Source organism: Taudactylus pleione, unplaced genomic scaffold (assembly GCF_031769625.1).
Source record: "Taudactylus pleione unplaced genomic scaffold, aTauple2 ptg000757l, whole genome shotgun sequence".
Classification (NCBI taxonomy): domain Eukaryota; kingdom Metazoa; phylum Chordata; class Amphibia; order Anura; family Myobatrachidae; genus Taudactylus; species Taudactylus pleione.
In genome coordinates, this window is record NW_028285159.1 from 477,665 (window position 1) to 538,612 (window position 60,948).

The following is a 60,948-nucleotide window of genomic DNA, read 5'->3' on the forward strand; positions in this document are numbered from 1 at the left end:
TAGCTCTAATCGCACCTGCAAACATCACTGTTAAATGTTGCAGCACGCTGAATCCAGCAACGTAAGAGACGAGTTGCTAGCGGGAGGTGAGTTCAGCAGACATAATGATACGCACGATTGTATGACATATCTGAATCAGACCTTTACTGCTAGACCTGGCATACTTGACACACCTTTAGAGAATGTGGATGTGACTTTTAATACGGATGGGAGTTGTCATAGACAGACACAGGTGAATTATGTACAGGTTATGCTGTTGGAAATGACACTGACATCATAGAAGCTAAACCTCTTGGTCCTCCTCACTCAGCCCAGGTGGCAGAGTTAGTAGCACTAACTAGAGCGTGTGAACTGGCAACAGGCAAATCTGGTAACATTTACACTGACTCGAGGTACGCGTTCGGGGTGGTGCACGATTTTGGGGCTCTATAGCATCTGAGAAATTTTATGACAGCAGCAGGCACACCAGTTGCACATTCCCAACTCATAAAACATCTTTTAGAAGCAATCCAACAGCCCAAAGCGGTGGCAGTAATTAAATGTAAAGCCCATACATGTGAGGATGATCCGGTGTCACTGGGCAACAACAGAGCCGATGAAGCTGCAAAATGGGCAGCAGGGTTAAAAATGTTTTCTCCAACTGAAAAAATTATGTCTTTCCAAACAATTGATATGCTGAAATTAATTGAGATGCAAAATTTGTGTTCAATTCAGGAAAAATCCATTTGGAAGTCTAAGGGATGTGGGCAAGAGTCCTCCGGGCTCTGGAGGGATGGACAAGGTAAGCCAGTAGCCCCCAAGGCATATTACCCCAGCCTGGCTGAGGCAGCACACGGTCTGACTCATCTGGGAAAACAAAGTATGTGCAAGTTGGTGAGAGCATACTGGTGTGCACCAGGTTTCTCTTCACAAGCAGAAAAGATAGCAATGTCCTGTCTGACCTGCTTGAGGAAGAACATAGGGAAAGCGATCCCTACCGAACCGTCCCACATTCCACCGACTGATGGACCTTTCCAGGTGATACAAATTGATTTCATCCAATTACCACCCTGCAGGAATCTTAAGTATGTATTAGTGTGCACGGATGTATTTTCTAATTGGGTTGAGGCTTACCCAGCGGCCACTAATACTGCTGCGTTTACTGCCAAGAAAATAGTTCAGGAATTTGTATGCAGGTACGGTATCCCTAAAATCATCGAGAGTGACAGGGGTACTCATTTCACAGGTGATGTTTTTCAAAATATGTGTAAACTGATGGGTATTAATAGCTGACTTCACACCCCCTACCGACCACAAGCCAGTGCCAAGGTAGAGAGGATGAATGGGACTATTAAAAATAAGTTAAGTAAAATCATGGCAGAGACTGGACTAGGATGGCCAGAAGAATTACCTTTGGTCCTACATAGCATAAGGACCACTCCTAGACCTCCTCTAAATCTGTCCCTATTTGAAATACTGTTCGGTACTGTTATTGTTAAAAGAGCTGTCATTCCGGATACTCGGGGATGGTGTGGAGGTTTATCGTCTGAAGATTCCTGTATTTGTGAGCTATGTGGGTCCCTAGTTGATGAGAACTGTATCCAACGGTGCCAACCTAAATATAACCCGTACTGGGGTGGGTATCCTTTAGAGGATTATCATAGCATGGTAGGCAAAGTGTTAAATCAAACTGATTGCTGGGTGTGTTCACATGTGCCACAGGGACAGCATAACGTAGGGTTGGTGCCATTTCCGCTGAATATCACGGAAATTTTAGAATTACAGAAAGGGAAAACATTGGATGGAAAGTTCCTCTCATCCAAACCACCCCATTTCAAACTCTATCAATTCCAAGTAGATAGATCACTTTTGTGTTTAAACATAACCAACCCCAATAAACCCGGGAGTTGGGAAGTGGCAGGGAATAATCAGTCGATGACCTTCTCACAAACAGCTGATAATGAGTCCATAAACCATGATCTGTTACGCTCAATTAAATCTAGTGGGAAACATTTTAGGTATCGGTATACATTGAGTTCCACCAAAGAAATTATTGGTAAGGTGCCAGATGGTTATTGTGCTAAAATAATACAGCCAGAGACTTGCATGAACCAGATGGAAAACCCAGAAATAGGATTGTTTGCAAGAGAAATGTGCTTAATGATAATGATGCATACCATCCCTTATGTTCTCCCTGATAATGTATATTTTATATGTGGAAGAAAAGCGTATAAGTGGCTCTCCCCGAGTTCCGAAGGTTTATGTTACCTGGGAAGAGTAGTCCCAGAAGTTATGACCCTCACACATGTTGAAATGCTTGGTATACATAAGAACACACCATCACCATATCTTCACACGCAATATGAACCAGAGGCAAAAGAAATATGATACCTGGTGACGTGCATAAAGCCACTCAGTTAATCAGTGAGACAACTGGCTTTCAGGTTTTAGTCACATTGGATCCCACCAGGATTGCTCGGGGTACATTAAATTTTAGATATATTCAGGAACTTGCTAAATTGATAGATAATATCACCGAGATGTACGATGAGACATTCAGGTATACAGGGAGAGAATTACAAGTGTACAAGAAAGAACTGGTGCAACACAGGTTAGTGTTGAATTATTTAACTGCTGTTACTGGAGGGTATTGCGTAATGTTAGCCACCCAGTTTGGAGTAAAATGTTGCACCTACGTCACTAATGATACTAGCGACCCCAAGGAGGTGATAGACCGAAAGATGGATGAAATTCTGCAGCTAAAATGGGAGTTTCGTAAGAACCATAACACTTCAGTGGCTGAAGTAGGGGAAAAGATAGAAGGATGGGTTTCATGGCTGAACACAGTAAAATGGTTCTCAGGTCTAGGGGAATGGGTTAAGGAAGTGATTGCCAGCATAGGCAAATTCTTGATCCTTATACTAATTGTCATCATAATGATTGGCATATGTGTCCGGTGTGTTCCTATTGTGTTGAAGTGTGGAAAGTGTAAAAATAGGGTAAAACGAAAGAACGAAACTATGATGGTGGTCAGAAATGACAATATGAATACCGAGGTAAATATAGAACTGCATTACAACCCTGAACTAGGAAATACCATCATTTAATGTATTATATTTAGACATGCATAGAATGTATTATTGAAATGTTATTTTTAAAAACACCTCAGGTAATGTAAAGTCACAATTCCCCTTCAAGACTGCCTTTATAGGACTGGTGTATCCCCACACCTTTCACATGATCTTCCAAGATCCGCGGTGTGCGTATAATAGTAGTTTTATGTCCCCACTCAGAGACACATTATTGATGGACTAAGAACCACCTTGTGCCATCCCATAATAACACTAAATATTATATAAATGTAAGCCTAAATTATACTTTAAAATCAGATTGTGATAGCATGTTGTTCGCTATCAAAGGGTGGACTGTCAAAGCTGGATAATTGGCTGAGACAAGATCAGTTTAAAATTGATTCACGCGATGCCATCTTGCGACTGGCCGCAAGACGCTATCTTGGAAATTAGATCGCAAGACGCCATTTTGCGAATGGCCACCCAAGCACCATTTTGGATAAACTCACAATTAAATACATAAGGCGATATTACTATTAGCACCATGCGATTGCATCTTTCATCATTTCTCATATACACATTAATACGCACAATTGCGCTGTTAACTAGTCGCATATTAGCGAATGCATAAGATCCGATATGAAAACGCTGTTTAGTAGCTAAATGCGCACGCATCTGTCCCCAGTTAACTAGCGTCTTTATATCAAACCCCGTATACTCACACATTACATATTCACATACAAGGTTCCATAAGCTTTAAGGTATAAGATTTAAGTTTGTTCACTTAGTATAAATACTGTGAAATAAAGATTATTTGGTAACTTAGGTTTTATACATGCTAAGTAAGCCGTGTTTGGTTATGTACTGATGCGTACTCTTTCAGCAGAATTCCGGTATTATCAGTATGGTGATCGCATCATGCATTCTCGACTTATGGACCGCAGAGACTTCAAGCAACAAAATGTATATAATATGAACAACTGTTAGGATGTTGCATGTGGCGGGAACTCACAGACCCCCAGTTGTTAGAGGCTAGGTTGGGTCTATTTGAATCAGCCTGTTAAACGCTCTGTAACAGATGTATCCCCCTTGGGAACCAATGACATCAGCAACAAATGTCTCTATTGTTTTGTCTATTCCTTAGGGGTATAAATATGTGTGCTCAAACGCTGGGTTTTTAGTCTTCATGCTGAATGCTGATAGACGAGGGGTTTCTTGCTGATGCCTAACATCTGGTCCGGAAGCGCTGTGTATGTATACTGTGCTTGGGTCTGTATAATTCCTTTGCGCCGAATTGTGTCTGGATCAATAGCGTGTAACTGACTGTACTTTTACTTGAATAATACTTTGTGCTTTGGAACCGCATGTTCTAAGTATGGAGTCTCTATTTACTGTATGACTGCGTATGCAAATTAGCGTCATCCTTAGAGGTTTATAGGTAGGAATATTAGAAGGTATAGGTAGGGGTATATAGAGGTTCTAATCCAGTATCGTTAAGCTAAAAAATGTATCCTGCAACAATGGAATCATCCTACTCATTCATTAGCCATGTTCAAAGAGAAATTATTCTACATTTTCAAAATGGATTGAGTTGACTCCTCTCTTAACAAGGAAAAGAAAATGGAGCAGTTCTTCTCAATCAGGGAAAGCTTTATTGATACTTAAAATCCTGAGATTAAAAGACAAATACAACAATGTTTCAAATTGACACAATGGCATTAAACTAGAATACTTCTACAGGATCCCCCAATAACTTGTAAAAAAAACAAAAACAGTGAGGGCTTAGGCCCCGGAGTGCATGGCTCATATCCCTCTTCCCATCTTACTCCCCTCCTCCTCTTTTTCTCCTCTTTCCCTTCAACCAAACCCCCCCTCCCCCCATTACCCGTTTTCTATCTTTCCTCCTATTTACCTTTATTATGGCTGAAGTCACTACAATATTTTCTTGATTATTTTTCTGTTGACTGGTAAAAAGTGAAAATTGTTGCAAAGTTATTATCTCAAAACCACAAGTGAAATGTATTCTTTATGTTATGAATGTGACATACCTTTGTGATATATGTGCTTGTGTATTGTATTGTATCTGATAACTTCAATAAAAACATTTTTGAAAAAAAAAATGGCAGTTAGAAGCTCATTGGTTAGCACTTTATCTCTCGCCACTTTATCTCTCTCCAAGCTTTGACACATATGCGTGTGTGATGATATTTCCTGTGGGGGGCCAATGTGTTTTCTTTCCTGTGGGGCCCAATGTGTGTGTGAATTTTTATTTTCCTGTGGCGGCCTATGTGTGTGTGTGTTTTGTTTTCATGTGGAGGCCTATGCGTGTGTTTTTATTCCAGTGGAGGACTATGGGGTATATTCAGGGGCAGATTGGGATGGAAAACCAGCCTGGGAAATATCTGGAAGCAGCCTAAATGGAGGTGGGGTCTTTTGAGGGGGTGTGGTTTGTTAAGGGGGCGGGATTGATCCTCATAGAGCCTGATTCTGAGTCTGAGGCAGTCACGGGAATAAAGTCAGGGACCTTATGCTAATACCACTATAATGCCCTTCCCTGGTGTAAAGCCTGAATGCGCAAGGACTGAGACTCACACTGTCACTATGCTACATCTGCGTCTGATTAGCCAGCCCCATGTAACTGCCCAGGAATGTCCAACACATTTCTAATACACTTCTTTGTGCTTGCATCTGAATCTGTGCTGCGGCTCTGTACGAACACCACAAGGCCGCATGCACGGTGCAATCCAGACGTAAAACATTGCACGGGAAAACCATAAAACACATTGGCCCTCACAGGAAAACCATAAAAAACATTGGACTTCACAGGAAAAAACAAACACACACACTGGCCCCTACAGAAGAAAACAAAACACATTGGCCTTAATAGGAAAAGGCAAACAACTTCGTCCAAATATAGAGAAAAATAAATAAATAAAATAAAATGTAAATTCCCCATTATTTCAGTCAGACATTTTTCGGACACCATGTAAGCTATGTGTCATCTGGTTAGATACATTAGATATAGACTTATGCATAATATATAGATGGCTATATAGATTTATCCATGCTCTATATAGATTCAGCATATACTATATAGATGGATATAGGTTGCATTCAGTAGTATATAGATAAATGGTAGCTACAGAGAATGGATAGATATAGATATATGTAGATAAATATATAGATAGGGATATATATATATATATATAATATATATATATATATATATATATATATATATATATATATATGAAAGAGGGCGCTATTATTTTAGTCTTTAGGTAATATTTGATTTCAAATACATTATCTTTTTTCAATCATATGTGTTGGAAAAGACAAAGTTTTGTGGAGGAGAATGCAATGAAGACCCACAGATCACGTAGTTTATCTTCAAGCTATATGTTCCACATTAGATTCTTTAGCTTGAAAAAGTAAATGTCCATATGGAGACTTGTTCTCGAAATGCATAGAAGTAAACAAAGCTTTTTTTATCCAGCGCGTTCCTCCTTTTGGAGTATTATCCTTCTCTAGAGAAATAAACCCTCACACCAAGGGAAGACACCCAAAGAATAATAAATAAAAATTCTGATGCGCATATGTATATTTATTTAAGATAACTATCTTTAAAACACTTGACAGTAAAAAACATGCAGCAAGGCTTAACACAATTCAGATTGGGGGTATAGTGAAAAAAATTCTCCCACCTTAAAATTCTATACTCCACATCTGTGGGACCCCAAACAGGTGTGCCCAATCTTTACCTGATGTGTTTTGTCCTATACAGACTTCTTCAGGGGTAACAATGTACTACATCATAACAATAAAACAAGGATGTCAAAATAGCGGTGTGAGTGGGTTAATTTTGTACAGATATATAGCTGATACAAACTGATCATTCTTATGGATCACAAAATATATCTGTGAGCTGGACCTGCAGAGGGGAGGATGGGACTGGCCCAGCGGGAACCTTCCCACTGTCCCGGTGACCCAATCCGCCCCTGGGTATATTTACTAAAGTGTGGGTTTTTAGAAATGGAGATGTTGCCCATAGCAAATTGAGTGTGACTCCCACCCATTTTTTAAAATATATATTTATTTTTTCTTTTACAGAAGTAGGTAGACGTAGGCTGGCAGTGTCTGCCTATTTTAGACAGGCTGATTGTTCAGTTGGGTGGAAAGCTTCTAACTTTCCCTATACCCTGAACAATAGTTGTCCAACTAGGGAGAAATCAAAGATGTTTAATTTCTCCTGCAAGTTGGACAGACTGTTTTCTGCCGCTTTTCAGTGCGTGGAGGCAAATGGCTGATTAATTTGCTCCCACAAACTAGCAGATTATTGTTCCAACCAGCCAACTAGTTGGCTGGTTTGATCTATAATCACTTAGTGCATTGCTAGCTTTGCTTACTAGAAATCTGTCAGTTATCAGCTGCATCTGCTGATATGACAACTCAAAAGGTGGGATGTATAATGTATTGCATATTCTATGTCATAAATCACACCCCTTTTCGGAAGCATACCGGCACATTATTAACACTGTGTGCATGAATATTTATGCTCGGAACAGCTCTTCTGACAAGAGCTGTCTCTTGCGAAATTATAACTTCTGGGTTTATGACCCAGGAGTGCTATTGCACATGTGCAGATAGGCTTCTATAGGCAATGCCATCTGTGGATAACGTTGACTATCGGGCACAAGCAACGAAAAATTTTGCTTTCTGGAAATTGATACATATGGAGATTGCGGAAAACCTCTGAAAACAGTAGTTAGAGTAAGCTCAAATGTTATATGAAAATAACGGATGGTTAGAGACAGATACTGTTGTGTAGAACATAGATGGCCACACTACAGCCTCCTGCCGAAATCCGGCCCCTGTCTGTGGTATGCTCAGAAATCAGCAGCTCTGTCTTCGGCCTGCTTAAACCTGGACAGGTGGTGTATGGGAATGTCACAGGGCAAAGCACTGGCAACATCACTGTGAGTGTGTCATGGCCAGTCTGGTCCTTTCTGCTGCAGTCTTCTCTGAGTAATCCTTCCAACTGTGGGTGTGACTAAAGTGATGTGCCCTTGACAATTTTAGCATCTCATTCAGCAAACTATAAGTTGGAAAAGGTTGAAAATATCAAGTCACAACTCTACTGTTCCCATTAAAACAGCATCTCATCAAAGTGAGTAAAATCATTAAAAATAAGTGTATTTGTTCAGAGGCAAACTGTGAGAAAAAATGTTGTGGCCCTTCATTTAAAGTAATTTCCTTAACTTGATACTCCATTTTTATATACCCTGCTGTAGATAGATAGATAGATAGATAGATAGATAGATAGATAGATAGATAGATACATAGATAGATAGATATTAATGGTGAACTGTATTTAATTTGAATTTTAGCACTTTAGTAGTCTGATCATGTGTTAGGCTTATATAATAAACCGCTTTTGTGATGTCAGTCAGCTTTGTTGTAAAAGTCACTTCTTGGTAAGCTGATCATGTGACAGGCTTTCATCATAAACAGCTTTTGTGATATCAGACAGCTTTGATGTAAAAATTCACTGCTTGGTAAACTGATCTTGTGACAGGCTTACATCATAAACAGCCTTTGTGATGCAAGTCAGCTTTGTTGTAAAAGTCACTGCTTGTTAGGCTGATCATATGACAGGCTTGCATCACAACCAGCATTTGTGATGTCAGCTAGCTGTTATAAAAGTAACTATTTGGTAGGCTGGTAATGTGACAGGCATAAATCATAAACAATCATTGTGATGTCAGTCAGCTTTCATATAAATGTCACTGCTTGGTATAAAACTGTCAGAAAAGTGGGTGGGAATAGAAAGGTAGTGTGAGGAAGTGTGGGAGGCAAAGTGGACAGGAGAGAGGGAATGTCGGATGAGGGAAAGAGTGTGTGTTGGAGAGAAGGAGTGTGGGTGAGAAGAGTTCTGCAAATTTTGATTGTGCCCCGTATCAGCACCTAAGGGGTAAATGTCAGTGTGAAGATGCTGGCCCAGCAGCTATAATGAAAGTGCAGTGGGGGCAGTTATTTCTGCTGCAGTCTATTGGCTCAGACTTATGGTTGCCTCCCGTCCTGGATTGCTACAGAGACTATGGAAATAAGGACATGTGTCTGGAGTGTTAATAATCCCTGGTGGACAGTGTATATGCATTACTGCAACATACATAGCTGTGAACACGGGTTGGGTATGAAATGCCAATGGCCAGGAAGCCGTCTGACTAAATCCCGATGCCGAAACTGCGAATGTTGAAGATCCCGACTGGGGCTGGTAAGTATTCTAACCTTCCCCTCTCTCCCCCCTTAGCCTCCTTTAGTGGTGCCTAACCCTAACCTCCCCCCGGGGGTGCCTAAACCTAACCCCCCCTCCCCGCACCCTAAACCTAACTCTCTCAGGGTGGTGCCTAACCCTAACCTCCCCCCAGGGGTGCATAAACCTAACCCCCCCTTCCCCACACAATAAACCTAACCCTGCCGGGGTAGTGCCTAACCCTAAGTCCTCCCGGAGTTATCAAAACCTAGCCCTCCCCTCCACATGCTAAATGCTAACACTGCCTGGCTTACCTTCATTCGGGAAACCTGTCTAGATTCCGGTGTTGGGATATAGACGGGCATTGGGATTTCGATGCCTGTCTTTAGTCCTGCATCGGTGTTTAGATGCCGGGATTTAGTCAGATGGCTTCCCGGCCCTCTGCATTTTGATTGTATCCCGTGAACACACCTTCCTCCTTCATTGGAACAGTGACCACAACTGCCTTCCATCTCAGTGGTGACTTAGCCAAACACACTCTGTGCTGTTCTCCAACTCCAGACTCTGCATGCCCAGGTAAATTGATAAAATTAGCAGGGGACCTAGGACTCTACTGTATAACATAAGTGAGCATATTGGGATTTCATCTCACTGTACCACTCCTTACTAGATCATACTGGGACTGATGCTCTTTCTCATAACGGCACTACCTTGCACTCTGTTATTTGTCTGAACTTAGGTGACAAGGTTAGGGATGTAGTGCAGTATTGTAATGTTGGGAAGTTGTGATGTATACAGTGGCGTAACTATGGAGGGTGTAAAGGATGCGCCTGCTATGGGGCCCAGCAGCTTAGGGGGCCTGCCGGCCCAGCAAGCAACCCGCTGCACAATGCAGCCCTGCAGCACCCCCCCTCCCCCCCGTCTATTAAAACTCTGCAGCGGTTGAGCAGCTCACAGACACTGTGCTTTCACCCCTGTCCCACGACGCACTGCTGAAAAGCTACTGGGGATGGTCTCACAAGATGATGATATCATCATCTCGTGAGTCTCTCTCGGCGGCCAGGGACTGGGAGAGGATTGTGTGGGGAAGGGCCATGGAAGAGATAGGGGAGGCCAGGAGCTGCTGGGGATAAAATAAGAGGAAGCTACAAGTGAGAATGATAATAAACAGGAGAATTTACCCGGTCCAAACAGCACCCCGTGCCCTGCGGTGCCCTGTGCCATAGCACTGGTTGCACTACCCTAGTTACAGCCCTGTATTGCCGGTTGTTCACTCATGCCATCCATCAGGACCACAGTTTTTCAACATATATAAAAAAACATTAAGGAGAGAATATCCCCAAACATAGAGTAATATTGTTTATACAAATTTATTTTTTCCAACAATAGTGCACAGACCTAATTGGAGGGAATTATTACCTCTGTATTTGGAATGAAAGTGTTCTTGGAATTACACACATTTTGGGTGTACAACTGTAGAAATTGTGTAGAACTGCACGCTTTATTATACCCTGGGCTGTGGAGAGCTGTAGTGACTAGCATACTCTCCGTGAAGGGGATTTAGACATTACCCATACGGATGGGCTACCAGATAGCAGATTGCCCATGAGCCAGGAACAACACTCCATATATTTTTACGTTTTAATTTTTGAACCCCAAGCAGTAGTACTCACAATGTAATACATACTTTATATTTAACTTGCATATTTTATCTGTGTATATCTATTTAAGGGGCCCCTTTATTAATGATCGCGTTTACTGACATGCGATCAGGGCATGTCAGTACCGTCCATTATCGCATTGCAAAATGCGATCATAACGGCCGGATGTATTACCTGGCACATGCAGGGAGACGGGCTCCGTCACAGCCCATCCCTGCGATGTGGCCGGAGTGCACTTGGGACTGCACATGAGTGGAGGGTTCTGGGAGATCCCTCCGCCGGCTGATATGCAGTAAGTACCCATAGGCTACAGTGGCTAACGCTATCTTCAGATGGCGTTGGCTGCTGGGGCCAATATCGATATTGGTACATTTGGCAGCGTCACATCCCCCATAGAAACCTATGGGGGAAGCGGCTGCCAGTGGGACTGGAGCTTCTGCGGTCCCTCCTTGATACATTCGGTGATACTTCAATGATAAATGGGCCCCTGTGTGTCCAACCTTACATCTCACTGCGATATACAATGTTTCTACTTCTGCTGCTTTCGGCAGGGTAACCTGTGTAATAAATGGCAGCAAGCAAACAGCAGAGGGAGCCACAGAGCTGGTGTGTCCGTGTTTTGCGTGATGTCATCAGTGTGCGCTGAAGCCGCTGAGTGCCCTCTGCAAGCTGTGGAAGGCACGGAGGAGTCACAGACAGTGAGGGCACAGGATTTGGGCAGTGGGGCGCAGACATGTCGGTGACCCCGGCTGATGAGAAGCTCCGACAGCAGCAGCTGAGAGTTCTCCGGAGAAAATGGCTGAAGGATCAAGAGCTGAGCCCTCGGGAGCCCGTCATGCCCCCCACCAAGCAAGGTGTCATGCAGAGGTTCTGGGGCAACTTCCTGCAGAAGAACAGCCTGTGGAGGAATTACGTGGGTGACTGGGAACAGGGTCAGGGAGGGAGGTCTTTACCCTGGGTAATGTACAGAGGGTATGTAGGTGAGCATACGCTGATGCTAGCTAAGCATGCAGGGATAATGTCTTAGCGAGGTTCAGTGATGATCATATGTGTAGAGTCATAAAATAATACAATGGCATAGGTACCATGCATAATATAAATTAGTTATGCATTATTTCAAAGTTATTTTTTTTAATCTACAGACCTTCAGAACATATAATCTTGGTGTTTCGGCCGTAACGAAAATTCTAATACCAGTCTGGATTATTCATTATGTTGTTAAATACCATTTGCAGGTAATATCTTGCTTTGCCTTTCAAAAAAAAAAACACCTTTTTTATTCCTGTTGCAGTATTATCTATAATGGTGCTAGAAGGGAATTTCTGCATAAATATGATCTCAAATGTTTTCAGATATTTAAAACATAGAAATGACACTAACCACTTGCAAGTTAATCAAGCAGACAGCATCCCAAAAAACATACTCCCCAAAGCCAGCAGTACACAACCCAAGTGCAAAAGCTGTATTGTCATTGAATCAAATTGGCTCAATATTCCGTTTCCAGTTTGGGTGGCATGCAAGTCAGCTGCACTTAAGGTGCGTATCCACTAATAGATGGAGAAGCGAGAGCATGATTACGACATTGTAATCGTGCTGTCGTTTCTCCGTCTGTGAACGTTAAGTGTAGGCACATCCATCATCCCTGTACATTCTGAACCTGACGTGATCGTCAGGTTGTCCAGCATGTACTGGCGATGATAGATGTCGGAAACGACCAGCGCTCGCATCGCTGGTCGTTTCCGACATAAATGTGCACGATTTGCATGCAATTGAACAATAACGACGTCGTTATCGTTCAATCGCCTGCAAATCTCGCTTAGTGGATACGCACCTTTAAGGTGCGTACACACTAGGCGATCAGGAAAGACAGTACGATTACGACATCGTAAGTGTACCGTCGTTCCTGATCTCCTGTAGTGTCTGCACTGAACAATCAGTCGTTCAGTGCAGGCACTGTCCATCATTCCTGAACATGCCAATCTGTCGAAATCGTCAGATTGTGCTGCATGTTCAGGCGATGGACAATGTCGGAAATGACCAGCGGGAGTGCGCATCGCTGGTCGTTTCCGACATAAGGGTGCACGATTACTGAGCGATTGCACGATTACGATGTCGTAATCGTGCAGTCGCTCAGTAATATCGCCCAGTGTGTACCCACCATTACACTTGCACTGTGTGCATGGAACCAAATGCCTGTGAGTCATTTGTGTGGCAACACCTCCTCTGAATCTACTTTTTCAAATAGTCACCATCATTAGGGATCTAGTAGGATCCCGGATGTCGGGATTCTGCGCTCAGAATGCCGGCGCCGGAATGCTGACTGTAAGTATTGGGGTTAGGCACTAGGGAGAGATACTTACATGGTTGTGTCGGGATTGTAAACCAGTCGGGATGCCGGCGTTATGATTCTGACTGCCAGGATCCTGAGCACCGGCATCCCTACCCAACCCCATCGTTATTAATGCACATTTGCACCAACCCTATACCTAGCACAACTCTGTATGGCCCACAATTCTGCCTTACATGACCACTGCATGTCATTACCCAATTTAGCCTAAGTGTGTGCGTCCCTTTACCACCCATACAGCCACAAATGGAGATGTGACTAAGATGCGTACAACTCTGAATCACCTGTAGAATTGTGCATTTAGCTATGGAGCACATGCAGTGCTAAAGATTGCAGGATTCCATAGCAAATCAGACTTGCATTCAACTATGAATCAGCCTATAAAATTTTAATTTATATTTTTTAGAAAGAACAAGGGGCTACACAGTGCATTAAATGTGAGATTAATAACTTTACAATAACACTGTTATGTGCATATAAAAAAAGAAGTGTTATAGGTGTTCATCAAACAATCTTTTTCTTCCCTCTGAGTCTTCTGTACAATTCGATCCACAACAGGAGGTACCTCAGAATGTTCAAAAGAAAAACAGGCCATAGTGTAGGGATTATAATAAATCATTGGCTCTAATCTCTCAAAACATTAAATGAAGGCTTAAAATCGGAATCAAGGCTTTTTCTCACACATCCTCCTGTATGGACCTCTCCGATACTTATAAGCTTTTCTCATGTACCCCAAACATATCATAATGTAGGACGCCATTGGTGGCATAGGTGAAGATTTGAACGTTCCACTAGAAAGGGTTAATTGAGGATTGCACAGGGGTAAACAGTGGCTGATCGGTAATTTTATTAACTGTGTCGGCAGTGGATTGGAAGACAGCCAAAGTAAAGTTACCCATGGTTTATGATTGTTGTGTGTGGTCCAGTATCTATGTTTGAGTCACAAAAGTTTGTAGAAGTTGAGGTGGACCACGGCCTCTAGTAAATTGCTTTCAAACTGGCTACACTTAAGTGTCTGAGGTTCTCATTCAAGTTCATTAACCCTGTATGGTAGTTTGTTTGTGGCCACACCCATCAGAAATCTAGATGATTGGATGTCTTTAGCAACAACATGCATGCAGCAGAGTGATAGAAAACAGGGCAGCACAGACGGTGTAATGGTTAGCATTACTGCCTCACAGCACTGAGATTGTGGGTTCAATTCCCACTACTGCCCCAACTGTGTGGAGTTTGTATATTCTCCCTGTGCTTGCGTGGGTTTCCTCCCACACTCCAAATATATACTGGTAGATTAATTGGCCCCCCCAAAAAATTAACCCTAGTGTGTCTGTGTCTGAGCACGTGGTTAGGAATATAGATTGTAAATTCCATTCATAGGGACTGATGTGAATGGCCTCTGTAAAGCGCTGCGGAATATGTGTACGCTATATAAATAACTGGTAATAAATAAATTGCTGTATAAAGCTGGGTAAGGCGATTTGGTAAGCTATACACACTTACTAATAGGCCACTCACTATGTTTGGCCGGACATCACAACTGGACGGGCTTTTAAGTTTGCCCCTCCAGTTATGATGTGTCTGTGGTCCCTGCGGCCAGTGTACGGGTGGGCATTGGGTCACCCGTACATACTGTACATGCGGATGTACTGATATATCTTCATAAAACATTGGCTGTGCTGTAGGGCAGACCTGATATGTCTATGAACAACGTTATTCAGATATATTGGGTGTACACGTGTGCCGATGCACTCGCGATACTTATGTTTTCCACCCCAATTGGCTATGTAAGAAGAATGCAGTAAATCAATGAGAAAATATGATTTGTGTGTGGTTGAAGTGTATTGAAATAATGAAGTATTTTGTTTTATTTCAGACAACTCCCTATGCCATTGTATATCAAAAACTTAGTCTGTACCCAGTAAGTATGATAAGAATAACTACAGGTTGTTATGACTCAAATATTTTAATTTGTCTAGTTCCATAAGACGTATAAATATACAGTTGTGAAAATATGACTGTTCCACTAAAAAAAGTTATAATAATGAAGAATTGTTATCTAGAGATTGCCCATTAACAAAATCTTTGGGGGCGATTCAATTGTTACGCAGGAATTTAGCTTGTTGCCCAGGAGCCATTAAATTAGTGCCTGTGACTCATTTACTGCAGATTTCTACTCACACTCTCCTGAGGTGCAAACAGAAATGTGCTTTAAGTTGGGTTACGGGGCTGGTCACAAGTGTCGGGCGTGCCCTAGCATGGGAGAAGCTGCTTAACGTGGCTAATCCCATGCATTCTCACGCAAAATAGTGGCCGCCTCGTATAAATTCCTGTGTAAAAATGAAATAGCTTCCTTTGGGTTTTTTTGACTGTGGGCTTGATACGTGAGGTAACTGACCTATGCAGAGTACACACTTTACAGTGGTTTGTCCCAGCGACGTGGCGAGCAAAATAATGATACATTGCGTGTGCCCAGTGCCAGATTAAGGTCTACGTGGGCCTGAAGCTGACATTTAAGAAGGGTGTGTCTAGTGATGGGGGGTATGACCCGTGCTGCATACACAGCCTAGCGTGTTTGCACACACACAGCATAGTGTGTTGCATATATTTGCAGAGGCATGCTTGTTTTGTAATTTGAGAAGCTATAACTGGTCATGTATAAATAAATATACACATATATGTAGTATATAGTGAAAGGATGGCACTCAGGGTCTCAACAGTACTTCTAATAAATAACAGGCACAGCCAGAAAATATAGGCCCTCATTCAGACCCACTCGCGAGCGGCTGTCCGCTCGCAAGTGGGTCGATGGTCTCCACTGCGCATGCGCACGACGGAGGGAGCTCCGTCGTGCGCATGCGCGAGACGCGACGAGCGAAGGACTTTCCTTCGCTCGGAGTGTCTCATCAAAGGGGGCGTGCTGTCGATGTTGACTGACAGCACGCCCCCTTTGGTGGGCGTGCCGGGGGCGTGCCTGCCATACGGAGGCGTTCCCAAAGGAACGCCTACCGTCTGAAGCCGGCCCCACTGACATCACTAGTGATGTCAGTGGGAGTGATTTTGGCTCTGATAGAGCCAAAATCACTCCTGGCCTTGCGGTTGAAAAACTCAACCGCAGGCTTTTGCTCGCAGTTTCGATGGTCGCGATGGTCAAGACCATCGCGAACATCATCCTGCACGCTCGTATATGCTGTGGGTGGTGACCCACAGCTATACGAGCGTCCAGGAGGACGCTCCATATTAATGGAGGTGGGCCCTGATTCCGGCTCTGAATCAGGGCCATAGTCAACGTTTCAGAGCGTTGGCTCTTTTATCAAAACATGCAGTAAAATGAACAAAAAGAGACGTAAATATTTGTATCCACCCAGTGAGAGTTAAGTTCCTGGCCTTGCCGCAAACACTGGAGTACTGGTGATGTCATCAGTAAGCGACGACACCCGGGATCCAGCAGGAAGGTTTGGTTAGAGCTGTGCATACTGTTACCATGGTGATAAAAAAACTGTATAAAAACGGAGGCATAATCCTACATAAAGAGCAGCAGCAAGAGATAACCTTATAGAACATTACAGCGGCTACTCAGTAGAGGTGCATACACATCAACCACATTGTTTGCGATAGAGATAAATGTTATATATGCACAATCGAGTAAAACCATGTAAAATTGGTCTGGGTGCTGGACACTCCAAAATGTATGGTACTGATCATGAACTAACTGAATGTAACAAACTACTGGGGAAATAAGGAAAATTTCACCTGTTCAATAGAATAGTTAAAAAGGATGTAAATGCAAAATGAGCAAAGTATGCGGCTATACAATAACAATGCCTGGTTACAAGCGTTGTGAACTAACCTGGAGGTGTAATACACTGGTTGTCCAGCTTGCTGTAATCATGCTATATTCTATATAGGTGTAGTGTTCACTTTTGCTCCGGCGGCAGGCAGGGCGCCGGAGCTAGAGAGGGCAACTTTGTGCGCGCGTGTCCGAAAAGGGGGCGTGTCTATAAGACTCATCCCCTTTTTCGTCATACTTGGGGGCGTGCCCGGCACTTACGGACACGCCGGTCAGCCCCCAAGCGCTGCAGACAGGGAGAATAGATGCCAGTCGCATGCGCCCGGCTTCTATTCTCCGGCTTTGACGGGGTCACCGCACATTTCTCCACCCGCGGGACACTGCATCCCGTGGGTGAAGATGGCACCCGCAGGCTGTGAGGGCAGGGCGCTTTTTGCCCTCCTTCTGGAGAGCAGGGTGCTTTTTGCCCTCCAGAAGGAGGGCAGGGCACCGCGCCCCGCTAAAACAGCCTAGCGGGAATGCTATGGGTGTACACTGATGTTATAAACCAACTAGGTGACAGCTATGGAAAAAATATTTTTAATGCCCACTCAAAAAAAGATGCAAAAAGGAACCATGGAGGAAAAACGTCCAACGACAGAAATTACAAGAAGCACGTAAGAGGTAGAATTTCATTCAGGCCCAGTGGGTGAACAGTTTGTAAGATATGAATCCATTTAGCTTCTGCTTGCAATAGCACATAAGTATATGCCAAATGCTGCTTCCCTCTAAACAGGCTTCATCCGGCAGCTAACTTGGGCTGAGGGGCTGGCGCGGCTCACAATGGTTTGAGGGAGTTGAAGAGTCCTGTGGTAACCATGTCGCATCACAGTGGGGATAGGAGAGATCAACTTTAGGCTGGCTGCTGCCGCTGTGCACAGTGCACACATCAAGGGCCTGTGGCAGGTGGAAACGAAGATGAAGAAGTGGAGGGAGGAGCCTCAGGGGCTGTTAATGTTGAGCAGTCAGTAATTGCCAGGGTCTGCCCGGCCGCCGGGGCTACCACTGATCGATTCAATTTTAGTATGGAACTGACCGTGAAAGAAAAATCGTTGCACGTAGGTACCGCCACTGAGCGGTACTTATGTGATGTCTTCACTCACACTGTGTAACCATTCACAATGCCCAGCTGTGACCTGACAAGAGACTGGAGATGTTTTGTTGGGCAAGTGAGGGTCATCTGGTGGTAGGGTTTGTATAGACAGGGCCTAGGAGGACGGCCACCGGCAGCCGTGACAGGAGAGAAAAAAGTTTTTCCTGTCAATGCTGTCAGTCTCCTGTGGGCCTATTTTAATTCACGATTCAATGAACGTCGGTTGGAAACGACTGATCGGACATACACATTATACGATATATTATTCCGATCCGCATCAGGACGATATATTGTACAATATATCGTATGGTAGTGTTCACACTAGGACGGGAGGGTGGCAGTGTGCCTGGTGTGAAAAATCGCACCAGCGTACGTACCTGAAGAGAGGGCGTGCCTTTAAGATGCATCCCCTTTTTGTCAATACAGGGGGTGTGCCCAGCACTCACTGAGAAGCTGGGCAACCCCAAAGCTCTCCCTGCAGAGTGAAAAGATGCTGTACACATGTGCATGGCATCTATTCACCCAATGGTGACTGTTTCACCGTAACTTTTCCCACCTGCTAAACAGTGTGGCCTACGGGTGGGGACCGCATCTGGCTGTTTCAGTGGTGCGCCACCATAAGGGCAGGCGCATTTTAGCGTTTCAGAATGGGGCAGGGGACAGCGCCCCACTAAAACAGCCTAGCGGGAACGCTATATGGTGTGTACCCAGCTTTAGGATCTCTCGAGTGAGAGACATGAGCTACCTTATTATCACATTGTTTATCCCGTAACACCCCTTTTGTTTTTCACTTTAGGGTGACGTCATTCTAGAGACTGGAGAAGTTATTCCACCATTTGAGGAGCCAAGCAATGAGCATCACCACTGAACAACATTTGCGGCAATTGCGCTGTTATTGATTTTTAAAATGTGAGATGTCTAATATAATCATAAAATAAAACATTTAAAGAAGACACCATTTTTTTTTTATTATTATTATTAATCTTTTAAAAGTACTGAAGCAATATAGTGACATAAGCACCTTTTAATGGTCAATTACAAAATTCACTACAACAATGCTTATGCCCAGGCGCTTAACAAGACCTATGGGGGCACCATAGCAAAATTTCCACAGGCCCCCTTCACATCCCCCCCTTCTGGGGAAATTATTTTACAGTTTATCCATTTTGATTGTAAATTATGTTTTCTGCCTACTTAGCTGACATGCAGAATTAAATGAATGGTGATTAGGATATAGTAAGTATTATAAACGAAAAACGTATATAGTCTCTCTAATCCTAAATGTTTATGATATAGCGTGATATATAAGAAGGTTGATTTACTAATAAGTCAGTTAGTGGTGCTAGGCGAAGCTAGCTGGATCAGTGACAACAGATAAACTGCAGCAGCACTCAGAGGCGGCCTGGGCCCTGTTGCAGCCCCATTCTCTACACCTAGGGGTATATTTACTAAAATGCGGGTTTTTAGAAGTGGGGTTGTTGCCCGTAGCAACCAATTAGATTCTACTTAACATTTGTCTAGCACCTTCTAGAAGATAATTGCTAGAATCTGATTGGTTGCTATGGGCAACAACTCCACTTCTAAAATCACGCACTTTAGTAAATATACCCCCGACTGTCAGATCTTCTGCAAAATGAAATAGGTGTGGAAGCATATTTTGTTTGTTGAATCTACGTGCAGATATCCAGTAGGATTGTGTTAATAGTCTGGTCTGGAGGTGGATTCTCCGAAGGTTGGACAAGTGTCCATCTTAAGTCATACAGCATCATAGCAGATGAATGATTTGCTTTATTAATTGTTTCTAAATTAAAAACTGCAGATAAAATGGAGGGAGGTGTCTGAAGGAGTAAGGGTGACGGACCAACATTTGTATTATAGTCTTTACCTGAAGATGTTATTCAGATTCTTTTTCAGAAGATGTTGCTGTTCAGGACCTTATTGGAAGATGTAATCCAAAGTCCATATCAGTAGTCGTTATCCAAAGTCGCTTAAATAAATCGGGAGTTACTCAGTGTCAGTGTAGGACAAAATGGCTGCCAGTAGCTGTGCATTCTTTATATAGGGCTGTGACCTGCATTGTGACATCACAATGCAGGCAGCAGCTAGAGATGGTTGTATCTTATATCAGCTCTGGGCCCAGATGTCCTGCAGAAGCAGTCTGGTGAGGATAGAAAAGCCAGGGCCCATTAGATGGCAGTGCAGGGACAGGGCTGGGCCCCATAGCAGCCGCACTCTCTGCACCTACTATAGCTATAACAAATTCATGTGATTTTTATATACAAAGTGCACATATAACCTGTATATAAAGACAGCAGCATTTGCTGGAGGTACAATATATACCATCTTCTAAGAAGAGCTGGACAGCTTGAGGCATTTCCAAACTAAAGCTGCATGATTTTGTGTGTCTCGAATTTTGCTCATATGAAAAACACTAAGGGGCCTATTTATCAAGTAAAAATTGCTGATTAAACGCATGAAAACGGGTTTTTTTCAAAATATTTTATACCACTTTACATATTCTTGCTATGTACTAAGGGAACACTGCTAAATATCTCACAAGAAACTGTTGCTGTAATGGCCAGCTCCTAGTTTATTGCATTCTAATTCCCTATCTCTCCCCATACACATGTATAGCATGTCATGCTAAGTGAAAATATTATTACCTTTTCTGGGTAAAGTTATGACAGCTTCAGATTCCGTAATGTGAGTGAAAAGCCCTTTGCCGTCAGAACTTATGTGTTACTTCCACTGATCTTTTCATTCCCTCCCCGCTGGGTCGGCAACTCCTCCTTCTGTCTCCCTCTCAGTCATCTCTGCACAGCAGTACCTACAGTCAGCTGCCTGCGCTCTGACTTCGCTGTCCTGAGTGACTCTGTATTGGATGTACGCAAGCCCGAACTGAAGTCAGTGCCTGCGCACAGACAGACAATACATTTGCTTCTCGTCCATTGTACACAGTGGTGTTAAATATGTCAAGAGCAACTTTTCTAGTTGCAATATGGACTGAAAAAAAAGTGACACAATTCTTAGTACACACGGTCCTAATATTTAGATAGTTCATAATTAAGATGGCCCGTATTAAAGACGTACTGTACTTTCAATTGTAAAGAATTACTAGGATTCAGTTGCTAGTGTAGTTGACTTCTATAAAGGTACAAAATCATACTCCCGACCTTGAGAGAATTGCACCGACTATATAGAAAAAAATAAAATATGTCAAATTAAGGATAGTGCTAATTCCTTCCTGGATGTTTAAATTACATACTGTGACTCCAGAGGTTTCAGTGTGAACCAAAAGTCCTCCTGCCTAGAGAACCACATGATTATGTGATGGAGCAAAATGTTCCGGAAATTATGTTGGTTTTCCTTCAGGGCATAGACCACTTGGAAGCAAATTAATTCATGAATGGTCCCTTTACCCAGAGGTCTATCTTCAGGTAGTGGAAAGTTGATGTCTACCAACTATCTGTATGATTGCGATCTACAGGAAACAAAAGTTCTCTGACAATTGGTCAGAGGGCATTTGGTAGTTGCCTAGTCAGAACTGTGGGACTTTAGTCCTATTTACTTATATCCTCTGCAGGCAATGGTAAGGGTACTAAAGAAAGTAAAAAGTGAAGGCACTCCATTCATTCAAGTTGCTCCAGGGCAGAATCTAGGGAAGTGCAACATCCCCCCCCCAATTGGGGCGCAGGGTCACCAGGGTGTATGTGCGGGAAAGAGGTGTGTGCTGGAAGGCTAGTTTTCTTTTACGGAGGCTACTTAGTAACTTGTCTTGAGTCCATACCAGCCACTATAGTCTACTCACTGTTACTTTATATGGACCCACCCCCAGTTCCCTGACCGACTTGATTTTTTAAAAGCAAAAAAAAACAGATGCAAGTACACACTGTAACTATGCTGACCTAATAATAATACTGCTAAATTGCATCCAAGAGGTTCTTTTCTTAGCATAATAATGGCCATAATTATGGGCCTACCTACCGCGTTCAGGTGACCTCTATCAGGCAGGTCCCTAACACTCCTATGGAACAAATACAGGGCACGGGACCCCCCTGGCCAACCCATTTTTTGTCATAAGGAGAAGGAAAGCAATCAAGTCCAGGGGTTGGGGTTGGACTACAACCCGCATTGGGCTGCTTCCTCCCTCCTCAGATTGTTCAGAATAGCGCTTTTAATCACTTCCTTCTCACTACTACTCCTAATATGCCGGTATTGCTATGTAATTCACCTATATAAAAATAACCATTTCCTGCTCTTCCATGTCCTGCATGATGCACTTGTGCCTATAAGTGTAGCTATTATTGCAGCTCAGTGATGTGTACAGTTATGTAAGCAACATACAATGTTGGAATTTTTTTTTTTTTTGCTTTTTAAGTTATTAAACTTATGTACTTTGTCACCATCATAAAACTAGCAAAAAAAAAAACCACCCCTGTTGTTCTTCTAAGTGGGTTTGTAAGATGCTAGATTTGAATTGCACTAATTAAAATGAATACCTTAAAGTCACTGAAAAATAAATGTCTGACTTCTGGAGGGCTGGCTGGAGGGCGAGCACTTTACATGGTTTCTGGACCCAGCTGCAAAGAACTGTTTTTAAATATCAGCTTTAATCCAGGACCCCTTCTTCACAGCTGCCTGCATACACCTTTAGACCTTGCTGCAGCTTTTGTCCTGGTTCTCGGTTTGGAGCAGCTCTTTTCACATTGCAAAGTTTCAGGCATCTATGACCAGCCACAGCCATTTTTAGGTGCAACTATCGGGGGGGTGCCTGCAAGCCTCAAACTGTGCTACTCTCATCCCTAAGGATTACATGCTACAGGGGCTTCATTGATGACAGAAATTCTGCTGCCCGCAGTTACGATGTTATGCTACACCCGTGATACTGGACTTTCCTGCTGCTGTCTCAGCTTGCTGTTGGCCTGGACTGTGGTGCCTCTCATACTTCTCTTTCCAGTCACAAATGGCAACCCCTATTTCACTAAATATGACTACTGAATTTGTTACTCGCTTGACAAAGGAACTGAGCGATTTACTATTACCATACCTGGATGACCGTGCCAATCACTTGCTGTCTCGTTGGGGCCCCGTTCTAATGATCCTCCATCCCAGACCACAGATACATTTATGATCGCAACCTCTCCACCAGCTGTGATGCCTAGGCCTCCTGCTTTGTGTCCCCAGCAATTGGAAGGGGTTACTCCTCCTGTGTGAGGTCAGGGCGATTTGTGTCCTAACATTGAGTTGGACTGTGTCTTTCCTGCTGGACAATTGGACACTTTGGTGCATGCTCCCTAATTGGTACACGCTGCACAATATATTTTGGAGACCCTCTCAGTGCAGGCTCCATCCTGGTCGCCTCGATGGCCACTAATCGACACATGTAAATCTCATTCTGTTCTTTACAGTTTTTGGTCAGCTTCACCAATATGACAATGGGTTATTGTTCATGTGGCAATTTATTTTACCCCCACCATGTATCTATTTCCTTTGTTTCCTTGCAGGGACAATTACATGAAGAGGTGGTTTATCATTTCTGTTCAGTTGCTTTTCTCCTGCTAACCATATTTTTATGATACTGACAAATGTTTTTGGAAAGTGCTTAGTCTGCCATCCTCTCTACTGAAAGAAATTTCTACTACTCTCCCAACTTTTTGGGGGTTGTCTGTGACGTTTGTATCCTCATATCTCATATGTTTATTCCAGCATTTGCTATTGTAGTGTAGTATAGTATAGGTTACATTTATCTATTTTTCTCATCCCTATTTCTACTTCAGGGTCCATAGGGTATCCACAGGATACCTTGGGGGTATAGGTGTGACGTCAGTCGCTGGGCACCATAGAGTTAAGCTTTTCAGCCTCCCAGGATGCACTAGGGTCCCCCTCCTATACCCCGCCCCCGAGCCAAGGCACCTCAGTTTAGTTTGGTGCCCGGCCGGCGTCGGGTGCACCTGTCAGAGTGGGGGGCTAGAAGAGCCCCTGAAGCTTTCTTCAGTGCAGCTGTGGCTGCACATCTGGATGTACAGCATGGACAGTCAGTCCTGACGTCCATGCTGTCTTCCCTACACCCCCGCCGGTACCAGAACGCCGGTACCGATCCGGGGATGCTGGTGAGCATCTGGGGTCACAGCTAGCGGTGACCCCAGATGTTCCGGACCATGGCCGGATCCAAGGGGGACAAAGGTAAGCAGCGGGGTCCCGCGGTGGGTCCCCGCTGGTCACATGGTCCTAAGTCCCCAGGCAGGGGGCTCCCTGGGGACTGGCTGCAGCGTGGAGCCAGGCGACCAACCTGCGCTTTCCACTACCCCCTGGGACAGCGGACCGCAGCAGAGCGGTAGCGCTGCGGCGTCCCAGGGGTTAAATGCATGCCAGGGGAGCGCGCCTTCCCTGTCTCACAGCCGGCGCCTCCCCCGCTGCACACAGTCCTCTCTGCATGCTGCCGACTGGTCCTGTGGCAGCGCTCCTCCCCCAGGCCAGCCTCCTCTCTGCTCCTCGGCGGCCATCTTCTCCAGAACGCATGGTGAACGCTGCTGGAAGCGCTGGACGGAAGCATCGTGGTCTGGGTCCCCCCGCATACCTCTCCTCCGCTGTGGCTCAGGTCTGTGTATGCAGCGCTGTGTCCTACCAGGCCCTGTGTCTGTGTAGTTGAGTGATCAGCGCTGTTAGTGCAGGAATTGTTATTTCTCTGCATTGTATGTGACTGTGCTAGCGCTGCCTGTAACTTTTCTTCTCTAAACTGTCAGCTTTATTACTGTCCCTGTTCTTCTGCTAAAGCCCTTGCGGTGCGGTGCTGCAGGGTGGTCTCTCGCCTATTTAATACTTAATTGGTGAGAGAGGTCACATACGTGGTGCCATCATGTCTGAAAGTGATTTTCCCCTCCGGCTACAGTGTACCACGTGCAAAGTACCGTTAGCGGAGGGGGAGGGTAGCGCGGAGGGCCTTTGCCGGCAGTGTTTGTCCATGGCGCGGCCTATTACGGTTACAGCACCGGTACAGGAGCCGCCCTGGGCTTGTTTCGCTCAGGCGTTAACAGCTTTAGTGGGCCAGTTAGCTCCGCAGCCCGCGTTTACTCCGATGGGTTTGTCCCAGCAGTCTGTGGTGTCGTCACCCATGCAGGGGTTCCCACGACAATTGGTGGTACCCCACAGTCTCCCTATTTCCCCGCTCCCGGGTTCTCAGGAGCCAGCGTGGGTTAACTCCCTGACTAGTTCTGTACAGCACTTGTCGGATGTGTTGCAAGGGGAGTCTGTGATGCGGCCTCATAAAAGGCCGGTGGCGTCTCTGTCCGCTCCTTATGAGGATGACGAAGGGACGTCTGATGATGGGGAGATTCTGGATCCTTACGATCAGGAACCTCTCCATACTAAGGACGCTGATGCTAAGTCCAAAGTATATATTCCTGGACTTATTCGGGCGGTCCGCACAGCCTTGGTGATTGAGGACGAAGTTCCCCCAGCGACTAAATCTAAGTATGCCTTTTTCAAAGATGTGAAGGGCGATGCCACAGTCTTTCCTCTTTCGGGTCAGTTGGTGGACCATTTAGAGGAGGCGTGGAAACAACCTGGCAAAAGATACCAGCCGCAGAGACGCCTGGCGGTGGCTTATCCGTTCGCGGATAATTATTTTGCTAAGTGGGAATCCCCTCCACAGGTGGATTCTCACGTGACCCGTCTTGTCCGTAGTGCCACATTGCCGATGCCATCCATGTCCTCCCTTAAGGATGCTACGGACCGCAAGGTAGAAATCTGCCTGAAGTCCGCTTATTCCCTTGCAGGGGGGGCAGCACGGCCGGCTATGGCCATTTGCTGGGTTGCCAGAGCGATGGAGCGCTGGGCGGATTCATTAGAGGCTTCTTTTGAATCCGACTGTCCGGCCGAACAGGCGGAGTTGATTGGCAATCTCCGTGATTCGGCCACCTACATCAACGAGGCGGCTCTAGACATTAGTACTCTGGTGTCTAGAATTTCTTCAGCAGCGGTAGCTGCTCGTCGCACCTTGTGGCTGCGATCCTGGAAGGCGGACGCAGATTCCAAGAAAGGTCTGGAAGCGTTGCCGTTTACCGGAGAAGTTCTCTTCGGTCCGGATCTGGATAAGATTGTGGCCACGCTGGCGGCAGCCAAATCTGCTTGTCTCCCGTCGGCCGCTGCTCCTTCTGGTTCGGGACCATCGTCCTTTCGGTCATCTAGGGCCCAGGGCAGGCCCAAACCACAGTCGTTTCCTCGACAGGCTGGCCCTAAGAAATCGGTCAAGCCCCGGAAGCAGGCATGGAGTACCAGACGTCCGGCCCCCAAGCCAGATGACAAGCCTGCGGCCTGACGGTCCGGGCCTCCCTTTGGGGGATCCCAGGGTGGGAGGCCGCCTGCTACAGTTCGCCCAGTGTTGGTCGACCACTACGACAGACACTTGGGTTCTGGAGGTGGTTTCCCACGGATACGCCCTCTCCTTCCGGCACAGACCCCCGGCTCGCTTCTTCACCACGGGTCTCCCATCAGACCGGAACAAGGCTACGGAGCTGCGGAAGGTATTGCACACTATGCTCCAGGCTGGAGTTATAGTGCCTGTTCCATTCTCCCAGAGGGGCCAGGGTTTCTATTCAAATCTATTTTTGGTACAGAAACCCAATGGGTCATATCGTCCGATTCTCAACCTCAAAGCACTCAACAAGTCTTTGCGGGTCCCGAAGTTTCGGATGGAGACCCTACGGTCCATCATTCTGGCGCTGGAACCTGGGGACTACTTGGTGTCATTGGACATACAGGACGCTTACCTGCATGTCCCTATTCTTTTGCGCCATCAACAGTTCCTCAGGTTTGCAATCCGCAGCGACCACTTCCAGTTTCGGGCGTTACCTTTTGGCCTGGCAACAGCACCACGTGTTTTCACCAAGGTGATGACGGTCATGGCGGCTTCTCTGCGGCTGCAGGGAGTCCGCATGTTGCCGTATTTGGACGACCTGTTATTGGTGGCAGGATCTCCAGAGCTCCTGTTACGCCACTTGGACCTGACCATTGCACTGCTGCAACGGCACGGCTGGCTAATCAACTGGCAGAAGTCCACTCTAATCCCGTCTCGGAGGATTCTGCATCTTGGAGCCTTATTGGACTCGGGACAGCAAAGGATCTTCATGACGGAGGACAAGATCTCTGCTTTACAGTCAAGGGTGCGCAGTTGCCTGCACAGCCGCCGGGTGTCCTTACACTCGGCGATGAGGTTACTGGGCTCCATGGTGTCGGTGTTCGACATGGTGGAATACGCCCAGTTTCACTCCAGACCTCTGCAGCACCTGATCCTGTCCAAGTGGAACGGGCTGCCTCAGTCTCTGAAGTCCCAGATGATTGTGCTCACCCAGGAGGTTCGCCTGTCCCTTGCGTGGTGGTTACAGACGACCCACCTCAACAAGGGACGTCCGTTCTGGGTTCCAAATTGGGCCTTGTTGACAACGGACGCCAGTCTTCGGGGCTGGGGAGCAGTTTCGGGTCCACACTTGTTCCAGGGCAGGTGGACGCCGACAGAAGCGGAGCTTCCAATAAATATCTTGGAACTCCGTGCGGTCTTCAATGCTCTCCAGCAGGCACAGCGGTTTCTCCAGGGTCGCCCGGTGCAGGTCCAGTCGGACAACGCTACCACCGTGGCCTACATAAACAGGCAAGGAGGAACTCGCAGTCGGGCGGCTCTCGTAGAGGTCTCTCGGATCCTGGTTTGGGCGGAGCGCAATCTTCCGGCCATATCAGCGGTCTTCATCCCGGGAGTGCTAAATTGGGAGGCGGACTTTCTAAGTCGCCAGGACGTTCATCCGGGGGAATGGTCCCTGCACCCGGACGTTTTTCAACTACTGGTGGACAGGTGGGGTCTTCCAGAAATCGACCTCATGGCGTCCCGGCACAACAACAAGTTACCGGTGTACGGGTCTCGCACAAGAGACAAAGGGGCGTCTCTGGTGGATGCTCTGTCCGTCCGGTGGACGTTCCGGTTCGCATACCTGTTCCCTCCGGTCTCCCTTCTTCCACGGGTAATCCGGAAATTCAAACAGGAAGGAGGGACGCTCCTGTTGATAGCTCCCGCGTGGCCCAGATGGCACTGGTTCTCAGACCTTCAGGGTCTGTCCGTGGACAGTCCTCTGCGGTTGCCGCTACGACCGGACCTTCTGTCTCAGGGTCCTTGCCTTCACCCGGACCTGACTCAGCTGTCTTTGACGGCGTGGCTGTTGAGACGGCCATGCTGAGGTCCCGGGGGTTTTCCAGCTCTGTGGTGCGTACCATGTTACGAGCTCGGAAACCGTCTTCCGCGAGGATATACCATCGCGTGTGGCATACGTTCTTCCAGTGGTGTCGACCGAGAGGTTATGCACCGCGGGAGTTTCGTCTGTCTCGGATTCTCGCCTTCCTGCAAGCGGGACTAGATCATGGGCTTCGCCTTGCTTCTTTGAAGGTACAGGTTTCGGCCCTATCTGTCTGGTTTCACCGTAGGATTGCTACAATCCCGGATGTGCGCACCTTTATGCAGGGTGTTCTCCGCATTCAGCCGCCTTTTGTTCCACCTGTGGCGCCTTGGGATTTGGCTGTGGTCCTGAGGGCTCTCCAAGGACCGCCGTTTGAACCACTGGGCTCAGTGGATCTTAAATGGCTAACAGCTAAGACTGTTTTCCTTCTGGCCATTGCTTCGGCCAGACGTGTTTCTGAGTTAGGGGCTCTTTCTTGTAGACCCCCTTTCTTGGTTTTTTATGGGAACAGGGCAGTGCTCCGCACTCGGCCCGAGTTTCTTCCCAAAGTTGTTTCCCAGTTTCATGTTAACGAGGAAATAGTTGTTCCGGCCTTTAACTCACCGGGTCTTTCCGTGGGTGAGGCCTCTTTGGATGTTGTGCGGGCCTTAAGGACTTATGTTGACCGCACTTCTTCGTTTAGGAAGTCGGACGCTTTGTTTGTCCTCTATGGCTTCCGTAAAAAGGGTTGGCCTGCTTCAAAGCAAACTTTGGCAGCCTGGATCCGTATGGCTATTTCTGAAGCTTATCTTCATGAAGGCCTACCGGTCCCTCCTTCTCTGAAGGCTCATTCCACTAGGTCTGTGGGTCCTTCGTGGGCAGCTCGACGTGGTGCCTCGGCAGTTCAGATCTGCAAGGCTGCTACGTGGTCCTCTGTCCATACCTTCGTGAGGTATTACAGGTTTGACACCTTCGCCTCTCAGGATGCTTCCTTCGGGCGGCGGATTCTCCTTTCTGCACAGGAGCGTCCCCACCCTTAAAGGATACTGCTTTGGGACATCCCCAAGGTATCCTGTGGATACCCTATGGACCCTGAAGTAGAAAATATGAGATATGGTAAGAACTTACCCTTGTTATCTCTATTTCTACGAAGTCCATAGGGTTCCACAGGACTCCCGCCCTGTCGCACCTGTGCTGCAGATGGGCTTTGCTCTGGTCACCGGTTTTCCGTCTCCCTCTGGTGAGAATGTGATTCTTGTATGTGTCCAGATCTTTTTTCTCTCTCTTCCTTCTCCTCCTCCGGCCTATGGCTTGATAACTAACTGAGGTGCCTTGGCTCGGGGGCGGGGTACAGGAGGGGGACCCTAGTGCATCCTGGGAGGCTGAAAAGCTTAACTCTATGGTGCCCAGCGACTGACGTCACACCTATACCCCTAAGGTATCCTGTGGAACCCTATGGACTTCGTAGAAATAGAGATAACAAGGGTAAGTTCTTACCATATCTCATATTTTTATGGCTCATCAATTATTAGCTGATTAACATATTGTTTCTCTACGAATGTCCCAACATTGTTTTAGGGCCCCTTAAATTTAGTTCTTTTTTAGCGGTGTTATCTCTCTTTTCTGATTGCACCTTTTTAGTTTTATTTCCCTGCTGCCCTGTATTTCCAGTGGGGGCACAATTAAAATGAAATTTGACCGGCATATATTTGTAATGCTGAATCTTGCTTATACTGCATCACCTTTCAACAATTCTCAGTATCCCTATATGCCTTTAAAACCTAGGTATTTTGCATTTTAGATAGTATTATAATAGTATGCAGTTTATTCTTTAGACATGGGCTGCGAATGTAGCTCATGCTATCCCTGTTATGGTTTAGAAAATCAGGGTGTTCAAAGCAATGCATCTCAATAGTGGCCTGTGTTAAACACATGTTGTTATATGTGTGTTTTCTGTATGAGTATGTGTCACTGTGGGTGGTATCCAATGAGCCCGGAACATTGTTTGGGCGCTAATGAATCCCCCGGGGCTATCCAATTAATCCCGAAGTCCGGCCTCTCACCGGCACTTATCAGTGATTTTTTTTCCGGGACCTGATGTGTACTGAAAAATTTTCAACGGAAAATGGGTTTTTTTTTTAGGTAAATCTTGAAAAATTACATCATGAAGATGTGCCTATTTTTATGCAGTGGCCTGGTGCTGAAGTCCCATCCATCCCTTTGTTTATCATCTGGCAATAGATGGATAGGGGATGTAATAAAAAAGTTGACAATGACAGTGTCGACATTCATAATATTGACACCACAATGCTGACAGGCAGCGTGTTGACATTGTCAGAATGTCGACATTAGGGTTAGGCTGCGGGGGGAGGTTAGGGATGAAATACTCCACCAAATGCTGGAGGATTGGAGGCCTGACCCAGAACCAGGAAGACTCGCTGCAGGGAGCAGATAAGTCACTGCCAGGCCACAAGGGACCGTATGTCAACATTCTAACTTGTTGACATCTTAGCACTGTCTATATGATGAATGTCCACATGGTCAACATCGACATTATGACCATGTCGATATCCTCTTGTAGACGTTGAATGTCGACATATACCCAACCCAGATAGATAGATGACACAAACTTTACTCTTTATTCTGAGGTAAATGTTACTTACTTCTCTCTATTCTAAATGACTATAATACGGTTGAAGGAAATTAGCTGCTCCTCTTGGTAGGTCCCTGCCATTCCGGCCCTGCACGGTTGAATACTTAAGAGTCTGAAAAATCTACTTTAAGAGCCTACAGCTCTGCAATAAAAGTATTGTCTAGAACTAATTGTGAGTGTGTGTGTGTATATATATATATATATATATATATATATATTATATAGAGAGAGAGAGGCTGTGAGGGTAGTATAAAGACAGTGGGCTGTATTTATATGATCATATTTATTTTAGTTGCCCTAGTCTAAATTCAGCTGTATACTATCAGGATAGAACAAAAGTGACGGTACACAAATGAAACAACTTGAGCTCTTAAAATAAGCACCGAACGGAAAAGTCCAATAGTTTGGAAGAAAAAACAATGTACTGTATACCTCCCAACTGCCCTGTCAGCGATCTAGGTGAGAAGGCATGACTTGTGGGAAGTTAGAAGGTAATTGTTTGGCAGGAGCATCAGTGATTGTTCAACTTAAACTAGTAATGTTTCCTGGGAAATGGTGTCTAAGGTGATATCAGCATGAAGCGCATATTCTAGGATTGTGATATATGTGCGAGACTTGAAAATGCAAGGCAAATCAGGAGAGCTACTTCAAATTTCACATCACACTGATTAATTAGAAACGTTCTAACAGGAAACTACACAGGATAACTTAATCGGGTTGCAGTGCGTAAGCATCTCATCACACATGGCAATAAATCTTTATCTTTTCAGTGTTGCAAAGGAAATGGGCTTCAAAGCAGTGATATTACATGAACCATGTTCTCTATATCAAAGGATGGTGATATCACATGAACCATGTTCTCTACAAACAGATGAGTGCTAATATGGCGCCAATTGAAGAACTTTACGGCTCCGACTGCTTGTTTCCCACAGTTCTAGAAGGCTGCATAATGCTTAGGTAGCAGTTTACTGGCGCGGTTTGCATGCAGTCTTTACCTTAAGGCAAGATCAATGCTGATCACTTCTTTAAGACACACATTGATCATCCTCACCCCATGTTGCAATATTTATTTCCTGATGGGAGGAGAGTCTTGAATGATGACAATGCTCCTATTCACAGGGTATGAGTCATCACCCAGTGGTTTATGAGCATGTCATGGCCTTCTTAAGCTGGGTACACACTGATAGATATATCGCCCACTCCATTTAACGGGCAATATATCTATAGTGTATCGACGGGTGTGTACAGCGGATGTCTGTGAACGACTATCTGATCTGTTGTGCAGCACAGCCGATGGCTGATATACAGTATCTGAAAGATATATCAGTCATCTGCTGGTGTGTACGGACAACCCGCCGATTGACAGCTCAACTGGGTGGGCAAATTGAAATGCCCGTCCAGTTGAATGTCAAACCTGGCACATCGGGCAGAAGTTTGGTAAGTGACCAAACGGCTGACACATTAACCTAGTGTGTACCCAGCTTTAGTCACCAGTACTGAACCCAATAAAACATGCCAGAGATATACTGGATTATGATGCTCGAGATAGCGTTTGAGTGGCTTTCTTATAAAAGAATTGTACTTCATCCCTCCCGTACAAGTCAAGACATTGGTAAACGCAAAGCACTTTCAAATGTGCAGCAATCAAGTGGATTTAGTCAAAAATCAAGGCTCTGCATTTAGTATATGCTAACAAAATGCTAAACATATAAAGCCATATATGTTAAGGATTTATTACAGTACACAATTAGCACATTTCCTTTACTTTCCTGGTATTCACAGACCAGGGGTTTTGAAACCAGAAAAAAGGCAAAAAATTGGCTTTTAATTACTTAATAGGAGCGGTTGCAGCCAGCTGGGCTTTCACTGACACAGTTACATAACGACTGTGCCATCCTGCTCCATCATCCGATGTAGACGGCTTTCCTCCTCACCTGGTCCTCAGGTAGTGCTATAGTTGTCTCTGGGCCTGATTCTGCTTGGGTGGAATTGCAAAGGTGCACACAAGCAGCTTTGCAATTCTGTCCTTGCAATTATGGTAATGCAGCTTTACTTATTCGAGCTGCGTTGTACAACGCAGCATCGGATAATCTGCGGGAACATCGGCCGGCTAAGTGACCCATGGGGTCATGCAAGCCAGCCACCGCAGATGAGAGGCTAGGAAATCTGCTTCGGCTGACGGAGATCCTGGCCTCTTCCCTCCCCTCAACGGCTCCGCCCAACATGCCTCCGTATCCGGAAACTGAGGCCGTTGCCGCGCCCTCCATGCCCACAAACAGCAGCAGACTGCACACACACACTCCTACAATGTGCAGAAATAATATGGTAGCCCAACACAGCATTTTTAAACCAAGTAAATATACTGCACTAAATGAGAGTACTGCTATTTTAATTTGACACAAGATGGAGGAGATCTGGGCAATACACCCCTCCACCATCTGTGGAAAATATTTTTTATGTACTGTTGTATGTCATTCCTCGCACAGAGAATTCACTCACAAAGTGAGTGACAGGTAGTCAGCATTTGGGGGAGATAATGGGGGTGGCTAAAGAAACGTAGGCATGTCTGACCGTTTAAACGCAGTTTCATGGGCGTGTATTAATTATCCATTGCGACCTCTTTCGGAACATGAGAGTTCTCAGTGTGGCAGGAGAGATGTAGTGTTTGAGACAGGTCAGGCTAGATTGAGAAGCTGCGTGGCTGCCCGATTTGTGTCTATATTGCTGATGTTTACATCGTCTGACGTATATGAGAAGGCGGCAGTGGGTGTCCCTATGCTCAGGAAGACATTTATTCACAATTGCGATTCGTAGTTGCGATTGCATTAGCGTAAATCTCTGAATCAGGCCCTATAAGTACTAATTGTCAACTGCAGGGGTTAACATAAGCATTTTGAAAATGTGTGTCAGTATGATGCAAGACTCAATTTGGCTTCACATGCAAGTAAAAAAGGGAAATAATTGCGCTGTGAGGAAATGTTAGAAAAGCCCCCAGAGCTCAACAAACAGTTCTCAAAGGGATGGGAGCGACTGCATCTTCCACTAAAGCTGATTATTAGTGCAATTGGGAAAGACACTTCCCTTTATACAGTACAAAATAACAAAGAAAAAAATAGCAAAAAATGTAATTAAATATAGAAAAGAGGCAGGGACCAAGTTAAAACGGTTAAATGACTGTTGTAATCCATTTAAAATGGAAGCTGTAAGCCAACTTGTTCACAGGTCGAATTAAATTGTCAGAAGGATTATTCTTTGAGAACACGTTCCATGTGAATCGTTTCATATTATTATTTTGTTTTCTTTCTTATCTGGGTCTTACCAGGCAAACAAATGTATTTTCAGTATGTAGTAATGGCTTGGTGACCAGGTGCTGATAACTCCTGAGATAGAGGGGAAATGGTATGCAATTTTTGGACATCATAATGTCATCTTGTTCTGAATGTCGACATTCAGGATGTCGATATGAGTAAAAAGTAGACATTCACAATGTTGACAGCCAGCATGTTGACACCCAATTTTAGGGTGACTATGGTAAAATTTAGGGTGCAGTTAAGAGTGGACTAGGTAGATCAGTAGAAACCAAGTCAAGGAAATGGAAAGATTTAAGTATTACAATATTATTTTTATATTCACAGATAATCTAATGTTAGCTGGAAAGATTTTCATTGTTACTTAGTTCTCCTTTGACTTTACATTTACCCCCCTCTAACCTTGCCTTTCTAAACACAGTTACTGAAGTTAAAACCAAGATCATCTAAAGGCCCCTACACACTAGACGATATTTTGAATGATTTGGCTGATTCCGGTGTAACGACAAATAATTCAAATCGTCAAGTGTGTACACAGTACTGTATGTGCGCTCACGCGGCATCGTTCGTCGCATCTTCAGATCTTTTGTACATGCAGGAAGATCTGTCAATCTCGTTAACGATTCCCCTCAGATCGTGCAGTGTGTATGCACTACCAATTGACCAGGTGATCTGGTTACATGATATAGTTAACAATCTAACCACCAAACGATGCAAGATATATTGTTTGTTACATTGCACAGATGTATACACTAGATTAGCGGTGGCCAACCTGTGGCTCTTAAACCACATGTGGCTTTTCCATTGTTCTGATGTGGCTCCCCTGACTGCCTCCTCTGATAGGCATGCAATTGTTCAGAGGAGGCTTGTCCTTTGTTGCAGCAGTCTGCTCCGCTCCAGAGGCATGTATGGGCGATGTGGTGATGTTGTGCCACAAATAGGAGGCAGAGCTCAACTTGTGAATGAACCTGCAGCCATGAGGACACGGTCACAGACGCCAGAGCCTACCTACGTGACACAGACAATCGCAACAGGGTAAGAGCATTGGGGTTTTGTTTTTTGTTCATTTAATTTATTACATGTGGGGAGGGGGCTGGAGTGGGAGGGAAGGTGACTGGAGTGGCCCGGGAAGAGAGGGGGGGCTGGAGTGACACATGGGGTGTTGCTGGAATGAAAAATGGGGGGTTGAAGTGACAGCAGGGGAGTGTTGGATTGTATTATGTGAATGCTTCTTTTTATTCTATGTATGATATGTGGATGTGGCTTTTTCAGTGTATTTTATGTGAATCTGGCTTGTTTCAGTGTATTTTATGTGGATCTGTTTCTTTTAATTTTTTTTATATTGTTCTGGCTTTTTCTTTCCTTTTAAAGTTACCTCCAAGGTGATGTGTGCATGCGCATTTACATGCTCCTTTCTGCACGTGCACCTTCAGCGTGCGCATGATCTCGGATCTTTGACATACCTACAGATATTTTTGGTCTCTTTGCCGCTGACTGGTTGGCCACCTCTGCACTAGAATGTTTGCCCTGGCATTCAAGGGAAATCGTTGATGACATTGCATCTATTGCAAGTCATCTAGTGTGTACCTAGCTTTAGTCTTGATAAAGTAGCCAAGACCCCGTGTGCTCCTCAGCTTTACTTTGAATGTTCAGAAGCTCAATGGTTTAATACATTGTTATCTTGCCTTAAAACATGTATTTATCACATAGGCAACCCTTACGCCTACAAAAATTAGATGACTTATATGTTCCTTTATTCAATAGCTGAAATACACGCATTTTATATAAAAACAAATATAAAAACAGATAGTGTCTCCATATCACGGTTATTCCGTGCAAACATTATAGCACTTTATTGTGGTACAGTCTCATAGGTTGTTTTTAAATAAAAAACCGAAGAGAAATTTATTGCCATAAAAAAAAACAGTCCATGATGTGGAAATTCTAAGTCTGTATTTGTCATAAAAACAGTTGTTTCTCTTAAATTTAGGAGTTCCAATATTGTCATCTTATAATTTGATTTGGGTATTTTTTCTGCAGCTGCCATAGGGCTGCAACTCTTGCTGCATACAGGACATAGCCCCAGGAGATTGCCACAATACAGAAGAGGATCTAAAAAAAGAAATATAAGAACGGAAAAAACAATTTAATAAGTATACCAGGGATAGTGAGGGGTAAGATAATATTTAAATGTAATAAATTATAAGCATAGTTCCAATTACAGAAGAACCCTATCAGAATAGACCCTACAATTAAACCCTTACATAGAACAGGTCTCATATCTATGTATGTAGATAAAATAGCCACCCTTGTTACTTTCATGAACTTAGCAGGTCCAAAATACAACAAAGGGTACGTCCAAATGGATATTTTACTTTTAAATGAATCACTAATACTAATGTTTCCACTTTATCTGGTGTGCTCTAAAAAAGGTATTTAGTAGAGTGTCAAAGTGCTTCATAAACACTTACATTTAAAAATAAAATAAAAAATAATAATAATAATTAAACTGATGTACCATAAAAGTTGACATATGGCCTGACACACCGGGTTTACAGCTAACAGCCATGGATAAAAATGTAATTTTCACATTTTAGTTTTGCGATATATTTATTTTTAACCTAGCTAATCTGTTGAGGGGTTAATTAAACTTGATCATTTATGGGCCTCAACAAATTAAATTTCATCTCAAAATCTGCAATCAATATGCACTCACAGTAAATTTTCCTCTCCCTCCTGAACCATATTTGGTACAATATAGCATTCCTCCCCAAGGACTATTCCCTCCCAAATTCTCTATCTGGATCCATACTGGCTCTAAAATCCCTGCTGACTTTATTAAATAGGATTAATGGCTCCTTCTGGAGCCACACTCCATTGACCTTCACATTGGAGGTGTTCCCAGCCTTACCCAAACGATCGCACTCCTCCGAATCTGCCACTGCATGAGCGGCACGTGACCCCTCCTGTACCCAGGCCAGCTCCCTCTCTCTTCTGCCCTGGCTGCATCTATTAACTTTGTGCGCAATATGACTAATTAGCGCCTCAACCCATGAGTGTTTCAGTAGGGAGCCCATCAGTTGCGCCATTAGCATAAAGCTGCAGTTGCGGCTGAAATACCATCCACCTCTAAATCAAGCCCTTTACCCTATGTAAAAACCAAGGATGGTTATTTCAACCTGGTCAGACACAAACAATGGATATTCTGGGTGCACCTGGTGTATATAAGCAGCCTAAGAAAAACACTGGTCCTTCCACCAAAAAGAGACCCCAAAACAATATATCCAAGAAAGGGGATTTATTTGGACACTAAAACACCTAAATAAATCTAGCATATCCTAATGTATAAACAGAGGAACCTACTTTTTCATAAAAAAGTATATCATGTACTAACAAAGAAATAATAATAACACACAATAGGTCCCTTGGTGTGAGGTAAGTATTCAGAGTTGTATGCGCGGTATAAAGTGTACACTGAGTGGGGTACGTCACCTTGGATTAATGGTGTATTAACACCGGATAAAATGAAACACGAATCCTGAGACATATAAAGAAACCCTTATGGGCTTTATTCACCATCCATCAGTGTGAGTGGGGTACGCTTTCAACAAACCTTCATCAAGTCTTCATCCTCCTATCACTGTACCTGCATGGTACAGTGTTCATTCTAGCACCCTGTCCCAACCCGTGCAGTTCCTTTATTCTGCCCAGTGTGTCACTATCTGCTCTGGTGCTTGTAGCACACACTGGTCTGTATCTCAGTAGTTTGTTGTATTAGCCGAGTGTGCTAGGAGTACCAGATCAGAGAGCGACACCCCAGGCAGGAAAGAGGAACTGCACGGGTTGGGACAGTTGCAGGGTGCTAGAATGAACAATTGTACACTTAGGGTTGGAACATTCAGGGCCGTAACTAGGGTACTGCGGACAAGGGGCGCTCTTCGGGCCAGTCAATTTTCTGTTTATTATCATTCTCACTTGTAGCTTCCTCTTATTTTATACCCAGCATCTCCTGGCCTCCCCTATCTCTTTCCCTGGCCCTTCCCCATGAGGCCATGCCCCTTTTTCAGGTGCTTTATGTCCCTATTTTAAAAATAAGGGGGTACCAATGATCTTTCTGGCACATAGCACCAAAAAGTCTAGTTACGGCTCTGGGAACGTTCATAATCATTTCATTTGTGATCTACTACACATTGGACTTTTTCTCCTTCCATTTCTATGTGAGGAAAAAAAAAAGAAAGAAGAAAGTGGAGAAGAACAACTTTACATTACCTCACACCAAGGGACATATTGTGTGTTATTATTGTTTCTGTGTTGGTACATGATATACTTTAATAAAAATATAGGTGCCTCTGTTTATGCATTAAGATATACTAGATTTATTTAGGTGTTTTAGTGCCCAAAGTATCCAACCAATAATGGGTAGCCTGGTAAAACAGGTAACCATATTACCACAATAGAGTTTGCCAACAAAGCCCTTCACAAAGCAGAGATGAGGATATATAAAGTTATATTTTACTGTTCATTTACTATGTCCATGTTTTAAATACAATAATTGCTACTACATTGACATACAACTTCGATCCGAGATGGCGGTAATACGCAGGTCCGAGTCTAGTTAATCTCTGTATTTATTTACTATTACATGAATACTGTTGATTGCATGTTATTTATTTATATATTGTGCAGATATGCCTTGTGTTGTTATTTTTTGTTATATCTGTCCATTTTATATTTGTCACATGTTTTAATGCTTCAATAAATAAATATTTGACAAACCTTTTTTTTTAAACAAACTCTAGAAATGCTCTACAAAGTGTACAATAAATTAATTCTAGTTTTGAAAACCCATTGCATCTTTGTGTAGCTGGGGGAGAGAGAGTATAGAATCCCTCAATGCTCGGGCATCATCTATAAATGCAGGATTAAACAGACCCGCAGACAGCCAACAGAGCACAGGGGTTATTTTGTAGGGAAAAAAAGGGTGTGGTGCTGCCAGGCAAATTTAGCCTCCTCAAAGCATGAGATCTTCTCCCTGTCAGTCCAATCAGAGGCGATGTGAGGAGCCACGTCACATGTCGAACAGCTGGAGTCAGACTTCATAATCCTTCTTGGCCCGACAGTAAGGATCACAGAAACACCATGTGGTGCTACACACTATTTGAGAGAATCGCAACTGCAAAGGACCTTACACTAACTTCTGGATTGAGAAAGAGTCAAAATACAGGCAAAGGCTGCACAGACTGGACACCATTCTTGTGGGTGGAGCAGATCCCCATTCATGGAGGACAGGGAGATCAGTGAAGACCCCTTGGATTACATCAGAGACGCTGCCACAGCCAGCTCTTCAGTAGTATACGCTACCTCTCTACATAATTAGGGTCTCTAGACCCAGTCAGATAGCGATTTTCTCTGACCTCCATAAAGTGGTTAGGGGTTTTGCCTGGATTGGCAGGCGACCATAAATTAAACCTGATGTCCCCTGCACCAACAAATACTAAGGTGGTCTGCAGTTATCCGTATTGCTGAGTTAATACAAATTAATACTGCGTAGAGTAATGGACTGGACCAAGGCCCTGATTCAGAGCCGGACGCTATGACAGAGCGCTCGCTCTGAATCAGGGCCGTCCTTCTTGATCTCGTATAGCTGTGAGTGACCACCCACAGCTATAGCAAGCAGCCAGGAATATGGTCAAGACCATCGATCTTGCGACGAGACCCTTGTGGCAGGGTCTCGTTGCCGCAAGCCCTGGAGTGCTTTCGGCTCAAACAGAGCCGAAAGCACTCCCACTGACATCACTTGTGATGTCAGTGGGGCCGGCCCCAGACGGTAGGCGTTCCCATGGGAACGCTTCTGTCTGGGCAGCCACGCCCACCAAAGGGGGCGTGCTGTCACTCAACATCGACAGCACGCCCCCTTTGGTACAAGACCCGGAGCGACGGTTTGCCCGTCGCTATCCGGATCTCGCGCAGGCGCATGACGGAGCCAGCTCCGTCGTGTGCATGCGCACTGGGCCACCATCGACCCGCTTGCGAGCGGGTCTGAATCAGGCCCCAAGTTCAATGGTGCAAAAGCAATGAATGGAAGGGAAAAACTATCCTGGATGTGCAAGTTAACATGAATACATGGCTACAAAATGACCTACAGTTATCCTATGAACAGGCCCACCTACACTGCTTGAGGAGACTTTAGTCTACTAGATTAATTTCTTCACCCATATCACATTACACTCCACTGACTGATAATGCTGAATGAGTCACTAAAGACATAGGGTTTGATTTAGAGATTGACTGAATTGCAGAGCCGCACACAAGCGGCTGTGCAATTCTGTCCATCTAAAATACTAATGCAGCAGGTGTCTGTAGGAAACATACACCCCCTTTTTGTATCTGCAATCCCAGCACAGAGACCAAATTTGCAGCTTGTGATCACCATTCACAACTGATGGTCGCGATGGTTACTCCTTTGGCCAGGCTGCCTAGTCTGAAGCTTACTGTAGCTAGACCGGGTCCTGGTCACTAGCGACGCCAGGAAATCTGCGTCCACCGACGCAGACCTTGGCCTCACCCCTCCTGAAAATGGGGCTGACATGCCTCCAATTCTGGGAAAGATGAATGCCACGCCCCCTGAATGCCACAGCATGTTAATAATGCTGTAGCTTGGGGGCACATGGGCAGAATGGGTCCTGCGAATGCACAGACCCCAAAACATCGGAGATGTGCACTAACCATTGGGTATGCATACATCTCTGAATCAGGCCCATAGACTGCAACAGGAGTGTGGCGAATGGGCCAATTGGTAGTTAGCAAAGACACAACCTCTTTCCAAGAACTTCAAGAATGCTCCTCTCTTACGGTTCCTTGAGTATTAATATTGGGATGAGAGGAGGTTTCAGTTGGGAGAGCCATCTCTTTTTGAGATAATTCTTCACTCACTTCAGAGCCAAAGCATACCATTTGTAATATAAAAAATACTTACTCTAGATATTTTTGACTCTAAAAGGTGCCTATCCACTAGAAGACAGGCAAAAAACTGCATGATTACGATATTGTAATCGTGCAGTCGTTTGTCAGTCTGTGACGTGCCTACACTGAACGAGCAGTCGTCAGGTTGACCAGCATGTTTGCCCTACAATAGATGTCTAAAAGACCAATTTTTTAAACAGTCTGCAAACGATTATCGAACGTTATCGTTCATTTTAATAGTCTAGTGGATAGGCACCTTAAGTCCATTTTATGGAGGCAAGGGAGAAAAACCTGGGTAAAGCCATAGGAGTAATTGCCTGGTCAATGGTTTTATTGTCACACATACGTGCCTATTAAGTGACTCAGTAGCAAAAGCCCAGTTTAAAATCATGTACAATGATATAGGTCCCCTAGCACCCCTGAATGTGCAGCAACATGTTGTAGGTATAAATTGTCATTTAGCATATAAATGATTGGACTGTTGAGATTACACCCTAATGGCAGAAAATGATTAAATTAACTAGGGAAATAGTGTGAAGCGAGGTGCCTGCTGATCTTGGTTTATGGCACTCTTTAATATGCTAATTTCCAAGTACATAAATTGACTTCAGAAATACTAAAATAATGCAGCAAAAGTACTTATCCTGGTACACTGGAAATCTCCCTTACCTCTATTAACAGGGGAGGGGTTCAGGTGAATGGATGGCATCAGGCTTAGTGGTACAAGTGGCTGAAATTCAAAGCGTCGGATTCATATGGATCTTAGTTTTTTTTGCCTCAACTCAATAAAATACGTCAACCAGCATTGTGCATTAATGTAGATCTCACAGAGTTGATTTTAGTTGATAGATTTTATTTTTTAGTGTTATGAACTAGATAATTGCATATCATAATGGGCAGCATGGTTGGTGTAATGCTGCCAGGTCAGTGCAGTCAAAAGCTTTACTTGTACTGCTGGCTCAGGCAGTGTTGGGTTCATTAGGAGGCTCCGGCACGCCCAGGTCGTAACCTTTGGAGACGTGGTGGCGTGACATATGTCACGCATGTCGTGTTGAGCACCCGTCAGCACACTGCTCCCAGCTCTGCATTGTGTGCTCAATCACTGAGTGTGACTGAGCTACCCCAGCCGATGAGGGACAGGACAGGGACGACAGTGAGCCTTCTCAGCTGGTTATTTTATTTTTTTCTGTGGGGACCAATGTGTGTATTTGTTTTTTTCTGTGGGGACCATTTTGTTTTATATTTTTTTCTGTGAGGCAGTGAGGGACTGATGGTGTGCCGGGAGTTGAAAAAGGTTAGAATTACTACCTTACAGCAATGAGGAAACGTGTTCAATTCCCACCTCGGCAACAAATGTGTGGAGTTTGTATATTCTCCTAAAAATATGGGTTTGGGGATGCGGGAGCCGCTATACTGTTGGAGGTCACCACCCACCTAATCAGATATAGACAAAGTAAATAATAGATAGCACTCACCTAATTAGATATGGTAAGAGTATGGTAAGTATGTGTTGCGAGATATAGCTAATGTTAAATAATGTGGATATGACACTCTGTGGGGGTTAATAAATGGAATTAATGCAAAATATACTGTGAGCAAAAGAATAAAAATGTATAACATAAAACAAATAAGGGTACAGATGTGGGTTTGGTATAAAAGATAACAGTAATTAGATAAACAATGTCTAAATAGACAACATATGTTAGACAGGCAAAAGGTCGACACTGAAAAGATCCACATGGATAAAGGTTGAAAGGTACGAAAGATCGACATAAAAACGATCAACATGAATTTTTTTTACCCTAATCTTCACCCTAACCCTCCTGTAAGTGCCTAACCCTAAAATACCCCCAAAAACATCATGTCGACCATTTCTGTGTTGACCTTTTGACCCAGTCAACAGTTTGTCCCTGTCGACCTATTGCCTGTCTAAAGGTCCCTACACACTTGGCGATGTGCTCATGATCCGACATTATGTCCGATTTCCCCTTGAACTCTCCCCAGCAGTCGTGGGCACGATTTCGTGTTAAAAACTGTCCAATGTGACAAACGATCTATTGTGCCTCCTAACTATTCCAGTGCATCGTGACTGAGATTGTCAGATCTTGCCTACAGCACGGCAGATCTGAAGATACAATGTACGACCTGCAGGGACACGCATCGGCATCGTGAGTGGACACTCACGATTTCGGCATATTTTACACGATTTGTCGTCACGATGCATCGGAATCGGGCAAATCGTGTAAAATATCGCTAAGTGTGTAGGCACCTTAACATCTGTTGTCTATCTATTGACAGGAACCCACAGATGTGTCGTTGCCGCCAATGTGACTTACCGCGGCACGATTGCTGCGAGTTGTGCACCTGCGAATGGGCACAGGTGTCTTGTTCGCTCCCGCAATCCACAGGATTGCATGGTGCAAATGCTGCTGTGGCCTTGTGTACTGTGTCATGCGCAGCAAATCGCATACGGCAATGGGTGCGCACGTTTGCCGCATTGGTGGCAAAGATGAGCGAGGATATCTGTACATACGGACATAAGTACATTAGGGTATGAATTTTCTTATATATTCAAACTCTTATAAAAATATGCAATCCCAGTGAAATATGAAAAGAATAAAAATAAACTAATAATATAAACGAAAAAGCTGCAGACACCGGGGTGTGTCCGTGCTCACGCCCCCACTGAAGAACAAGAGAAATCCAATAAAGGATAATTGCTTATACTCTCTAAAACAATAATGATACTTCCATGGTGATGCGCTAATTCTAGACCAATATACCGTGGTGAAATACATGAAACACACTTTTTAATATATAAAGATAACAGTGTATTTTATTAATGTCATATAGACAATAAGTGATCAATTATAATAATTGGAACCACCTAAAAGTATATAAAAGACTTATATAATAGAGGTTCCCAAAAGCAGTCCTCAAGGCTCCCCAAAAGTTCAGGCTTTGGAGATATCCATGGTTGAGCACAGGTGCTTAAATCAAATTTACTGAGGTCCTAAGTGACATGTGCTCAACCATGGGGGATGTAGTTATGAGACCGCCGGCCTCAATACCGACAAGGAAATCCCGACAAGGGACTTAAGAAAGGCGTTGAATTACCGACGCCTATCTTAATCCCAATGCCAGAACACCGAAGGACGCCAGCCCAAAAGAGGTCAGTCCGGGACGCCCTTAGCGTAATCCGCGGGGGGGAGGGGGTGTTAGGTGTAGGGAGAGTAGTGGGGTTAGGGGGAAGAGGGGGTGAGGTTAGGGTTAGGCACCACCGGGGGGAGGTTAGGTTTAGGATGCGGTAAGGGTGGGGTTAGGGAGGTTAGGGTTAGGCACCACTAAGAGAAGGTTAGGGGGGGGAGGGGTAGGGTACTTACCTGCCCTGTCAGGATCTTCTCCCTTTGGGCTGCCGGCATCGGGATATTTCCAACCATGGATATCTCTATAACCTGAACTGTTTGGGAACCTTTGCTATAGGCAATGATTATCCAATTATTATCATATTGCAATTTAGAAACAAACTAAGGGCCTGATTCAGAGCCGGTCGCTATTTGCAGTCGTTCGTTAAAAAAAAAAAGGGGTGGCTATTCAAATGAACCGTTCGCTCTTTGCGGTCTGTTCACGCCTCTAGGTCTGAACGAGCGCACAAAACTTGCTGTCGTTTTTTGGGAAACTACGCCCCCTGGCCGCTCGCATCCTACGTCATGTCCGCTATTTATTAGATTAATCGAGTACATCGACCAGGGTATGAGCTGCTCGCTATTCTTGTGGTTGGTTTTTGCTATCACAATTTTGCGAGCAGTTCTGGCTATAAAATAACCCAGTGACGTGCTCAATGACGCTGCTGTTTTAATTATGCACACCCATAAAACGCCCGTTTTGACCGTTTGGCACGCCTGCGATCGGATCTCCACTCCCCGTTTTCAAGCACCTTCCCCTGTTACCACCCACATACGCCTCTTTCTGTCACTCAAGTTATCAGGCATTCGCTATTTTGCAAGCACATGAATTTCGGCCGCACTGACTGGTTCGCGCATGCGTATAACGATCCGTACGCATGCGCAGTTGGGCAAACATCGCTTGGAGCGAACGAGCGGCCGCTTACGAGCGGCTCTGAATCAGGCCCTAAGTCAATTCATAAAGTCCAGAATATAACATGTATACACCTATAGCTGAATAGAAAAAATTAGTTTGTACTAGTAGCTGAATTTCATACTGATACAACTGTGTTATTTCTTGAGCATGTACAGGGAGGTAGTCTGCGGTCAGCCTAAGTTGATCGCTGGTATATGTTGTCAATATCAAACAGAAGTCAATTTAAGCCGTAGTTCTTACCAAGAGCTGCCTCCTGTGGTGTTGGTCTGTAGTATTACCACCCACAGTTACAATCTGTATCCTCTCATATGACCGGCTGTTTGGAGAAGCAGTGTGCTTCACATTTACAGCTTGGAGTTGTGAGGCTCTTCGTCCTGCCATCAGTAAGCGGACCACCTGTGGCTGTGATCAGGCTCCCATTATTGTGTACTTAGCGCTCAGGTCCAGTATAGTAAATTCAGTTGCGGTCCCGATTCTATCTTTTAGGTGTATTGGAAAAGAATCTGCAGGTATATAGGGGGTCATTCAGACCCGGTCGTTAGCGCCGACGCGCTCGGACCGGGTCGATGGCCCCCCACAGAGCATGCGCACGACGGCGTGTGCATGCGTGAGACCCGCTACGATCGACAGCGCCGGTCGTAGCGGGTCTCGATCCAAAGGGGGCGAGCTGTCGATGTTGATTGACAGCTCGCCCCGTTTGAAAGGCGGGCCGGGGGGGTGACAGCCCAAACTGAGGCGTTCTCATGGGAACACTAGTGATGTCAGTGGAGAGCTTCCGGCTCAGACAGAGCCGAAAGCTCTCCGAGGCTTACGACAAGGGAGACCCTACCCTAGGGTCTCGACGTAAGCCGCGATGATCTTGACCATCGCGACCATCACCTTAGGCGGTCGTAAGGCTGTGGGTGTTAACCCACAGCCTTACCACTGCAAAGGAGGACGTCTTGAAATTTCAAGTCGTCCTCCCCTCATTCAGACCGACCGCACGCTCTGTGCGACCGGCTCTGAATGAGGTCCATAGTCTGTGACACGTTTCGTTCTATAGGGAGCTCTTTCAAACAGTACATGCTCCAGAAGTAACACAGTTGTATCAGTATGAAATGCAGCTACAAACTAATTTTCTCTATAAGTTCCCTTATGAACGGCACCCAATCGTACAACTCTTTTTCTATGGATGGACATTTTTTTTTAATATGAATTTAATTTACTACTCAACTATTTTTTTCTGATTTTTTTAAATAAGATATTTGGTCACTACAGGTTTTATTCTGGACTTTATGAATTGACTTAGTTTGTTTCTAAATTGCAATATGATAATATATAAGGGTATGGGGTGGGTAGGTGAGGGATAAGGGGCGATACGATCTTCAAATTTGTTTGAATGTCGTAATTTGCAAACTGTTCCTGATAAAACCATAGCACAGGGTGTTTCACTCACTATTGCCTACCAATGTAATTTAGTGAAATTTGACACAGCCCCACCTTGTGCCTGTGTGTTGCATGTCGATATGAACTGGTACACAGCAGAACAATGCTTATTTATTGTCCAGACATACTAGAACAGTGGATAGAGGTTCATATCAGCACATAACAAACAGACACAATGAATGTGGATGCCTCAGTACACAACACCACTGTCAGAAGCAGGAATACGTACTGACTAGCAGTGGCAGCCTCAGAGGTGGGGCTGCAGTGCAGTCCAAAATTCAAATAGGGGAACCACACCAACTGCCATCCTCACTGTCAGTTGGTGTGGCTCCACTATTTTAATTGTGAACTGCGCTGATGACTAGGGTGGGGAACAGCTGGCCCTCACTTTGCACAGGTGTGAACAGTTGGCCTGGATGCTAATGGTGACACTTTCAACACTTGCTAGGACTTTCTCATGGACCAAGGTGTGTCTGTGCCCAGGGCCGGATCAAGGCTTGTGGGGGCCCCATCAATAACACACAGCGACTACTATTCCCCTTAAGCAGAGTACACGCTAGACAATATGATGTCCGATCCGGTGGATTGGACAACATATCATCCACATCGGCAAGTGTGTACCCACTATGTCGCTGACATCGCCCGTCAGACCTGCAAGCAGGTCCAAAGAGCAATATCATCAGCGGGGCCATGCTGCTGAATGCAGCATGCCCCTGCTGTTACACCGTCGCTCCCGACATGGGCAAGTGTGTATGCACTTTCCAATGCCAGGACCCGCCGCACGAGACATTGTGTACCCAGCCTTACCTTCTCTGGACTCTCCACTGACTGGCAAAGTCGCAACATACTACATCATGTCCGCGACACGGCTGGGAACCGACTCCCGGCAGCATAGCAGCCATGATCTAATATACTGCCAGGGAAAAATGCAGGATTTTGAGTGGGGAATAGAAATATATAGATAGGCTAGATATATATAGAGATAATTTTAGATAGATATGAGATATATAGATATGAGATATATAGATGTGAGATAGATAAGATAGATTTATAGCTAGAGAAAGATATAGACAGATATATATATATATATATATATATATAAACTAAATTAGTGGTGCAGACTTCATTGTGGGGAAATGGATTCTGCCTTCCACATGTGAAACTGTCAGCCATCCCTCCTAAAGTGCGGCAAGGACAAGCTTTCTACTTAGATAAGAAAAATTATAGATGTATATATATATATATATACATATATATACACAGACATACATACACACACATACAGTATAGACAGAGATAGGGGTGGAGGATAGGGAGGGGGGAAGAGAGAGAGGGGGGAGAGGGACAGGAAATAGAGAGAGAGGGATGGAGGAGAGAGACAGAGAGGGGAGTAAGGGAATGGAGGGAGAGAGAGGAAGGAATGGACAGGGGAAGAGCGAAAGAAGGAAGCAGGGGAGAGGGGGTACACATACCTGTTGCAGCTGCAGGAGCCATCTGCTTTCTTATGGGGGCGGGCACTTCACTACATTAGGTCCCGCCCCCTACACATGCACCCGCGAATCGCGGGGATATTTCAACAAGGGGTCGGGGCTTCTAGAGGGAGCCACTAGAGGTCCATCAACCAGTGTCCTGACGCTGACTGTCAGTGTGCTGTTTGTATATTCTGCTGGAAGCCGGCCAGGGTGAGTGGCCAGCTTCCGATCAATATCTGCGGCGGTGTGGGGGCCCATGGACGTCCGCCCCTCCTATAATCCGGCCCTGTCTGTGCCACATTTCACTAAATTACTTTAATAGTTATAATTAAAACTTTGGGCCCAATAGAGAGTAAAACACCCTGCACGTACCAAATTATCTCCTAGGGATAAAGGCACAGCCAGTCCGCCTGTCTCTAAAGCTGGGTACACATTAGACGATATTTTCGCCCAATCTGTCGTTTAGTGTGTCGCATCGTCAGGTCGGCCTTACATTCAGCTCACTATGACAATGCGACTGACGACCCCCATGCAGCGGGATGTGGCAGGGGGCTATATATTGGGCGGGTCGGGCACCAGATCATCTAACGCACAGGTTCTCAAACTCGGTCCTCCGGACCCCAAACAGTGCGTGTTTTCCAGGTCTCCTCACAGAATCACAAGTGAAATAATTTTCTCCACCTGTGGATCTTTTAAAATGTGTCAATGAGTAATGAATACACCTGTGCACCTGCCAGGAGACCTGGAAAATGTGAACTGTGTGGGGTCCTGAGGGCCGAGTTTGAGAACCACTGATCCAACTTGTACCGGCTGCTGATGGGCTGACAGTCACATCGTGTGTACCCACCTTAACACCTTTGAGCTCTGCAAGAGCTGTGGTGACCTGCCTGTGGTTTCAACAATTGCCAGTGAGCAGGATATCCATGTTTGAGTCCAGATGGTTAAATCAAATTGACTGAGGAATTAATTAAGTCACCTGTGCTCCAGCATGGATACCCTTAAAACCTGGAATGTAATAGCGGAGCTTGGGAAACTCAGCACTATAGTATGAATGATGGCCAGAGAGAGTGCGGTTACGGGAGCAGAGAGCAGCAGGAATGTGTCGGCGGCTTAGCCAGGAGTACTCCTGTACTGATAGAAAGGAGCACATTATCCATACCAGGCCTTACCAGGGAATGGAGCCCACCGAGGGCTTTGCGGCTGAGGAGGAACATGAGAAGCGCGGCCACGGGCTGTGCTGGATGGTGCCTCAACAGTTGCCAGACAATGTATTTGCGTCTGCGCTCTATAGCAACCTCCTCTGACAGCAGCAGCAGCAGCAGCACTGCCCTCCCATCCCCGTACCCGGCGTCACCAGAGCTGGCGAGCTGCGCTGCGGCCATATTTAATACTGGCGAGTAACTGCACACCATACATGTCTATAGCACGTAACACAGCAGGGACACCACCGTGCCGACACATACCAGGGCTGCTACAGCGCAGGCTCTGCAGGACGGGGCACGTTACGGGCACACACACCGCATTTTATTGGTATCTGTGTGTGAGCAATAACGCCGCTGTTGTTCCTGCACCATCAGTCGGACCTCCAGACAGCAGGTGGCAGTGAATAGTGCAGTCACCTGGCTCGGTGCTCTATGGCAGACTTCCGGCATTCCCGGGTCCGCCGACAGAGGAGGAGGCGGAGAGTGGAGCGGAGGGCGCTTGTGTAAGAGCTATGCTTCGGGGACATGACCGTCTGATTGCCGGAGCTTTGAGCCTCACCATGCGGGAGAAGCGTAATAAGCGCCGGAGAACGGGCCGGAGAGAGGAGGCGTATGGCACGGTATGTATCACTGATATACACTGCCGGTGTCCGGGCTTCTAGAACTGCGGACGTCACAGTGCTCCTGCTGTATATAGGGTGTGCGAGGGGAACGGTGCCCGGGGCACACAGACTGGAGCGGGAGATGCTGTGGTGGCAGCAGCGCGGATACCCGGTACACCTGACATATCAGTTTATTGGGTCTATTTACTAAGCAGTGTTAGAAGACAAAGTGAAAGGAGGTAAGGTACCAGCCAATCAGCTCCTAACTACCATTTTTCAAACAGTCTGTGACATGACAGTTAGGAGCTGATTGGCTGGTACCTTATCTCCTTTCACTTTGTCTTCTAACACTGCTTAGTAAATAGACCCCTATATGTCCCTACTCTACAGTGTAACCATGTACAGGCTGCAACATCGCATGAGAAGTTAAGTGTGTGTGTGTGTGTGTGTGTTCCCATCAGTGTGCTGGGCTGTGTTATGTAAGAAGCAGTGTGGTCATTACCTTTTTCCGATTGTGCTGGTAATGATTATTCTTCAGCTTCTCCAGTGCTGTGTGACTACTATGGCAACCACAGTCACACGGCACATTATGTAGTGAGCAGAGGTTTTGGGGTGCCCCTCTGAGCATTATCACTGTGATGGCTTCCTCAGTCTTTATCTTGACACTCTGAAGCTGGGTACACAGTTGGCAATAAATCTGTTCAATTGAACAGATGATATACTGCGTGGGCGGTTGTGTACCCATGATATGTCTGTGAATGTAGCACAGCAGATGAGCAATAGATCAGTGTATCTGGCTGTGTGTACAGGCAATATGGCTGATGGCTCAACTCTGTGGGCAAATTCAAATCCCTGCCCAGTTGTGATGTCGGGGAGCACACATTGAGCGGCCGATCGGTATGTCTGTATAGCTTACCTGATCGGCTGATGTGTCGGTGGATCCGCTGCCGTTGGCGGAGCTATCGCCACAGTGTGTACCCAGCTTGACAGTCTGAGCGTTTGGGTTTGTATCCTGCAGACACGTTTTACTGTCGGAGTGCTACTGGAAAGGAGGTAATGATTTGTAGAAGGTTAGCTTGGTCCATGTACATCAAATATGTTTGGAGTAATGGGCTTTATCCAAATTTGTTGTTGATTTTTGCCTTGATGCCTGGGCTCAATTTTTTTTTTTTTTCTCAAGTGTCTTTAACTAGAGCCATAGCACCTTTTCTTTTTAATATTTCAGTATGTACCTCACATTCTATACACTTTGTGTCCCTATGAGGTGAGCAGGGATAGAACTCCCTATGTTAACTTAGATCATTGTAATGCTCACATCAGCACATACTGTATAATGTTTGCTAATCCTGTGGGAATCGGTTTCTTTTGGAATTCTGTTGTGGTGAGTGCAGGGCTTCTGTTGACAGGGTAGCATTATGACAAGGAGGTTAATGTAAAGGGGACTGTAAGGAGGACAAAGAGTTGTACATCTTTCACACCAAAATCCTTGGTTATTGAACACAGGGGTAAATGTATCATAGCGGCACTTAACGTGTTGCTATATCGCTTCCTGCTTCGCCTCTTTACTGAGGCGAAGCACTAACGATGAAATGTAAGAACATCTCATCAGCCGGAGAGGGGGAGTGTTAACTCCCCCCTCTGGCGCTACCCGCTAAAGACCACAACGCAACAGCGTAGTGGTGATGCGCTCTCACAGTCCCGGCCGGCTCCACTGAGCATGCGCGGGATCTCTCAAATATTGCGAGATCCCCGCGTGGCGCCGGCAGCCGCCGCAGCAGGGACAACGCTGTCCCTGCTGTGGAGCTAGGGGAGCACCAGGCTGTAGCTGTCGATCGCTACAGCGGGCCGAACGGTTAGGCGATCTGACCGTTCATACATGGCCCAGGCTATCGGCGCTGCTATCTTGTAGATAGCAGCGCTGATAATTTACCGTTCAGACCCCCGATCATACATAGGGGAGAAGCGGTATCAGCGTACATAGCGATCGCTGATACCGCTTCTGAGCTTCATATATCTCCCCCCACAGTTTCCACCTGTCAGCTGCTCAGACCCACTTCACACTGCAGCTTAGAGCCATGTCGTACCCGTTCACACTGTACCCGTGTTTGCCCTGAAAAACTTGTGAGTGTCATTAGAAATGGACATTTTTCAGGCTCACAAAGATTAGGTCATAAAAAGTGGGCGCTGTCTGCTTACTGATTTGCATTAATTCTGGCCGACGAGTTACCACTGTGTAGTCCAGAGTACCTGAGTTATTGCGGATTACTGCTGTTTCAAACAGCAAATGAGAACATGATGCAGCTTGTTACACTGAGGTGAAGGGTGCAATTTATGGTGGAAAGGGCTAATAGTTGACACCATTTGTGCAGGAGAACCTTGATATTGCTATATTGATTGTGCAGAGCCTTAATTTGTTGACCACCTGCTGCTATGAATGCTTAGCCCCCTCAGGCACTCAGAATTTTTGCAATGTTGCTGTACACTGTCATTTTCTGCCTGCAGATCTCCTCTCCTCTTATAGCAAGTAGCTCCCTCACTTCAGCGTCCTGCCAATTAGCTACTATGCCTGCTCTGCCTATGCTTGGAGATAACATCATCTCTGAGCGCACCTGATACTCCAATCTGCTCCTTTTAGTGTGATCTGGGTCGCATAACCTTTCAGACTGCTTTGTATACAGGTTGCTCCTGGGTTCGATGCTGGTCGTGACCAAGGCCAAAGTCTTGGAACACAACCATGGTTGACCCTTTAACACCAAGCCAGGACGCGGGTTGCCCTGGCAATATTCTGAGTAAGAAGTTTGGGGTTAAAAGAATATTAGTGTAAGAACTAGGCCCCGATGACTGGGATCTAGTCACACACCTTTAACATAAAAAACATGTCACACCACAAACTATTTATAAGGCAGCAGCTTTGCTTTAAACACTTAACTAAGAAATTAACTGCACTTCTACAAAAAGCTGCTGCATTGAGTTACAGCCGGTATATCGTGAAGTGCTTTTGATTTCTTTCTATGGCAATGCATTGGGCCCATGGGCCCATTAGAAAGATTATTTTAATTGAGCATGCACAAGTATACATACAAATATACATATACTGTTAAGCCTTAATTTTATTATGTATCTTGTCTTCATTCTAGACCCTGCTTCTGTCGCAACCCATGCAGTTCCTCTATACTACCTGGGGTGTCGCTCTCCACTTTGGTGCTGCTAGCACACTCAGCTGATGCAACAAACTGCTGAGATTCAGCAGTTTCAGTGCTAGAAGCACCAGAACAGAGAGTGACACCCCAGGCAGGAAAGGGGAACTGCATGGGTTTTAACAGGTGTAGGGTGCTAGAATGTACACTGTATCTTGTTAATTTTCCCAGTTGGGTCTTAGGGCCTGATTCAGAGCCGCTCGCTTTGAATCAGGGCCGGGCTTTTTTTTTTTTTTGGTGCGGCCTCTTGGCTGCTTGCATAGCTGTGGGTGACCACCCACAGCTATTGCAAGCGGCCATGATGATGGTCAAGACCATCGGGCTTGTGACGAGACCCTTGTGGTAGGGTCTCGTGGCCGCAAGCCCCAGAGAGATTTCGGCTCTAACAGAGCCGGAATCTCTCCACTGACATCACGAGTGATGTCAGTGGGGCCGCCCCCAAACGGCAGGCGTTCTCATGGGAACGCCTCCGTTTGGGCAGCCACACCCCCCGGCCCGCTCACCAAAGGGGGCGAGCTGTCACTCAACATCGACAGCTAGCCCCCTTTGGTGCGAGACCCGGAACTACGGATTGGCCGTCGCTAGCCGGGTCTCGCGCATGCGCACAACGGAGCCGGCTCCGTCGTGCGCATGCGCTGTGGGCCACCATCGACCCGGTTGCGAGCGCTCAGCGCTTGCGACTGGGTCTGAATCAGGCCCTTAGTGCTTCCTCCATATGCTAATCTTTAAGAGAATTAAGGCAAGTGGTTGTCAACTAAACTGAAGCTACACCTCTGCTATTCGACCTAGATTGGCTTTTGAGAGTCAAAAACTTTAACAGGATTCTCAGAAGTGTGCTTCAGCAATGGACAGTAAGCTTCCATCTTCACCCTGCTGATTGTACCCCATTGGTATTGTTAGGCTGGTTGATAACAGCCTCATGGCACTATCTTATTTTTGGAATTAGATAGAAAGTTCTGTTTATATTGCAAACAAGTATAATTACACCTTACATCTCAGGTTCTGAAACTCTGTCCTCAGGACCCCTAACAGTGCATGTTTTCCAGGTCTCACAGAATCACAAGTGAAATAATTAGCTCCACCTTTGGACCTTTTAAAATGTGTCATTGAGTAATGACTACACCTGTGCACCTGCTAGGTGACCTGGAAAACATGAACTGTTTAGGGTCCTGAGGACCAAGTTTGAGAACCACTGCATTACACCAAAAAGAATATCCCCCAATGTGTCAAATGATCTGAACAGTAGATCATATCACTCACAAGAATAGGAATGTCATAGAAAGAGAACTATGACAATCAGATTAAGACCTCCCGACCACTAGAGAAGATCCACTTTCTAAACTTTTACACGTATCAATGGACTGCTGTTTGCTAGATCTTATTAAAACTTTGTGTATTATTTTTTTTTTTTTTTTGTAACGGGGCACATCCACTAGAAGATCTACTCCCTGTCCAATATCTAAACGATTTTCCCTTGATCTTTTCTCTTGAAATTTTATATTTCAGTCTGAACGATTTGCAAACTGTCTTTAATAGATCAAGTGAAATTGACCTGCATGTTCAGTCGACTGATGAGACGATCTTACGACCAGCGGGAGCGCGCATCGTTGATCGTTAACAACCAAACACTGCACGATTTCTAAACGATTGAACGATAACAAAGTCGTTATGGTTCAATCGCCTGCTAAAATGGTGTAGTGGATGCCCCCCTTAAGGCTACCCAATTGGTAAGATGTATAAAAATTTAGTTTTGGGTGCTCTTAGACCTTAAAATTACATAGAAACAATTAAACAAAAAAAAGCTCTTCCACTTCATGCAGATAAATTGCTCAATGCGTAGATATTTGTTTAATTTTAAAAGCCATTATTTAGATGTGCATTGTCACCATGACTTGAAGAGGGAAAGCTGAATATTTGTATTTTCTAGGCATGAGTCATTCAGGCTGGAATTTCTCTACTTTTTATAGGCTGTGCTAAACAGTAGAAGTATGCCACCTTGTGGCAGTAAGCTTCCATTACATATGCAGATATATTATTATTTTTTTATTACCAGTTATTTATATAGCGCACACATATTTCGCAGCTGTTTACAGAGAATATCTTGCCATTCACATCAGTCCCTGCCCCAGTGGAGCTTACATTCAATATTTCCACACGCACATACACACTATGGTCAATTTTTTGTGGGGAGCCAATTAACCTGCCAGTATATTTTTGGAGTGTGGGAGGAAACCGGAGTACCCACGCAAGCACAGGGAGAATTTACAAACACTGCACAGTTAAGGCCGTAGTGGGAATCGAACCCATCACCTCCGTGCTGTGAGGCAGTAACACTAACCATTACACAGTCTGTGCTACCTGATATAGATATAGATATCTCTCAACTGTATCATTTTGCATATTGTTGACTTGTGGAAACATAGATGATTTCTTTGTGGTATGCAGATTCTGATTGTTGGAAACAAGTGCAATTTTATTATCGGCATGAAATGTTTGCTTATATTGGTAAAATTGTAGTCCCAAAAGAAAAATACATTAGCGTGATGGTGATACTTTAGTAAAGGGGCCCATACATCAACAATGTTTTCCAGATGACTCTGTCTGATCGGCAAAATCCAATATGTTGGAAATCCTCTATTCGCCAAAAATGATCAGAATTGGCCAGTTGGGGGATTTCTAACGTTGGATTTCATTACTGATTTTTACTAAACAGGGATTTTAATTAGTTACTATTCATCTGGTAGTATGTATTAAATTATTTGCAATAATCATAGTTGTAATCATCTTTCCTTTGTGCCCATTGATTTCAGATATAATATCCCCTACCACGGAAAACAGTTTTGTGATTTAGAACAAGGTTATAATATCTAGACGTGTAGGCATCCAGCTGCATTCAAATATATTTTAAATGTACATGTTCTAATCTAGTGTCTTTAATCGCCATGCTATGTATAGGGATACCCCCTGTCTTCTGCTTTTTATTTAGACTAATACTTATTAATAATCTATTATACTATTTAGGTAATAGATGGACTTTTTGCATTTTCAAACTGACATATTTAAAGTCCTAATTCTTACGTATAGTTACTTCTTTTGCAGATGCTGTCATCGGCTACAGATGATTTCACAGTGGATGGTAACTTTTCAACAACAGCTGGTACAAGTAGATTGCCGAGCCATGGCACACCAGCAGATGCGTCACCGGACTCAAAGTGTCCCATATGCCTGGATAAGTTCGATAATGTGTCCCACCTAAACCAATGTTTTCACAGGTTTTGCTTTAAGTGCATCAAGGAATGGGCAAAAAACAAAGCTGTATGCCCCCTGTGCAAACAGCCATTTAATTCAATATTTCATAGTATTGAAGCAGAAGATGATTTCAAAGAGTATGTTTTGAGGCCCACAGTAAATGACTCTCCTGTGGGACCTAGATTTCGCTACCGCACCACCAGGACAAGCGAGAATCAATTGCCCTTGCGGTCATTAAGATCTTCTGCACAAAGATCATTTTCACTTCCAGACAATGGTGTTCTGTTTGAAGGAATTTCAAATCCGTCATCTCAGCAAAAGGGTAGCGATATTCCTCAGATGATGCGAAGGCTGGCCTCCAGACGACAAGCCAGTGCTGAAGGTCGGGCAATGAGACAAATTCAAGAGCAGGAACTCATCAATTTCAGAAGGGCACTTTATCGTTCTGGGATACGTGTCCGGAATATCCAAGATGGAGGACGGTATAGGGATATATCTGCTGAATTTTTCCGTAGAAATCCTGCTTGCCTTCATCGGCTAATACCCTGGCTGAAGCGGGAGTTGACTGTGTTATTTGGCACACATGGTTCACTTGTCAATATTGTACAGCATATCGTTATGAGCAATGTGACACGCTATGACATGGAGAGTCAAGCTTTTGCAGAGGATTTGCAGCCTTTTCTGCTTCACCGTACTAACCATTTTTTACATGAGTTCATCAACTTTGCCCGCTGTCCTTACAATATTGAAGCTTATGATCAGCATGCCAACTATGATTGTCCTGCACCTTCATATGAAGAAGGAAGCCGATCAGAATCCTCTGTTATTACTATATCACCAGATGAAGCAAATTCTAATGAACCAGATGTGCCTTCATCTTCTCTTGCAGTTGGGCAAGCTCCCTGGGATGATGAAACCCCAGGCCCTTCTTACTTCACACTGGAACAGGCAACTACTAGTGTTTTAACAACTGTAGACAGTTCAGATGAAGAGCCTTCTAGCAGTAGGCTGATCCCCAAGGACTTAAAAGATAATGTCACTGAAAGCATACAGGACCAGGACCGTCCCTCAGATGAGTGTGTCATAGTGGGTTATGTTAAACCACTGTCTGAAAGAACACCAGAACTTGTTGAGTTGTCTTCTGACTCAGAAGGATCCCTCTGTGAGGTGGCGATTGAGCAAACTAGTAAGCCTGAAATTAAGCCATTCACTTTATGTGACAGTAGCGAGTCAAGGAGATCTTCATCTCTATCATCATCTGGCTCAAGTAATAAACATACACGCATGATTGACTGCAAAATGAATACATCTCGGGACAAAAAGCATTCCAAAAAGCAAAAGGAACTAAAGTCAAAAGCTGTGTCATCTAAACATGTGCGTGATTCCAGAAAAGATAAGGGCCATTCATACAAGAAGGAAAAGTCAAGACGGACGGAAAGATCACAGAGCTCAGATTGTTGTTCTCGTTCTTCTCGCAATAGAGCCTATGAGAGTCACTGCAGGCAGTACAGCAAAAACAGCCCAAGTAGTAAAACTCTGGAGAAGAGTAGGCACAAGAGTTGGAGGGAAAAAAATAGATCCAGAAGTAGAGACAGGAGCTTGTCGTGGCGAAGCCCGACTGTGTCGCTGACAAGTGAAAGCTCCAGAGAAAGAGGTGGATCCAGCCGAGGGACAAGCAGAAATCGCAGCGGAGGGAGATCACGGTGCCATGATAGTGACAATTCCTTTCCTGTAGACAACTATCGGAGCACGTATCAATGGGAATACACCTATTATAGCCGAAACCGGGACAGGGATGGCTATGAGCAATACTGTAGTAGGGGTCATTACTCTAGATGCTCTGCTAGCCCAGAATATAAGATGCAGCCTTATTCAGAAAGAAAAGATTCAAGAAGGCACAAAGGTGTTAGTACCGGGAAGCCACATCACAGATACAGATCAAAAAGCCGTTCAAGCAGCCGAATTACCACATCTGGCTCACAGCACATTCAGTCTGACAAACCTAGTGGTAAGCGAAAGTACAAAACTCGTCATCTGGAGACTCACGAAAAAAAAGAAAGCAATCCTCAAGTAGAAGTCGGCAGTGGGAAGGAGAAATGTGTGCAGACTGGCACGGACTCCACAGCCAGAAACTCGGAAGGGTACAAAAATGACTTAATTGACACATCTTCAAATGAGCCAAAACGGAAGTGTAGGAAGAAGACCAGAAGTCCCAGTGTGGAAATAGTGTATGAAGGGAAAGCTGTACAGAGTGGAAAACACCATAAAAAGAAAAAGAAGCACAAGAAAAAACGTAAACGTGATAAACATGAACAGCCAGCCAGTTCTCTAGCTGCTTCTCCTCTTATCATTACAATTGAAAGTGACAGTGACGTGCCAATGGTGGAGAATCTGTCTTGCAAGGACAATAGTAGTGTCCTGTCTGACAAGAATACTAGTTTGGGCTTTACCATGGCTATGCCCAGCCAGTTACCAGCTACCTCTGCCACTTTAAGCACCACAGAACTAGTCAGCGTAGAAGGCACTGTTTCTCATTCCATAGGCTATGATTTGTTTTCCAGCAATGGACACTTGGATGCTGCCACAGGAATACTGGATGGCTTACATTTTGATGACAGTTCTGATGAGCCAGACCCTCCCACAACAAGCAGTTCACCTAAAATAAAGTCTCCTTTTAGTGAGGAAGCTGCCATGGCTGAAATACCTGTTCCAAACTTAAAGTCTGAGCTTAACAGTGTGACTTCCACATTGCCTATTGTATTAACAGACTCCCAAGAATCTTTTGCAGAGAGCTCTCAAGAAACATTTGCCCAGATGATTAGTGGTGCTTTGGAAATATAACCGAGCATCTCGAGACAACAATTTTGACCTTTTATTTCAGGCTTAATGAATTTGTTTTTTAACTTAAAGATCATATTTACCTCAATTTTATTACAATATAAATCATTTAAAAAATGATCCAATGTTCCATGTGTTTTCATTTGTACAGTACATGAGTGGCTCAATTGTACCTCATGTATATGCAAATAATTAAATTTTTCTGGCCAATGTGAGGTTTTCAAGCTCCACAATCCACTTTATTAAAATGTGTTGCCTGCCCTAATATTTCTGTACACTCATGTCTTTTAGAGCAGAAAAGTACCATGTTTGGTAAAGAAAAACCTTTTAGCCTGCGCATTAAACCAATATACAAGCAAAAACATGTTACATTTGCGGTGTATTAAAGCTTTAAGGTATCTTCTAAATTCTCACCTGTTCACATGAAGTTTAATAATAATAAGATTTTTATTATCCTTTATATGGCGCCACAAGTGTTCCGCAGCACCTTACACAGTGCATAAACTAATAAGTGAACAAGAAACAATTAATTTACAGTGCAGGCCAATGACATGGTTTATACATTGCTGCAATAGTGATTAAAACACTCACACTAAGCAGCAGGGCGTTAGCAGTCAAGTGTTAGGTGCCCTTGTGGGGAGTAGAAGAAAGTGTAAGGAGAAACATATGAGGGAAGAGGTCCCTGCTCGCGAGAGCTTACATTCTAAAGGGGAGCGACAGACAGGTGTGACACAGATAGGGTAAATAGGGAGGAAAGAGCATGAAGTGGGTTAGGATGAGAGCTGGAAGGCCTTGATGAAGTAGTGGGTCTTGAGAGCATGTTTGAAGATTTGTAGGGAGGCGGAGAGCCTGAAGGGGAGAGCGTTCCACGGGTAAAATCTTGGAGGCGTGAGTGTGAGGAAGTAATCAGTTGGCAGGAGAGACGGCATGTATTTGTTGAGCGAAGTGGACGGGCGGGAGAGTGAAGGGAGATGAGGTCAGAGATGTAAGTGGGAGAGAATAGAGTGAGGGCTTTATAGGCGAGTGTAAGAACTTTGAATTGGCATCTGGAGGGGAAGGGGAGGCAGATGAGCCGAGCAGCAGCATTGAGGACTGATTGTAGTGGAGAGAGGTGGTAGACTGGGAGGCCAGCTAGGAGAAGGTTACAATAGTCCAATCTGGAGATGACCAGTGAGTGGATGAGGATTTTAGTAGCATCCTGGGTGAGGAAGGGTCTAATCCTGGAAATATTTTTGAGATGGAAACGGCAGGACTGCGAGAGGTGCTGAATGTGTGGTTTGAAGGAGAGTGAGGAGTCTAGGATAACTCCTAGACAGCGCACTTTGGGGGTAGAGGAGATGGCTGTACCATTAATAGATAATGAAATTGTGGGATGTGAGGTAATGGAAGAGCGTAGGAAGATAGTCAGCTCAGTCTTAGACTTGTTAAGTTTAAGAAAGCGCTGAGACATCCAGGACGAGATAGCAGGGAGACAGTTGGAGAGAGGGGGAGAAGTCTGGGGCGGAAAGG

General features: G+C 44.9%; 3 protein-coding genes across 3 annotated transcripts; 2 read left to right on the forward strand and 1 right to left on the reverse strand.

The window, feature by feature from the left end:
* Positions 1-11,554: 11,554 nt before the first annotated feature.
* On the forward strand, positions 11,555-19,183 carry NDUFB6 (NADH:ubiquinone oxidoreductase subunit B6). Its single transcript, XM_088457333.1, has 4 exons — positions 11,555-11,877; positions 12,107-12,199; positions 15,185-15,229; positions 19,027-19,183. Exons 1-4 carry the CDS (start codon positions 11,698-11,700, stop codon positions 19,096-19,098), a joined length of 390 nt encoding a protein of 129 aa, XP_088313459.1. The 5' UTR covers positions 11,555-11,697; the 3' UTR covers positions 19,099-19,183.
* Positions 19,184-36,112: 16,929 nt separating this feature from the next.
* TZMP1 (transition zone microprotein 1) lies at positions 36,113-49,731 on the reverse strand. Its single transcript, XM_088457329.1, has 2 exons — positions 49,521-49,731; positions 36,113-36,502 (listed from the first exon to the last, which is right to left on the reverse strand). The coding sequence occupies exons 1-2, from the start codon at positions 49,563-49,565 to the stop codon at positions 36,395-36,397; spliced, it is 153 nt and encodes a 50-aa protein (XP_088313455.1). The 5' UTR covers positions 49,566-49,731; the 3' UTR covers positions 36,113-36,394.
* On the forward strand, positions 49,450-59,559 carry TOPORS (TOP1 binding arginine/serine rich protein, E3 ubiquitin ligase). The gene is made up of 2 exons (XM_088457328.1): positions 49,450-50,173; positions 56,452-59,559. The coding sequence occupies exons 1-2, from the start codon at positions 50,066-50,068 to the stop codon at positions 59,440-59,442; spliced, it is 3,099 nt and encodes a 1,032-aa protein (XP_088313454.1). The 5' UTR covers positions 49,450-50,065; the 3' UTR covers positions 59,443-59,559.
* The last annotated feature ends 1,389 nt before the right edge of the window (positions 59,560-60,948 follow it).

What these genes read in the sequence shown, in the direction of transcription:
- NDUFB6 (XM_088457333.1), top strand. Translation starts at nt 11,698, where the DNA reads ATGTCGGTGACCCCGGCTGATGAGAAGCTCCGACAGCAGCAGCTGAGA. An exon ending in ACAGCCTGTGGAGGAATTAC is followed by an intron (nt 11,878 to 12,106) that starts GTGGGTGACTGG and finishes TTTAATCTACAG; the next exon opens with ACCTTCAGAACATATAATCT. An exon ending in AAAAACTTAGTCTGTACCCA is followed by an intron (nt 15,230 to 19,026) that starts GTAAGTATGATA and finishes TTTTCACTTTAG; the next exon opens with GGTGACGTCATTCTAGAGAC.
- TZMP1 (XM_088457329.1), bottom strand. Translation starts at nt 49,565, where the DNA reads ATGTTCCTCCTCAGCCGCAAAGCCCTCGGTGGGCTCCATTCCCTG. An exon ending in TCGGTGGGCTCCATTCCCTG is followed by an intron (nt 36,503 to 49,520) that starts GTAAGGCCTGGT and finishes TTCTTTTTTTAG; the next exon opens with ATCCTCTTCTGTATTGTGGC.
- TOPORS (XM_088457328.1), top strand. Translation starts at nt 50,066, where the DNA reads ATGCTTCGGGGACATGACCGTCTGATTGCCGGAGCTTTGAGCCTCACC. An exon ending in GAGAGGAGGCGTATGGCACG is followed by an intron (nt 50,174 to 56,451) that starts GTATGTATCACT and finishes CTTCTTTTGCAG; the next exon opens with ATGCTGTCATCGGCTACAGA.